Genomic DNA, 72,089 nt, shown 5'->3' on the forward strand with positions numbered 1-72,089 from the left:
CGTAAAATTTGGACGCTACTTCTTTTGCGCATAGAATTGAATAATCGAGTTGGGACCCATTAACTTTTCCTATTTATGACATAATCAATGCTCGTGCCAAATTTCATGTTTCTATGACACCGGGAAGTGAATTAGATTCCGTACGTAAAATTTTGATGCCAATTCTTTTGCGCTAGAATTGAATAATCGAGTTGGGACCCAATTACTTTTCCTATTTTGGAGATAATCTATGCTTTTGCCAAATTTCATGTTTCTACGACATCGGGAAGTTGGAGAACTTTTGGCGAGTCAGTCAGTGAGTCAGTCAGTCAGTGCGTCAGTCAGTCAGTCAGTCAGTCAGTCAGTGAGTGCTTTCGTCTTTATATATATATAGATGTGTTCTGCCAAATTTCGAGTTTCTATGACACCGGGAAGTGAGAAAATTAGATTCCGTACGTAAAATTTTAACGCTAATTCTTTTGCGCATAGAATTGAAAAATCGAGTTGGGACCCATTAACTTTTCCTATTTATGACATAATCAATGCTCGTGCCAAATTTCACGTTTCTATGACACCGGAAAGTGAGAAAATTACATTCCGTACATAAAATTTGGACGCTAATTCTTTTGCGCATAGAATTGAATAATCAAGTTGGGACCCATTAGCTTTTCCTATTTATGACATAATCAATGCTCTTGCCAAATTTCACGGTTCTATGACACCGGAAAGTGAGAAAAATATATTCTGTACGTAAAATTTGGACGCTAATTCTTTTGCGCATAGAATTGAAGAATCGAGTTGGGACCCATTAGCTTTTCCTATTTATGACATATTCAATGCTCGTGCCAAATTTCATGTTTCTATGACACTGGAAAGTGAGAGAATTAGATTCCGTACGTAAAGTTTGGACGCTAATTCTTTTGCGCATAGAATTGAATAATCGAGTTGGGACCCATTAGCTTTTCCTATTTATGACATATTCAATGCCCGTGCCAAATTTTAAGTTTCTATGTGAGAAAATTACATTACGTACGTAAAATTTGGACGCTAATTCTTCTGCGCATAGAATTGAATAATCGAGTTGGGACCCATTAGCTTTTCCTATTTATGACATAATCAATGCTTCTGCCAAATATCACGTTTCTATGGCATCGGGAAGTGAGAGAATTAGATTCCGTACATAAAATTTGGACGCTAATTCTTTTGCGCATAGAATTGAATAATTGAGTTGGGACCCATTAGCTTTTCCTATTTATGACATATTCAATGCCCGTGCCAAATTTTATGTTTCTATATGAGAAAATTACATTCCGTACGTAAAATTTGGACGCTAATTCTTTTGCGCATAGAATTGAATAATCGAGTTGGGACCCATTAGTTTTTCCTATTTATGACATAATCAATGCTTCTGCCAAATTTCGAGTTTCTATGACACCGGGAAGTGAGAGAATTAAATTCCATATGTAAAATTTGGACGCTAATTCTTTTGCGCATAGAATTGAATAATCGAGTTGGGACCCATTAGCTTTTCCTATTTATGATATAATCAATGCTCGTGCCAAATTTCCCGTTTCTATGACACCGGAAAGTGAGAAAAATATATTCTGTACGTAAAATTTGGACGCTAATTCTTTTGCGCATAGAATTGAATAATGGAGTTGGGACCCATTAGTTTTTCCTATTTATGACATAATCAATGCTTCTGCCAAATTTCGAGTTTCTATGACACCGGGAAGTGAGAGAATTAGATTCCATACGTAAAATTTGGACGCTACTTCTTTTGCGCATAGAATTGAATAATCGAGTTGGGACCCATTAACTTTTCCTATTTATGACATAATCAATGCTCGTGCCAAATTTCATGTTTCTACGACACCGGGAAGTGAGAGAATTAGATTCTGTACGTAAAATTTTGATGCCAATTCTTTTGCGCTAGAATTGAATAATCGAGTTGGGACCCAATTACTTTTCCTATTTTGGAGATAATCTATGCTTTTGCCAAATTTCATGTTTCTACGACATCGGGAAGTTGGAGAACTTTTGGCGAGTCAGTCAGTGAGTCAGTCAGTCAGTGCGTCAGTCAGTCAGTGAGTCAGTGAGGGCTTTCGTCTTTATATATATATAGATGTGTTGTAAAACGTATTTATTTTTGGAGAATATGGAGAGAAGACATCAATTCTGCCTTTATTTTTTAATTTTTTTAACCATACAGCATAAATGACACAATATATTTTTTCTGCAGATCGGTACGATAGCCAAAAATGTTATAATTTTTTTAGGTTTTTGCACAATAAAAACCTTTTTTTTCGGAAATTATTATTTTTACATTGCTGCATTCAAAGTTCCACAACTTTTTTTTTATTTTTCCATGGATTGTTTTTTGTGTGACGAGCTGTGATTTTATTTGGCACCTTTGATCACTTTTATTACGTTTTTTTGTGAGGTAAAAAGAACAAAATAAGCATTTTGCCTCCGTTTTTTTACAGCTCTTGCTGTGCAGGATAAATAGTGCGTTCAATTTATAGTACAGGTATTTATGGACACAATAATACCAAATATTTGGGGATTTTCTTAAAGTTTTAATTTTTTATACAAAGAGGGGGAAATGAGCAAAAACCGTTTATTTTACACTCATTGGGGACTTGAGCTATAGCAGCTATGATAAAACATTGCAGGACTTCTGTCCTGCAATGCCTTATGACTTGTAATAGTGATTATAGGCAATGGCAAGCTGGGACGCCTGTATCTGGCATCCTGTTGCCATGGCAACCCATTAGCCCTCTGCCATTACATCGCAGGGGTCCGATTACGTCACAGAGGGAGCGCCCTCCCTCTGTGAACCCGTTACATGCCGCAAACTACATAGATCGCGGTATGCAGAGGCTTAACAGCAGGGATCGCTGCCCGTATGTACCCCGACTGTTGTAGCAGGATGCCGGCTATTGTATTCAGCCAGCTCCTGCTGCGAAATAGCACAGGCCCGACTTCTGATCCCGCGTCATCCACATAAACTTACGCTCTAAGTTTGCATTAAGCGGTTAAATTTGCTTTGCCAAGGTGAACACAGCATGCGTGGCCGGTCACAAGCACGTGGTTGTATTATACAACCTTGGATGGAGCACGTTATTGGATGAAGCTTGTTATATGGCAATCTCAGGGCTTGTCATCTACCTTTCTCATAACTACACAAGATTTCTAACCACGTGACAAAAGACAACGGAATGACTATATTTACTATTTATTTATACGCCTGACGTTCTTTTAATACACGGGGGAACTCACAGAGTACTACCCACTTCCCCCTGTACTACGCACTGCTACGGACGCGGCAGCGCATACGCAGTTGGTGTTTCTACATAGCGCATGCGCACAGTCAGCGATCGCACACTGGCCTGACGCCGAGTTGCAGCGCTTGCGCAGTTGACATTTCTACACAGCGCATGCGCGCAGAGATTACAGTACTTTGACGTGTCCCGGAAGTAGATTCGGGAATTTCCGTAAACAAACAACGGAGGCGCCTTGGTTCCGGCGATGGCGGGGACGGCGTTGAAACGGCTCATGGCCGAATATAAACGTGAGTCCTGTAGGAGAACGACGTGCAAGTCTCATAGTTGTACCATCATTCACACATATGAGAAACATGGACGTCACACGTGCTTTATCTACAGTAGTATTCAGCAGGGCTGCCGTGTCTGCATTTACTGGGTAGTTATTGTAAGGTATTGCTCTCTGTTATCAGTCACTATAGGCTTAGGTCACCTTGGCAGCAGTACTTTCTATTGTAAATGTTGCTAAGGGCGCACCCACGCCTTCTCCGCAGCTCCAGGCTGTTGCCGAGGGCGCATCTGCGCCGGCTCCGGGCTGTTGCCTGGCAACCGCTGTGACCAGTCAGACATCCCTGTTCTGAACTCCTGGCGTCATGGCGCCCAGGGTGTGTTTATACCAGGAGAATGGTCAGTGACGCTGCAGCGGTTCCCATGGATACTGGTGACCTCATCTGTCACAACAATCACTGGGACCACAGCGGGGCTGCTGCGGCAGAGGAACGGTAAGCACCGCCCTGGCGTTATGTTAATGCAGTTACAGCTGCCCTGTTAATAAAGTTTTTTTCTTTAGGTAGTAAAGAGAAAAAAGTTCAAAATCCTCTTTTCCCAGAAAATGTGTTTTTAAAAAAAAAAAAATTTGTATCGCCGGTCCGATCTGCTAACACGTTGTATTATGTATCCCGCACAGGGAGTGCTGTCATAAAAAAACGGGATTGCACTTTTTTGGTTTCTCAGTTTTAAGCAAAAACCTAACAAAAAGAGATCAAAAAGACGTCTGTGCTGCAAGATGCATCCATTGTGTAGTACAGCGGATCCCGCAGGATACCTCACAGCCCCGTCAGCAGGGAACGCAGAGGGCGACAAAAAACGCACCAAAAAACAAAGGCTTTAAAGCCCCTTGCACACGGCAGAGCCGTACTCCGCATGCTTTGGCAGCAGCGGCTCCCGCGTGTATCTGCTCCCTGCTTTTTTTCACTTCATTGTATGTTTCCTGGCAACATGCGTTTCACATGCAGTACTTCCGCAACCGGTTGAGTACGCCCTGCGTTTTCATTGCGTATTCACACGCAGCCATAGAGATCAAAAGTGCTGCACGCGTGTAAAAAAACGTCTCATGGGTATCGACATGTAGTGTCCATATGTGCATCCATTGACTCCATTCACCGCGTATCCTACAGCTGTGCAATGCACACATAATACGCGGTAAAAAAAACCGCCCGCGGACACCAGCTCTCAGCGTTGTTTTTACCACACCGTAATCACAAAACTTCGCCAAAACTTGTGCAATTCAGTATTTTCCTTTCATGCTACTTTGCGATGTAGGAGGGGTCAGACAAGGAGGGGCGCCCACTCTATCATCCCATCGGCACCCCTGTGGTAGATGGTGAGGTGCTGATTGGTTGAGCCGCGAGCTTGTGGTTCTGACACCCGATGCCGCTGGGGATCATTGGACTGGGACAGGAGGGCTGAGGGCAGCTCAGGGCGGTCGTACCTGACTCCTACAGGGAGACAAGGAAGTGGAAGCAATTATGTTTTGCCTTTCGTTGTTCAATGTTTTAATCAGTCCCGTTTTATGATGCTGTTTTTTATAGCATTTACTTTTTTGAATAAAAAGACAAGTTTTTTTTGCAGACCTTTTACCATTTTGTAGCCCGACTTTTTTTTTTTTTTTACTATATACGTGTGCGGCACATTTAAATATCTAATTTATTGTGCCCTCTGGCAGTGTAGCCTGCTGACCAAAAGGTTGAACACCCTTCCATAGATAATTTTCTAATATTGGTTGATGCTGATTTTAGCCACTAGATGGCAGACCACACTGCTGAGTGCCGGCTCTCCAGCCTGGGCTTCCTACTACTGTCAGATAGGTGAATAAACACCTTCATGTACAAATCGGATATCCCTAAAGGGGCTTCACATTTCAGAATAGGTCATCAGATGTTGTGAATGCGACCTATTAGTAACAGCATGGTGACATCTACGAGGATGTAGTTGTGTCTGCTACGAAAACAGCCTGTCTGTTCGACTAAAGGATTGCTGGTCGTTTCTTAAAGGGGTTGTCCTGGCATATACTATTGATGACCTACTCTCATATATGCCTGTAGTCTTGCGTAACCACATTTACAAGCTATTATCTAAAATACTGGCTGATGGGATGCAGACCGATACTCGGTGCGACACAGAAGGCATTCGTACGGGGAAGGAGCTCCTTAACCCCTTGAGGACCATGCACGGTAAATATACAGCGCTTGGTCCTGGGCTTTAATCTCCGCCGATAGCAGAAGTACGGCGCAAGATTAAAGCCTCTGCTCCTGCAATCAAGCAGAAGCAGGTCGTGTCCTCAGCTGTCAAGACACAGCCAATGACTCTGAGGAAAAGAGAAAAGTGGTTTTAACCACTTATACCTTCTTTCCCGGGTATATAGTGGTCAGTGAGTGTTATGTACTAAAAAGTGGAAGTTTGACTTTCTCTACGAGACCCTATGGATGCCCCAGCTACTGTGGAAAAAAAGTATGTAATTAAAAAAAAACAAAACAGACAATACAAATGACCCACAAAGAGTCATGGGGGACATAAATGGTAAAAAAAAAAGTTACAAAAATAATAATTAAAAAAAATGACAATAGGGGAAAAAAAAATAGAAAATGACCAGACTCCAACCAAAACCGTCGCCGTATGCGCCCTGTAATCCAAAACTGTACGTATTATATATCAAAGCGTCTGAAACAAAATGAGGAACCCGTTGCAATACTCTATTTTAGTGTAAATATACTAATTAAAAAAATAGAAACATTATAAACCGTATGAAATCACAATCAGAAAACAAATCGTGGCGTGCTCTATTTCTAAATGTCACTCCCTGGCCGCCGGCACATCACAGAGCTGGAGCCGCGGGAGAGGTGAGTGCCGCGCTGGTCCCTGCAGGGGCTCAGGTCGGGTCGCACTGCGAGAATTCTCGCAGGGAATCCGACCCGGCCGTCTGCAGGCGGCCTATCTCTGCAAGGCTGGGCTCACACGAGTGTATGGTAAAATGCTGCGTATAAAACAGTGTTACTGGGGTGTGGAAAGGTGTATCGCTGCATTGTCTGCCTGCGCTGACAGCATATCTCACGCATGTTATTATGCACCGGCTTCTTGGTTTCTTCCTTTTTTACCTAAACTTCTATTGTCTCTTAGCAATTTTGTGTAAAAATGCCACACGTACGCATGTAGTTTTGTAAAGAACAGTATGGCTCTATGGCGCTTAATACGCAGTAAAATAGAACATGCTGCGTTCTTTTTACCCATTTTATATGCAATTAATGTATTTGAATTGCCACAATTTTCCATGTATTATACGCACATACATCGCATGCATGATACGCAATTCAAATACATTCGTGTGAGCCTGGCCTGATCTGGTCTAATATGTTTCTAATCTTCTAAGGGTGCTTTCTAGAGATGAGCGAGCGTACTCGGAAAAGCACTACTCGCTCGAGTAATTTGCTTTATCCGAGTATCGCTCTGCTTGTCCCTGAAGATTCGGGTGCCGGCACGGAGCGGGGAGCTGCAGGGGAGAGCGGGGAGGAACGGAGGGGAGATCTTTCTCTCCCTCTCTTCCGCCCGCTCTCCCCTGCTCCCCGCTGCGACTCACCTGTCAGCCGCAGCGGCACCCGAATCTTCAGACCCGAGCACAGCGATACTCGGATAAAGCAAATTACTCGAGCGAGCAGTACTTTTCCGAGTACGCTCGCTCATCTCTAGTGCTTTCACATCTGCGCTGGGAATTCTGCATTCGGGAAGCAGTAAAATGACAATCCCTTGGCCGAATGGTTCCGTCTCTGATTTGAACCGAACAGCGCTGGAAGGACCCCATTGACTATAATGGGGTCCGCCCAATTTTCACCTAGCTGGCTGTTTTTGGACAGAAGACAAGGCACTTTTTCAGCTAGATTTGTGATGGAACCTCCAGCTGGAGGATCCGACACAGATGTGAAATCACTCTAACCTATGGCGCTTTCAGTCATGCTTTGAGCAACTAATATAATGGACTCTAGTCATACCAACCACATAATGAAAGCAACATGTTGTACTTTGGCAAAATTAATTAGCAAAAGTATACAGAATGTCGGTGAACATGTATGTTATGAAAAGTTAATAAATACATATTTAAAAAAGAAAAGTTATAACACCTACAGAGTTTCACCACTAGATGGAGACATTGCCCAACTAAGTCTGTAATGTGGACTGCCATGGGCTGATAGAAGCATGAGCTACTACAATCTTAAAAGGACCATCTTGTGTTAAAGAGAAGGCGACTTCAAATATAATTCAGCGTTCCAGCACAATTTGATGCTAAAAGCAGTTATTTGGAAGCACAAGCACTCATGCTATTCAGAGATATGTAGAATAGAAGAGACTGGACAAGTGACTGATAAGTACTTCAGAGCATTGTTCACAAGACACAGATGCCGCAGCCCTGGAGAGATGTACTTCAGTAACAAGGATTTCTAGAAATGTGCAGGTAGTTTTATTTTTGTAAAGTCTAACATAATTTCTAGGGTATAAGATTAGAAATAAGATTGGCTTTGTCCCATTAAACACCCCTCTTGTCTGTATCTTATAGTGCAGCTCACCCCCATTCACATGTTAATGCATTTGTTCTAATGATGCTGCCCCCCTCTTACACTGGCATTATTAGCAAGCGGGCATTGGCTGCCACGGATAGACAGGGTCTTAAACCCACGCAGCTACCCCACTGCGGAAATCCAGCATTAGGGCTCACTCACGTGGGAGTATTTGGCCTGTGTATTACGTGCGTATTTCTCACGCGCGTAATACATGGGGCTAAAAGCCCATTGATTACTATTGGGCCATTCACGCCTATGTTTTTTTTTTTCACGCACACGAAAAAAAAGTGCAGCATGTCCTATTTTGGTGCATTTTACAAGCATAATACAGGCTATGGGGATTTAGGAGATGCAATAAATACACGTGCTACATGCGCATTTTCTGTGTACTGCGTTTTAGCGCAGTGATAATATGCTTATGTGACTGAGCCCTATGAGACGGCGGTCAGGGGAGGTTGGGGACTCTAGCATAGACCTGAAAAACCAGTAAAGCCCTGTGGAGAACACCCTGACAAGTAAAGAAAGCGGTTAATAATGACCGGCTGACCAGTTAAGCTGCCCACACTCATAAGATGAGTGTCAGCCAAAATGGCCAATGGTCGTTTAGAAATGACACACAAACCATTATTCATGATGACTGACAGCAGACACTCTTTTCTGCCAAAAATGTAATGTAAGGCTGCATTCAGACGAACGTATATTGGCTGGGTTTTCACACTGGCCGATATACGTCGTCTCTCTCTGCAGGGGGGGGGCAGCCTGGAAGAGCCAGGAGCAGTGCTCTGAGCTCCCGCCCCCTCTCTGCCTCCTCTCCGCCCCTCTGCACTATTTGCAATGGAAGGAGGCGGGACAGGGGCGGGGCTAATTCTTAGAACTTAGCCCTGCCCCTGTCCTGCCTCCTTTCATTGCAAATAGTGCAGAGGGGCGGGAGCTCAGTTCCTGCTCCTGGCTCTTCCATCCTCCTCCCCCCCCCCCTGCAGATGAGGACGACTTATATCGGCTCGGCGTGAAAACCGAGCCAATATACGGTCGTCTGAATCCACCCTAAGGTTGTATTTCTTTGGCTGCTAAAAATTGAATGTTGAGCAATCCACGATCAGCTGTGTAACCGGTCATTTGCAGCTTTGTGGTTCTTCTGCCTCTCTGGTCTGCCAGTTCTGTCTGGCAAGTTGATGGTCAAATAATAGTTTGTGCATTTGATCAGCTACATCCATCCAGTGCTTCATGTGTACGGATAATTTAAAGGGCTCGTGTCAGATTAGAAAGACCTTGCCGCTGACTTCCAGAAACAGCACCTCTCTAGTCTATGGGTTGTGTGCGGTACTGCAGCCTGGACTCATTCTTTTGCAGTACATGTTGAGGAATGGCTGCTCTTGTAAGAAAGCAGCTCCTTTAATGGGATTGTCCAACAGGGAGGACAAAAATCCTAAAACCATGGGTTGTATTAAAGGGAGCCGGTCATGTTGTTTATGATACACCCACTGAGGGCAGCATACAGTAGTGGCAGACCTGCTGATTTCATTGGCCTGTCACCTATGGGGTAATGTGTAGCACTTTTAAGAACATACAGTATGTTCCTGCAGCTCTCAGCAAGAGAGGAGTCCAGTATATTCATGAGGTGCTGCCAGCCTCGCCTATCCTCTGTGCTTGGCAGTTTTCTCAGTATACCACATAATAGCTAAAAGACTATTAGTCAGGACTAGAGATGAGCGAGTATACTCGCTAAAGGCAATTGTTCGAGCGAGCATTGCCTTTAGCGAGTACCTGCCCGCTCAAGATTGCAGGTTCGGGTGCCGGCGCGGGGGAGCGGTGAGTAGCGGCTGTCAGCAGGAGGGAGCGGGGGGGAGAGAGGGAGAGAGAGATCTCCCCTCCGTTCCGCCCCGCTCTCCCCCGCAGCTCCCTGCCCGCCACCGGCACCCGAACCTTCTGTCTCGTGCGGGCAGGTACTCGCTAAAGGCAATGCTCGCTCGAACAATTGCCTTTAGCGAGTATACTCGCTCATCTCTAGTCAGGACAAATGGGAGGGGCGAGCTGCACCTCATGAATAAATTGGACTCATCTCTTGCTGCAGGAACATGCTGTAAGTTCTTAAAAGCCCCTGCACCTTCCCCATAAGTGACGGACCACTGAAATCAGCAGGTCTGCCACTACTGTATGCTGCCCTCAGTGGGTGTATCATAAAGAACATGACCGGCTCCCATTAAAATAACGGACTGGTATTCGCCCTACCGACGTCTCGGGTACTCTGGTTCCTTCTGGTCTCTTGACTGCTTCTGGGTAGCATGATCACTTGCACTGGATCACAAGTTTAACCCCTTAGTACTGAAGCCGGTTTGTGCTTAATTACAAACTATTTTTTTTCCCCATCATCTCGTTCCTAGAGCCATAACTCCTATTTTCCCGTGGACATAACCGTGTAAGGGTTTGTTTGTTTGCAGGACAAGTTTGTACTTTTTAATGGACTCATTTTCTGGTACATATAATGTACTGTATAACTTATTAATTCTTTCAGGGGAATTGGGGGAAAAAAAGTCTGCCGTTTTGTTGCTATTTTTATGGCATTCATCATGCAGAATAAATAACTCCGTATTATAACATTATTCTTTGTGTCAGCACAATTCTGGTTATGCCAAGTTCGTATTTTTTCTTTAAATTGATTTGCTTTTGTGTCGCCGCACTCCAAGAGCCATAACCTTTTTTATTTTTCTATCAACGGAATTTTATTAAGGCTTGTTTTTCGTGGGGGGATGAACTCTACTCTTCGTTTATCCCATTTTTGGGAGCTTTTTGATCACTCTTTTTTTTGGTATCTTTCGCACACTTGATCATTCTTATAAAACGCTGCTATTCTCATAGGTCACCATAGCTGGCAGACTTGGAGGCTGTATTGAAGCCCCCAGGGGCCACAGAAACCCATCGAGGCCCCACAATTACATTGTTGGGGGGTCCGATGGGTGACCAAAGGGAGTCCCCTCCCTTTGTTAGCCTTTGCATGCCATGGTCGTATGAACAGCCAGATGCAAAGGGTTAAACAGCGGGAATCGGTGGATTACTCACTCCTTGCTGTTTTGAGCAATTGCCAGGTTGTCCTAGGACAGCCAAGGACCTGCTCTCCCTGGCACGAGACCCGCGCCAGGCTTCTAATGCAGTGCCGTAAAAAGGCGTAGGCATCAGATTAAAGCCTCTTAGAAGACTGCTATAAAAAAGCTGTATAAGCAATCATCGAGGGGTTAATACAGAGCTCAAAGCAAAAACCAGTGCTAGGCATGCAACATTGTATTGATTATTACTAAATGGTGTATGTCATGAGTCACCAGACGTCCGTTACCCTTCACAACATGTTCTAGAGAAGCGGAGCTCGCGCCGCCGGCCGTATCAATTGGGAAACGCACTTATTGTTATAGGTCGCAAGAACTCCAGTTCTGCTGAAGGACGTCTAAATCCTAGAAGTCTGTATGAGCGCAGATCTTCCTTATATCACACCTTAATAAATGTCGCCGTCATTTAGCCCGGTTTAACGCATGGATATGCATTCCGATTCATTAATCCCACTAAATGTCCCGCCGTTGACGAGCCTTCAGGCCACATTTACGTTGACCCATATGAACATCTTCTGTTTCTCCCTCTGTAAGTGATCCTTATGATGGACTAACTCGTTTTTGACTACATTTTATGTAACTTATTATTTTAACTCAATCAGTACAAGGAAATTGGGAAAAAAGGTTTATGGCCACATCATGTATCATTTCAGGCTCCTATTTCCTACTTTGCTTTTTCTGCAATGTTCATAGCTGCGTTTTGGCATCCGTTTTTATAATGGAGTATCTGACCCACGTCTAAACTTGGCCTTAAAGGGGTGGTCTCGCGAAATCAAGTGGGGTTATGCACTTCTGTATGGCCATATTAATGCACTTTGTAATGTACATCGTGCATTAAATATGAGCCATACAGAAGTTATTCACTTACCTGCTCCGTTGCTGGCGTCCCCGTCGCCATGGTTCCGTCTAATTTCGGTGTCTTCTTGCTTTTTTAGACGCGCTTGCGCAGATGGGTCTTCTCCCTTTGGCTCCGCTCGGCAGCATCGGCGTTTTGGCTCCGCCCCCTTGTACGCGTCACCGCGTAGCTCCGCCCCGTCACATGTGCCGATTCCAAGGGGGCGGAGCCAAAACGCCGATGCTGGAAGAGCCTGGAGTGGGGGTGGGATAGGGGCGGGGCTAATTTCTGTAACTTAGCCCCGCCCCTCCTCTCATTGCAAATAGTGCAGAGGGGCAGAGAGTAGGTGGAGAGGGGGCGGGAGCTCGGAGCAGATGCCGTATATCGGCCGGCGTGAAAACCCATGCGATATACGGTCGTCTGAATAAGCCCTAACAGCGTACTAAACCTTTTTTTTCATATAATATTAGAAAGTCCTATTGACATCTGAAAACATAGCGATATCACAAGTGTGAGGGCACCCTAAGATGATAAGAAGATAGTGGCGTTAATTGGTCATGCAGCATAAGCCGTGCGAACGAGGCCTTAGTCTTAAAGGGAATCTGCCACCTCGATGGGGATTTCCTGTCTGAGGGTGGCAAGCAGTGGTGACTCTGATCTCAGCCATGTCTTGTTATTGTGGAAATGTGTTGTATTTTGGCTAAACTTGCAACTAAGGCCTCATTCACATCTGCTTTTAGAGATTCTGTTAGGAGCCTCCATTATTGGTTTTGGAAAAAATAGCGCAGCATGCATGTAGTGCAATTTTTTTTTTCTTTTTACCAGTGTAAATGATGGGCCTCATGACAAAAACCCGAAGGACCCCATTATAGTCAATGCAGTCCATCTGCAGCATTGATGCCTGGCGTATGGTAGATCCCGTATCGCCATAAATTTCCTGGCTCCGCTACTACAACATAGCATAACGGCAAAAGTGGCAACAGCAGCTCAGCGGTGATACGAATGAGGCCTAATTAGCAGTGTACTATGAAAGCTGCTCACTTGGAGTCAGTGTATTCATTAGCGGTGGGCCCTTTCTATCCACTAGCTGCTGATTGACAGCTTTCTCCCTATGCAGAGGAGTAGGGAGAAAGCTGTCTATTATCAGTGGGTGGGGAAGAGGAGCTCATGAATATCACAAAGTACACAGTGCTCGCGGCACACTACGACTACTTATAACTAAGTTTAGCCTACTGATCAGCTGATTGAAGAGGCCGCAGCACTTTGGTAAGCCCCTGCCGCAGCATCCTCTCAGGCCTGTGACTAGGATTGAGCTGCTATACCGCTCACGTCTGCTATGAAATGAACGGCGCTGTGCCTTGTACGCAGTGATGAGGCCACATGGCTCAGATAAGTGATCAGTGGGGGTCCCGAGAGGCAGACCCCCACTGATCTAATATTGATGACCTATCCTGAGGCTCTGTCATCAATATCCTAATTCTGAAAAAACCCTTTGTTGTCATTTGTGGGTTATGTCTGTCTCTAGAGGAGCTCGGAGACCGTATGGCAGCCATTATAGCTCTAGCAGGGAATGACACCCAGCTCTTCCAGGCTCCTGTATGGCAAATCTACCTATTTAGCAGCACAGTAGTGTTTTCTCCCTAACTTGACATATTTGCCATTCCAGGCCTGTAGGAAAGCTGGATGAGGACCTCTCGGAGTGTTATATTGGTCGTCACCCAGCTTGCCCAGAAGCGGATCTAAGATAAATATGCCTAATTGGGTTGTCGCAGCATAGAATGACAGCTCTGTTTGTAAGATGTCCATGTGCGCGTTGGGTGTTAACAAGACCTTCTGGTAAATGTCATTATTTCCCAAATATCTATCGTTGTAATACATGAAGGTGGGGGTGGAAGGAGCAGTGGGATTGGGGGGTTTAAGATCACAGAACTTCCCTGCCGATGGATTAGCAGACTTTAAGCAGATGTTTGAATCCTTGGAGCGGAGGACATGTCAGCTTTAGAGCAGAACCTCTTTAATCGCAAGTCTTTTTATCATAACTTGATCCTGCTTTCCACATCCGTTATGCATTGCAGTTAGTGCAGTAGTCCCGCTGTGATTGGCTGCGCACAATAGAAGTAGAGCCGTCTCCATAGACAACTGCATTAAGTGCTCTTGGGAAAAATTGATACTACTTAACAGACTTTTGAAGTTTACTTTTTTTAATGGAGGTATCATGCCATTAGGACAGCATGGAAATGAGCATGGAACAATACCCCTGCAGCGCCACCTATTGGATGGCAGCATTCCTACAAATCAATGTGGCTTTCTAGCAAGTCTTGGGAATAGGAAGCCGGAGAACCATACGCAGCCAGCTTTACCGGGGTGTTTGGCCCTCCTCAGTGTGCAGCAGGCTTCTGGCTTAGTCTGTGAGGGGCTATGATGGGGTCAGAGAAGGTGTCGGGTCTCCTTAAGGAGAGCGCCCAAAAAGTGTTTGGGGACACCTTGGGGTGAGTGGGTCAGGGGATGGTATAGTGTCTCCCCAGGGGGGGGGTGTGGGGGACACCTAGAAGCTGGGAGACTTATAAAGCCTCACAGCATGAGTTTATTTAGCACAGCATGTCGTGAAAAACAAAAGTACAGTTTACACACTGAGGGACCTACTGCAGCGCACAACGAGGGCGGGGATATTAATTAAAACTAATTTTGATTTAATTCTCTATTTGTTCAATTCTAATGTTTATTGGAATCCTGAAGCCGAGATTGGCCTTACCCTCTATGGATGGAGCTCATATCAGGCTGCGGGAAAATGGGATGTGCAGGATGCTAGGAAAGCGGGGCTGTGACGAACGGGGGAGAGGACTGTATTTGTAGGCTGTGATGGGATGTGCATGGGGGGCTGGGATGCTGGGGGTGGGCTTGGTATATGGGGGGCTGGGATGCTGGGGGTGTGTGCCTAGTGCATGGGGGGCTGGGATGCCGGGGTGTGTGTACATGGTGCATGCGGGGGCTGGGATGCCGGGGGAAAGGGGGGGTTGTATAGTGCATGGGGGGCTGGGATGCCGGGGGGTGGGGGTACATAGTGCATGGGGGTCTGGGATGCCGGGGAAAGGGGGGTGTACATAGCACATAGGGGGCTGTGGGATACCGGGGGTGGTTGTGTGCATAGTGCATGGTGGCTGAGATGCTAGGAGTGGCCATAGTACATGGGGGCTGGGATGCTGGGGGTGTATGCATAGTACATGGGGGCTGGGGGGGACATAGTAGATGGGGGGCTGGGATGCCGGAAAAGGTGTGCATAGTGCATGGGGGGCTGGGATGCCGGGGAGGGGGGGGGGGGGTGCAGTGCATAGTGGATGCGGGGCTGGGATGCCGGGGAGGGGGGGTGCATAGTGGATGCGGGAGCTGGGATGCAGGGGGGGGCGCATAGTGGATGCAGGGGCTGAGATGGGGGGGGGGGGGTTACATAGTGGATGCGGGGGCTGGGATGCTGGGGGAAGGGGTGTGTGCATAGTGCATGCGGGGGCTGGGATGCTGGGAGTGGGCATAGTACATGGGGGCTGGGATGCTGGGGGTGTGTGCATAGTACATGGGGGCTGAGGGCTCTATTCTCTGCAGCTGCTTTCAGTTGGCTGATGTCCATTCCCGTGTACTTCTACATGGTGTCCAGCCAACATGTCTTCTATCTTCCCTGTTTCCCTTTACTACTGACCATTCCAAGTAGCATCTCTTTTTCCAGTGAATTCGCCCTCATGCCATGTCCAAAGTACATCAGTCTGTCTTGTGATCCTCCCTTCCAGGAACCCCTCTGGGGTGATGCAGTTGTTGGTGACCCCAACTGTCCAACGGATTTATAGAAGTGTTCTCCAATTTTTCTATAGTAACTATATAGGTGAGTGTATGTATGTATGTATGTATGTATATATATTAGTAGTGCAATACATAGAAGGGCCTGTAGAGGGCTGCAGACAGGACGTCTGGTGCTACGGTTAACACTTTATGGGTGTGGCAGGAAAAGGTTGCATTTAAGCCAGTTCCTGCCAGAAGCAAGGGGGAAGTTACAGCTTGGGAGTACAGGACAGGCTGCAAGCTGAGGTCCAGTGTGGACCAGTTGGATCTGTCATCCGGTTGGACGGAGGAATACGCCCTCCCGGCGCCCCAGGAGGGGTTAGTGACAGAACCCTGTGGGTTGTGAACCCCAAGCTTATGTGGACTGTATATGATATCCTTGTATGCTGTAAATAAAGGCTGGCAGGGAGCCAGATTTAAAGGAAACGTTCTGTTTCTGGACCATATTTGTGTGCAAGGTGCGCCATTTCCTGACCGTGTGGATGGCTATCCAGAGGCAAGCAAACCCCAACTTGCCATATATATATATGTATATGTATATGTATGTATATGTATATGTGTATATATATGTGTGTATGTGTATATATATATATATGTATATGTATGTATGTATGTATGTGTGTATATGTGTATATATATATATATATGTATGTATTTTTTTAAATTAATATAACCCTTTGTTTCTATGATTGTAACTTTATGATCTACTTTAAAAAAGCCACAGTGACTCCTATTTCCATATTGTTGTGTTCTGTCAGGGTTTGTCTTTAGTGTTAGAGGGTGCAATATATGACAGAATTCCTATTGTAAACCCTTATAATTAAAGGCTGACTCAGAGGAGGGTTAATTTCATGTCGGCCATCTGTCACGGACTGCTGCTCCATATCTAAAGGCTTCCCATCTGGTCGGAGCACATTTGTAAGTGCACAAGCCTTGTAATACTGTACCCTCTGAGTCACAGGTCTGGCACTCACGTCCTGCAGACCGGTGACAAACAGCTGACGGTACCGCTCACCCCGCCTGGTTATGTGCTCTGCTCATCTCCTGGCCATTAAGTCACGAAAGCTCAACTTCAAAGATGCCGGATAAAAGTTTGACGGTTAGAGTCACAAACACAAAAAGCCCCTCCGCTAATAAGGGATGTAAACAAGGCACTTCAATGTAGTCATTATGAATGGGATGTGGTTAAAAGAGTAGGTGCAAGTCTTTGAAATATGCCCTTTCTTTCTCCACTTGTGCTCCTAAGACATTAGTCTGACAGCAGTCTTATACCAGAACTTGTACTGAAGAGGAAATGTGAATAGAATAACTGACGTAAAGTCGCCCTTTTAGCTGCATGTAAGATATGTGATACTTTTTCTTGTTCTCCTATTTCTGAAACTTCACTTTTGAACACTTAATTGTGGGCCATTTGCATCACAAGACGGAAAACAATCTGGAAGCGCTTGCATCAAGGACCACATTTACCTTTATTGGGTGCTGATTAGAGATGAGCGAGCGTACTTGCTAAGGCAAACTACTCGAGCGAGTAGTGCCTTATGCAAGTACCTGCCCGCTCGTCTCAAAAGATTCGTGTGCCGGCGGGGGAGAGCGGTGAGTTGCGGGAGTGAGTGAGTGAGAGAGAGAGAGAGATCTCCCCCGCCGCTCCCTGCCTCCCGCCGGCACCCGAATCTTTTGAGACGAGCGGGCAGGTACTCGCATTAGGCACTACTCGCTCGAGTAGTTTGCCTTAGCGCGTACGCTCGCTCATCTCTAGTGCTGATGTCTCACTAACCTCCTAGGTGTCTCCTCACAGACCACCTTAAGATGAGATGATACCCCTCTCAACCGATGTCACACTTTGTAACGTGCACTACACATGTGTGGTCTATTATTTCCCAGTCGAGAAATGGCACAACTGTCCCTATAATGACTCTCCGTAACAGACTGTGGATGTCCAGTCCATGCATGCTTGCTGTAAGCAGCCCGCCTGTTCCCCGTACTAATGGATAACTTCTTTGATGGATGTTTACTGGCCAGTGGCTGTCCATCGCTTTCTGGATTGTGGGACCAAAGCAGAAGCAAAGCCCTTAGCTGCACACTGAATACAATTGTTGCTTTTGCCTTTAAGACCAACGATTCCAAGTTAGACAAATTTGCCTTTCTCTGGATCAACATTGGAGGGTAACAGCCTGAACTGGATGGACTTGTGTCTTTTTTCGGGCTAACATACTATGTTACTTTGGAAAGAAAATAGCTTTTTTTTTTTTTCAATCTGATCTCACTTTCTTTTTCTTTTTATTTCAGAGTTGACACTGAATCCACCAGAAGGGATTGTGGCAGGTATGTTTTCATGATAGAACTTCATAGCCGTGATCTCTGGAACCTGAGTTCCTCATAACAGCCTTTTAAAGGGGTTTTCCCACCACTTACAATTTGCTTCACAACCCACTGTCCTTCCTGGTTTCTGCTGACCAGGACATGTGACTGCTGCAGCCAATCACTGGCCACAGCAGTGATGTTCTAGAGCCACTGATTGGCTACGGCAGTCACATGTCCTGGTCAACAGCAACCAGAAAGGACAGAGTGGTTGTGAAGCAATTTTAAGTTATGGGAAAACCCCCTATCAAGTTACTCTATAACCAAGATGATGGAAGACTAAACCAAATTTATTTTTCTCGAAAAAACAATATCCTTTTCAATATCGTGACACCTTCCCTTAAAGTGCTAGATGTTTCAAGGTGGGGGGTTGGCAGATCGTAAAATAGCAGTTAGTAAAGTATTAGGACTCTGTATCTGTACGAGAGATTGCAGTAAGTGCTAAAATACTTAAAGGGACTTTGTTTGCTTCTATAAGGGCCATATTCTAAAGTTATGGGATGCAGAGTCTGGGGATGTCACTGTCATACTCGCCTTTTTCCTGTTCCCTTGCTATTCCCCCACAAAGCAGCCATTTCTTGTATAGAGCAGCCTGCTTATGTCCAGGCTCATAATTAAGAGTACCAGTCGTATAATAGTACCAGCAGCATAACGGGAAGGTAGCTATTAGAATAACATCCCTGGACTTAACGCCGTAGCTTCTATGAGCCCATAATTTTAGGTTATAGGGCTCATAAAAGCTGTCAAAAAAGGAAAAAATTAATATTCGATAGTGGAACTAGAAGACATGAGTAAATAGGTGATTTTGCCTATTGCATACAACCAGATTTTACCTTCAATTCTGCAAGTGAAGATTAGAAAATAATGAGAAGCATTGATTGCTGGGCCTAATACCCATGTGACCGCCCTCTCTAATTTTCATTTTAAATCCTCTCAGCATTATATGTCTGATATCTGGATTTCTGCCAGTATTATTTTGAGTTGAGCCCATTTAACAGTTTTGTAATAAGCTGACCATGATCAAACCGGACCAGCTTGGTCTCCTTATGGAAGATCATGTTTTATACATCATCTTGTATGACTAGGACCGCATGTAGAATTGGCAGATTCCAGTATAAGAAGTTTGCTTTTTGAGTAATGTCTGGCCATTCTGCACAGTGATTTTGAGACCTTTCAGTTTAATATAATAGCAGTAAATAAGGCAATAAGGCCTCATTCAGATAAGCGTGTAGAAGTTGTGCCCCAGGATCTTGGGTGTAACTCTCATTGGACAACACATAGATAGATATATGTGTACGGTAGATCTGTGTGGACAGTACACGGTGCATGCCCTAGTCTCCGTGATATGGACCAGAATAGGAAAGGCTGCAGTTTTCCTTTACACGGACCATGGGTCCACATAAAAATAAATCTGAGCTGACGACTGAATAGCTGTTCTTCTGATTTAACTATACATGGGCGAAGACAGAGATAAGCCACTGCCAGACCTCTCTGGTAGTGGCCTATCTCCTGTGTAGACAAAAAGCGTCATGTTGAAATCTATCATGACCACCATACACACTTAATGGTTGCCCCATTCTGCCAAAATAGGCAGGTTCAGCCCCCAAATAGCTAATTGGTATGAGGGCACCTTTCAGAATATATTACGAGATGTAAATAGGCACTGTGACTTCAACAAACTTTAAACATAAATCGTTTTGATATGAGATTTGGTAATCTATCTTAGAGATAATTGCCTTTAGCTCCACTTATGAGCCACTTTCCCCATCTTGAGTAAGTCATCCATTGGATCAGGTTATATATGCTACCCATAGAAGTCTATGGAAAGAGAATGGGGAGGAGGAATTGACTGCAGCGTGAGAGATAGAGAGGCAGAAAGATACGACTAAAGGGTCTGGTAAGTTTTTTATCCCATCCCAGTGTTAGATTTACAGCTACACTGCTCAGTACTGCTGTATAATGTCTTCCATGCTGTTGCTTCTGAGGGTGGGCTACAGAATGATAGAGGAGCAGAATCTATATGTTGTTTATGGCTAAATGACATAGGTAGTAGCTGATAATTCGTAGATGAAACCCGCAGAGTGGGGAACTGGTTAAAGAAAAAAAAAATATATAAATCATATAAGTAGTATTGGCAGTACTTATATAAAGCACCACACTTGTCAATGGGCTCGTATATATCTCATCCCTATTCACATCAATGGAGATGAGCTGCAATACCAGACCCTGCCCATGGACAGATGTGGCTCTGTTTTTGGAAGAAAGCAGCCATGTTTTTTAATCCTGTACAATCCCTTTAAATTTTATAGCGGACAATGATCTAGTTAGAACGACATCTGTAATGGCTGACCAAAAAAACTAATAATTTGCTGTATGAATGAAGCTTTATTTTCCAAATGTTTTTCGCAGGTATTCATGATGCAGTCATTAAGTGGTAATGCAGTTCCCTGTGCACTGTTGAGCTTTGATTCCAAGGCACTTTTTTTGTTTTGTTTTGCAGGCCCCATAAATGAAGAAAATTTCTTTGAATGGGAAGCGTTGATCATGTGAGTAAACACAACTATAAATATACAGTAACATTACTGTAGTCCAGCAAGGAGACCTAATAGTTACTGGATTTTGTAATATTCTTGATTATTGAACATTATATCAATTTGTCTTTAAAAGGTCGAAATTATTCATGAAGTTGGCCCAAATGAAAATGTTTATATACATAATTATCTCTGCTCAGTCATCTGTTTATGGTTTTGTAGTAACGGATTATGTCCACTAAAGGCCTCATGTCCACGGGCTGGCACGGTTTCCAAGTGGGGAATCCCTCCTGCAGCGGTTTCCACCTGTGCCCGCAGTCTTGAGGCCAAAAATGGCATTTACTAACCTGTCTGCACGCTGCGGAGCTCTCTGTCGCAGCCAGAGCTACTTTCTTCTGCCCGGCGGATGCGTTCGCCACGCCAGTGGTGTGCAGTGCGCATGCGCCGCGCTTCCTTTTTTAAATCTCCTGCTCTCCCGCGAATCCACAGCACAGCCACAATGACAGCTGTTACAGTGCTGCGGATATGACTGCTTCCATTGACTTCAAAATGCAGAAGCATGCTGCAATTTCCTAACACGTGTGCGATTCGCATGCCGGGAAAAAAAATCACATCCGCATTCATTAAATTGCCCTGTGGATGCTAATGCATCCCTATGGGCTTCTAGATCTGCGGATCTCATGCACGAGAGACACGTGCGGGTTTTATAATGTAGATTGAGGCCTTACACCACGGGGGGATTGGAGATTATCAGGAGGTTGTAATAACTATCTCTCTTCCCATCCCACTCTCTTACATAAGAATTTCCCTTTTGCTGGAATTGTATATTGCAATGTCTGCTGGTAATTTTTCGGATTCTTTGCCGAACACTGGGGAAGGAAAATGAAAGCGTGTCTTTAACCCCTTAACACCACAGGATATAAGTTTACGTCCTGGGCGCATGGTACTTAGAGTAAACTTATGTCCTGTATTTAAAGTGTCGCCTCGGTGGCAGTCGCAGTGACACTATAGTGATGGCTATTAAATAAATTATTAACCAATCACTGCTTGCCGCTGGAGAACCAATCACAGCGGTCCTGCACTAGTGATTGGTCATCAGTGCTGATTCTACTTGTGGTAAAGGGTTATCAGTGTGCCAGTTATTGTAGTGTGTGCTAAGTCAACATATCTGTCGGTGTAGAAAAAAAATTACTGCTGTGTATCTGCCCCCATCCCAGTGATTTTCCAGTATTCTGTAGTCACCCACCCAATAACATTGTTTTTTTGTGTTTTTTGGGGGTACGTAATAGATTTACATATAGTATGCCCAGCAGGTGGTTTACTGCGAAGGAGGCTTACACAATACACAGTTAATGCATCAGAGTCAGACTCTGCTAGTGAGGATCACACAACCTTTCTGCCATTATCCTCTTCATCATCGCCTGAACACTCTATACTCCCAAAAAAGGCATCCCAAGGACTGCCACTGCAGAGGACCCCGATTCATCTGATGCTCAGTGGATTACTGCAGATCCCTGACTTTACTGGGAACCCAGGGATACAATTTGATACAACAGGGCTCAGATGGGTGGATTTTTAAAGTTTTTGTTTTTTTTGGATGATTTTATTGTCCACATTGTTAGCCAAACCGATTCATATTCCCAGAATGTCATCTGAGAAAACCTCGGCTCAAGTTTTACAATATCCTACTGTTGGATCTCATGGAAGCATCAGGAATCAAAAAATTGGGGGGACTTGTACTACGTATGGGGCTAGTAAAGAAGCCGAGCTTTACGGCCTACTGGAGCACAGATATATTGTACCACACCCAGATGTTTCGCACGGTGATGTCAAGGATGCATTTTGAAGCGATGATAAAATTCCTGCATTCTAATGACCCTACACAACGCTCACCCAGCGATGACCCCAATTATGGTCGATTATATAAAATCAGGAGTGTAATAGAGCATTTTAATGCTAAGATTGCCCAGGCGTACACCCCTGAAAAAAAGCATTTCTGTAGATTGGTCCCTGGTATATTCTAAAGGGAAACTTTGAATCCACTAGTATCTGGCCAGTAATAGGGCACGGTATAACAGTAATAATCGTTATTTGGTGCTTTACGGTATGGCATGTAAATGTATAAGCTGTATTGGAGTACTTCAGGGATCACCTATAAGTTCCGGATTTACAAAGGGAACGACACCAGAATTGAGCCGCCAGAATTCCCACTCATCCCTCTTCCTGGAAATAACAGGAAAGATTGTATGGGAATTAGTGCCCCCACTACTGGAGCAGGGTTACCATCTCTGCCTGGATAATACCACGACAGAGACCCCCAAGCCAGACTGCGTCCTTGACTACAATGCCATGCAGAAAACTGCATTCTGACAGGCAGTCTATCAGGATGTGCCACAGGCATGCCTTGTTAGGCATTCATTTCATCGTGAGAGGGCTGTTTGGGTCTCCGAATGCCAATTGGGGAATTTTAAATGCTGCCGTCAGAATTGACAGTTGCCTTTTTTAGGAGGTTAACAGCCATAATCGGCGTGAACGCTGATTGCTGCTGTTCAGGTGGGTGTCAGCTGTTAAAGATATCCAGCACCCACCTTGTAGGGAAAGGGATCAATTCCCAATCCTGTTCTGCACATACTCTGAAACCCCATGACTTAAAATAAATGAAGTCCTGTGAAGTGAAAGGGTTAAAAAATACAACTTGTCCTGCAAAAAAAAAAGAAGCTCTCATCTGGCTAGGTCGACGAAAAAATAGTAATGGCTTTTTTTAATCCGACGATGAAGAAGTAAGGAAAATGGTGATTAAGGTACAAAATAAGTCTGCCCCTAAGGGGTTAAATGACACTTCTCTTGTTACTGTATGTATTCATAAATGAAATGACTTCTGCCCAGGCTGTAAATATATGCATGTAATCTTTGTTTCTTTTCATTTTATTAGCAGTTTTTCGTCTTAATTCGGCTTTCATTTGAAGATTATGCTTTTAACATTCATGAATTATCGTTTTCTGACTCAATCGGTCCCACATGTATTCTCAGCTGAAAAAGTGCCTGATTTATAGTATATTCTCCTCCCGAGCTGCTTCACTATTCTGTATGCTGCCGAGCCGTCCCAGTATTCCCTGCTGGCTCAGCACCGCCACTGATCTCGCTCTGGGGATTTGCATTCAGGGAAGTTTAGTCTTCATACCGGGTGCCATACATTAAGGAAGAAATGCTAGGTTCACCATTTACACATCTTTCGTCGTGCCTTAGGGTCTTTGTGACTGGCACGGTTCGCTAATTTCCCGATTTGCTGCGTGCCTTTGGTTTGATTGACATTATTACATTTCCATATCAGTCCACATGCGATAGCACTGTGTTGCCCTGAGAGCTGCTGTAGTATAGAGCTTTTATCATGCAGTCACCCGTGGGAGGAAGACTGGGATTAGCAACTATTTAACTCCAAAAAGTAGTTGTACAGCAAGAAGTCTTATAGCCATAGTCAAAAATGGAGGTTCTTCCTCCTGGATAATCTTAACTAGGGACTAAGTATATACACAGGTAGGTCTGCTTGTTAAGGTATAGTTTACAGACTAGTAAAGCAGTGTGGACCTAACATATAGATTAAGCAACTATATAAATGGCTATTCTACCGTGTAGGCTTATCATTAGAGATGAGTGAACGTACTCATTTAGGGCGATTTCGCATTCGAGCACCGCTTTTTTCGAGTAACTGACTACTCGGGCGAAAAGATGCGGGGGCAGCGTGGTGTGTGGTGGAGCGGGGGGTAGCAGTGGGGAACAGGGGGGAGCTCTCCACCCCCCTTGCAACTCACCCCCGGCGCCCCCCGAATCTTTTCGCCCGAGTTGTCAGTTACTTGAAAAAAGCGGTGCTCGAGTGCGAAATCGCCCTAAACGAGTACGTTTGCTCATCTCTACTTATCATCCAAATGTGTCCATTTACAAGTCAACGTAGCCTAGATCACTGCTCCAAGTTAGCCAACTTTCCCCTTCCAACATACAGGTTCACTAGCGGAATAAAGGAGCAAAAGGACTTGTCTCTGCTGACGAAGAAGCCACTGCTTTATTGCTATGTAATCCGTGTTCTCCTGTTTGTAAACAAGTGATTCTAGTTATACAGTAGGTATACATTAAGACTCCTGCACACGGCCGGGTCGGACCCTGCATGCGGGATTCCTGCAGCGGAGTTCAACCGCTCGTGGGCAGGAAATTGCGGATAGACATTGCATGCGATGGGCTGGATTTGCTGCAGAATCCGGAGGCGGAATCTGGCTCCAGATTTCGCAATGCAAATCCGCCCGTGTGCAGGAGGCTTTAAAGAGTTGGCAGGAATATGGACCTTGTCAGTATGGATGCAGTGTTACTGTGGCTTATTCATGACCTACGATGAAGCGTATGACTGTTGGCAGTGGATAGAGGAAGAACTTGTAATCTTAAAGGGGTTGTCCAATTTCTAGCTGTTTTTGTTGCTGGAGGCAAACCGCTCTATACGTTGTGCAGAGGCTCGGATTGTAATTGCAAGCTTATTAAAGTGAATGTGAATCTGTTTGCACTACCAGGCCAATGCACAACATGTTGAGTTGTCTGTATACTGCAGCAAAACAGTTAAAAGTGGAACAACCCCTTTAAAAGGGCTGCCTGGTGAGTGAAGAAATTCAGCAGGCAGTGTTATAAAAAAAAAAACTGTGAAAAGAGTTTTACAGTCACTTAAAATGTTTTAATAACCAGTCGATGTTATAAAAGGAGGCCCCTTTGTTGGTTTCCTGCAACAGTGACGTTCCCTACAATCACATGACCGTTGCACCCAATCGGTAGCCTCAGCGGTCTTGTGTTGTACATGCTAGTCTTCCAGCTGAGGCTAGTGATTGGCTGCTGCAGACGTGGATATATGGCACATAACCAAAGCAGAAAATTAAACCAAGACTAGTGGATAATATTGTTGCTGGAGCGGTATATATTTAACTGGTGACTAATAGCCGATTTTTCATTTCATAACATTTCCTGCTGTTAGCTGAATGTCTTCACTCCCAGACAACCTCTTTTAAGCATTCTACAAAGTTGGATTTTTTTTGCTTTTGTTTTTGTCTTTTTATTTTTTATTTTTTTGTCTTCTGCAGCTACTAAAACTTTTTGGAAAAAAACCAAACCAGTATAACGGGTAATCCATGTAAGGAATTGCTACTGACGCAGCTCCTTAATATTTAGCATCTATGGTGCTGTGAATGGTCCTGCCTTGCAATTGCACAAGCTGAAATCTTCTATTAGCACAGAAACTACAGGACTTGTTTTTTCCTAGCACATCTGTTAGGCCCCCTGCACACTGGCAAGAGCGATATCGGGCCGTAATTCATGGACCGATGTCGCTTTTGCAAACCTTCTGAAACCCCTGGATGTGAGGCATTTTCATGTGCAAACAGCCTCTCATCACTGCAGGGAATCCCATTGCTTTTAATTGCCCCATTGAAAGCAATGGGGAAGGGGGGAGATCGCGATCCTCTGCCACTACTGTGGCAGGGATTCCTTAATCCCCGCGGGGAGTTCCCTCATCACTGAACACTGCTACCGCCGACCCCATTGACAACAAGGTGAAGCCCCTGGATGTGACAGCAACCAGGGGTTTCACATCCAAGGAATCCCCTGCTGCAGCTGTCACAGGTACAGCAGGGAATAGCGATCCTCTCTTTAATTGCTTTCAATGGGGCTGGCCCTGCTGCCGCCTGCCCCATTGAAAGCAATGGGAAATATCACAAAAAGAATGGGCATACTGCGATTTCTTTCACGCAGCCTCGCTAATGAGAATGAAACCATTGAAATTCATTGGTTTCATAATCATGCATTTTTACTTGCTCTCACATCACACGAAAAACACGCAATTTCCTCGCCAGTGGAAAGGGGCCCTTATATGCCCGAGTTAAAATGAGCTGGAATATGGTTTTCTCCAGCAGGTTTCGGGGTATTCTGTAGCTTCCAAATTGTATAGTGTGCACACATCATCGACCAGATCAGACACAAGTTATCAGTCTCATGTCCAAAATGGCTCTCTGGGCAGGAACGTCCAAACAGTCTCTTTTATTGCAAGACCTAACACCTGCCCTTTATGGACGTTTAACAGATTACATCAGTAACATATATATATTCTTATTCGCTGGGTTATATAGAATTCCCCGCCTCCCCCTCTCCCCACCTCTCTCAAGTAGGAGCCTTTGTCTTAACAACATGTGGTCAAAACTGAAACTGAAAGTATCTCTTTGTTGAAGAAGTTTCTGTGTGGGGGATGGGAAAGGACTGGGAAAACACTCAGTATTGAATACAAGCAATAACATATAACACTGTGATTTAACTCTTTCCTTATGCAGCAGAGTTCCACATTAGGCTGAAGTCACAAAACACACATCTTTTCACCATGCCATTGTCCAGCAATTACTATAATGAAATTATGCAGTCGTTAGCCTCTAAGAGTTAAAGTCACTACAGCTGCGTAATACATCTAGTTTAGTACAAATCGATAGACATTTTACACTGACTAATCATCGTGTCTATCACAAAAACTGTCCCAGTGACGGATCTTTTTTGGGAAATCCACACTTAGAGGAACTGTCTGAATATTGTTCGGATCTAAGGTACCTACTTTACGGTATTACTATACTTTATGCAGAGTTGTATTTCTTTTTCCATTAAAACAGATTGAAAGACGTGTCGCAAAAAAAATGACAGCTTTTTTTCCCCAACTCAGAAATGGTGCCACTCCTGTCCACAGGTTGTGTTTGGTATTACAGCTCAGACCCAATCACACCATATATACCCACTTCAGGGTATTAAAGCATTAAACGTTTATTCTTGTATGCTTCATATTCTTACGGCGCTATTTGTTCCGGCATATTTTATATTGTTTGTTAAGAACGTGAGTCATGTTACTTTTCTTTGGCCCCTCTGGACACCAATATTGTACTGAAAATGGTTGTTGACTGTTTATGATGCAGAACCTCTCCACCTGACACAATTGTACCAACTGTTACAAACACCTGACTCTGTCTTACGTGACATGTGTCCTTTAAGACATGCCTCGCAGGCAGATAGTTGAATTCTATCCCCGCACACCCTGCCTATTAAGAGAGCACCGTGACCTTGCCATTAGTGCAGGCTTTGATTTCCTATGATGCCTTGTTTTATGTCTTTTTTGTTTTTCTCTCCATTACATTCGCATAAGAAAAATCAAAGCGGCACATAACTTTGGAGGGACTTTTGAAGTGTGAGTGCTGTTAACTGAAACTGACTTGTTTGTCTCCCTTTCATTTGTAACAGTAAAACCGGTCTGCACTATCAATCAGTCTGTGACCTAAAAGTTGTGTAATACTCAGAGGATCCACACCTGAGGGATTAGAGATGGGATTTGCGATTAAAACTCAACAAGCTTTTTTTTTTTGCTGTTAAACATTTCTGATCAACTATATACTGTATAAGGGCTTATTCAGACGACCGTATATCGGACGGGTACTCGCCACCCCCTCTCCGCCCCTCTGCACTATTTGCAATGACAGTTCCAACACTGCTCACTGCTCCAGGCTCTTCCAGACTCCTCCCCCTGCAGAGAGGGACGCCGTATATCGGCCAGGCGTGAATACCCGGCTGATATATGGTCGTCTGAATAAACCCTTTGGGAGATGTTTCCAAAGAACCTGGGTAGTAACTGGTTTAGTGGCCACTAAAGGTTACGGGCTCCCCCCCCCCCCCCTTTTTTTTTTTTTAAAGACTTTTTTTCACTTAAATGCATGTTTTTTAAGCTATTTTGCCACAGGATTTTTTTTTTTTTTTTAAAGTTGCATCATTTAGTTCTGCAAGTTCAGTATATCACTTTATATAGCAGCCTGCAGAATGCTGCTCACTAGCAAGTTCATCAGTAAGCTCACCTGTAGGCTGAAGGCTCATTTACACACAGACAATCTTTCAAATGATTGAAAGATTGACAGTTCTAGCGATCATTTTGCATAGAGTACTAATGGACATAATGCCTATTAGCACTTTATCAGCTTCATTTGTGTTTAAATGAGCCTCCAGCAGCTGTTTGCAAATCCCAGCATTTGGTCTGGACTTTGCACTCAGTTACACTGTCTTTGCTGTCAGCTGAATACAATGTAATCAGCTGCTCCCGTGGAAAACACAGACTGCGGTCCCTGCTATCGCTCTCCGGCTGAAAGATAGATTTTATGCTCACCTAAAAATCATCGTTCAGCTGAAGAGTGAAAGTGCGCAACGCTTATCGCTCAAAAACCATAGTTTGAACAAACTTTGACTGATAATTGTTGTGTGTAAATGGGGCTTTAGTCTGCAGCCCCTCCCTTTCCTTTCCTCAACAATTGTCAAAGCTGGTTTATGACCTAATAAAAGATGAACTGTTTTGGTCATCGGCTTAGAAGATGGTTCAGGAAAGTGAGCTGTCTGAAGTGTTCACTGACCGATAATGTTGGTGAACAGCATTCTGCTGTTTGTTGTATACTGTGATATATAGAAGCTGCAGAAGCCAAAAATGTGTAATTAAAAAATGCCCCCCAAAGGCGTCTACAGCCTTAAAATCGTAAACATTGTAGATAAGCCGTCTAGGCTTGAAGCTTGGAGTCCCTCTTCTCACGTGTCTGTAATGTCAGTAGTCATTGGAATACCCCAAATATCTTGGTAGATGCGCAGAAAAGTTCATAGCTGCAACTGTTCAAGTGGTTAGGATACGGATATTAATGCATGAAAATTGGAATTTCGCAGTGTCTCTATACCTTTGAACTTGCCAGTGCATGAGGCAGAAGGTGTTGTCATGGCAGAGGAGCTGCCGACATGTTGGCCGTGACTTCAAGCATTTATAACCTAGCAAAGAAATCACACAAGTCCTTTTCACATTTTTCATGTTCATTACATTTCAGTTTACATTATACAGATTTTTTTTTATCTTACTTAAAGGGAACCTGTCACCATTTTTACACCGATTAAACCCCCTATACTGTTTAATATGTGATTAAATTGCCATCTGCATTGTTAATTTGCTAACAATGCAGGCCTGGCACATACTGCCCATTCTGATGGTGGCATGAGCCATTCTAACGTCATTGCCGCCACAGTCTACACTTTGCGAATGCATCGTGAGCATGGAATCAGATTAGACTGCAGCAATGAAGTGCGCAGAGGGAAGCGGTGTTTGGGCAGGCGCACAGTGCTCCCGAGATGGTCAGGACAACCTTTGTCTGGGGGTTTAAATCCACGTGTAGGTTTATAACCGCTTCTGACATCGCCTTTCTAGCATGCATATTGGTCAATGAGAACTTTGTAGTTAATAGAGGAAGTGGCAGTGCCGTCCCCTCAAATAGACCCATGCCCCAGCAACATGGGCGAGCTGCTGGGTGTTAGCAGACCTGGATCAGCCCTGCCAGTGACTACTGTCACCATTGGAGGATATTTCACCTGTAACTGGGGCTTCTATGGATGCCCCGACTACAGTGGAAAACTGCAAAAGAAAATAAAACATTGTGAATGTTTCCCGGAGACGACGTCATGGGGGAATATATAGTTTTTAAAAAAGGGTGTATATGTCTAAGAAATAGCCGCTAATGCCAACCCGAACTGATGCCATAGCTATCCTGTAATCCGAGACCATACAAATTATATATTAAAACGACTCAAACAAAATGGGGAAACCGCAAATGTTCTTTATTTAAGGCCCAATGCCCACGGACGGGAATTCTGCAGCGGGATTCCGAGTGGAATTTCCGGCATTGCACGCTGCCATATTATTGCATGCGTGCACGCAATCCTATGCAGACAGCCGCGATTTTGATCGCGATAAATCCGTGTGGTAACAAAATCACGACAGATCCTATGTCCGGCTGTGCGCCCACCGGCACATCGCACAGAGAGAAGACATCGGACAGGTAAGCGAGAGGTCACTGCAGGAGCACGGGTCGCATCCCGCTGCAAGAATCTCGCAGTCAGAATCCGACCCAGCCCTGTGCATGAGGCCTTCGTGTAAACTGACTCATTTTAAAACTAAGGAACTATCAATAAACAGTTTTTGTCCATATCCCTAGTAAAACGGAAAAAAAGGAACAAAATAGCAAAAATAATGGTTGCAGCCCAGGATATGCATAAAATCGCTAAAAAGTGCCCAGTTATTTAGGACCGACGCACTCTGGTCATTAAGGGGGCTAAGAAAATTCAAATGAGACAAAAATTAAAAATTGTATGAGATACTCATTTGCACTGAAGCAATAGCCTTAAATATCAACAGCTTAAGGGCTTATTTAGACGGGTGTATATTGATCGGCTTTTCGCGCCTGGTCGATATACGCTGCCCCTCTTTGCAGGGGAGGAGGCGGGTTGGACTGGGAGCAGTGCACTGAGCTCCCGCTCCCTCTCTGACCCTTGCCACTATTAGCAATGGGAGAGGGCAGGGTGAAATTTAGCCCCGCCCCAGTCCCTCTACTCCCATTGCAAACAGCTCAGTGCACTGCTCCCTGCCTGGGCCGCTTTTTCCCCTGCAGAGAGGGACAGCGTATATTGGCCAGGCGCGAAAACCCGGCCGATATACGCACGTCTGAATAAGCCATAAGGGAGCAGTCACAAAATCTAAAGTTATGCACAGAATAGGGCATCACTTTATAATGGGCGTTTCACCACTGAGACCCCCATTGATACTGAGAATGGGGAGTCCCGTGTCCCCATCTCTCATCACTACGGTAGTCTCTTCTCCTACCCGCAGTGACATCAGACTGGATGGAACACTAGTGGTACACGTGCAGACGCTGCTCCATTCATTTCAGTGGGGCTGACGGAAATGGCCCAGTACAAGTGCTTGGCAATCTCTGGCAGTCACATGGAGCAGCACCGCACATGTGTGACTACTGCTCTATTCAATCTCCTCCTCACTGCAGGGAGTGCAATTAGCCCGACTTAAGGAGGAGGATACCGGACCCCTCATTCTTAAAATTGGCGTGGCTTTCAATGCTCAGACGCCCACCCATTATTAAGTTATCCCTTCTTCTGTGGAAAGGGGGCAACTTTTGATTTTGGCATAACCCCTTTCACAAGTAAGTAAACCTACACGCTACAGGCAGGTATAAAGTGAACAGCACAGTCTAGCCAGTCTTCTTAATACGTTGATAACCTTTGTAATGTAATTAAGCTGCTTTGCTAAAATTCCTGATTATAGAATGTTGTTATAATGTTTCTTGAAATTAGAGGCTCAGATTCTAAGTTTTGCATAATTTACTTGTCTAACGCTACACACAATAAGGGTATGTGTACACAGTGAGCTTTCCTTTGAAAGCCATCAAAGTGCTAAGAACCACTTGTCCGTCAATCTGTGTGTTACATGCAGAGCCTGACCGCACCTGTAATGTCAGTTACCGGCTCTTAGCTCCGTCCTTGATCACATGACTGTAACGTCATCACTGGTCCTTTATCCTCCTCCTGCACTGAATGAGGATTTATGGGCTGACTACATCCCCCACAAACCCCCGCAGCCTCAGTTGCTATGGATACAGCAGTACTCAGTCTGGCAGTTTGTAGTTGGTTGTTAGACAGCTGGACACCTATGTGGAGACTCCGAAAAATGACACCTCACAAATGTACACATACGCAGCTGGCGGTTCATACTGACCCACAACATTGAAGCATAGTCCTTCACCGCTATCCTCACATCTTCTGAACGTGATATCATGTCATTACAAGTGCTAATGGCGCCAACACCAGTCCAGCCCTCATCTAATCGTCAACCGTTGTCCAGTGTTGAAACTAACCGTTGCTGTCGTGCAAACATGTCACCACAGAGGGTCCAACGCCCTTGTTAAGCTGTAAGCGATAAGCCATGATTTCACCTTGGCCACCAGCTGAAGTTTGTAAAACACATGCAACTCATATGCAAATTCATCATAGCAGAGCTGTGTGTGTGACGTGCATGTAGCAGAGCTGTGTGTGTGACGTGCATGTAGCAGAGCTGTGTGTGTGACGTGCATGTAGCAGAGCTGTGTGTGTGACGTGCATGTAGCAGAGCTGTGTGGCGCATTGTGCCGCCAGAAACACTTGTACTATAATTTCCTAATAATTACTAGTAGCATAAATCTACGGCTTAGCACATGTACACCTGCAGATCCGTGCGCGAAGTTAGCCCTTCTCAATGCGGAATTCCCGACACGAATGCCTAAAGAAGCAACATGCTGCTTTTTTCCCCGCACACGGACTTGTAATCTACATGCAGAAACAATCTGCACCGTATAGGCTGTGGCGTAGATTTCCATTGTAAGTAACAGGCGTAGGTACCTCACCAAAGTCCGACACAAAAGTGTGCTGTGTGAACGCCCCCAAGACACACGTCTAGGGGGACAAGCAAAGTGTTTGTTTTCTGCAGCTGTTTTCCAGACCACAATAACAACTTATTTTTTTTTGTTCCTGTGTGGATGTTGTTGCGCCTGTTTATAGCAGGTTATCTAATTATCGTATGTGAGCGCCACCTCACAGATAAATGTGAGAGAACCACTTACCAGTAATTGCTGGGCTGCTGCCGCAAGTGACCTGCAGACCTGCAACTATTAGTAATTATAGCAAATATAGAACTGTGGGTGGTATTGGGTCCTCAGGTTTGTTTTTCCTTCCTACAGATTTCAGTACTAAATTTTCTGATTCACCGTCAGCAAGCGGAGATCTTAACATTTTTTAAATCCTTACCATTCTTAAGTGTATATACATTGCAATGCAGTAGTTTGCAAATTCATTACTGTTAATCTAAATTTAAACGACTTTTTCAAGAACAGTGACACTCATGGCAGCGGGTGGTTTACAGGTTTGGCAGCAGGCCTTTAGACCAGGTGACGTTACCTGTCAGATGCGGCAGTCTGGCGCCACTTTCAGTATATTAATTTTATATAGTTTCTGCTGACAGGTTCATTTTTGAATGCATTCTGAATAATCTTCGGCTGCCTGTCCACGGGCGTTTTTGAATTGCGTTCCCCGCTGCAATAATCCGGCCATGGGGAACGCAATGCACGCTTTCCATAGCGTCGCTATGGAAAGCGCAGCCCCCCTGTCCACGAGCGGAGAAGCATAGCGATTCTCCTCTCGCGCCTGGCAATTCGCAGCATGCTGCGAATTGCTGCGATACTCCACGGTGAGCCTATCTGTCATATAGGCTCACCGTGGAGATCCGTCTGCCGGATCCCGTGGCAGAGATTGTGGACAGGCAGCCTTAGAACTTGGATGTCTAACCAAACTTAATATTACATCTCTTGCCATCCTCTGTGAAACAGAAACTTTCCTTAATTACACATGAGTATTCAGTTCTCCATTATAATTGGCTGCATTGCTTTTCAGAAATTAAACATGGCATGATTTTTTTACCTTTGTACGTTAACTTAGCGGTGTTTTTGGAATGCTTCGCCTTTCTGTGTTTTGAGGGAACATATATACTGCCTTGAGTCATACAGTGAGTATAATTGTCTTTTGCATTAACCATGTGCTATTTCCAATGTCTGTGCAGGGGCCCAGAAGACACTTGCTTTGAATGTGGAGTATTCCCAGCGATTCTCAGCTTCCCCCTTGATTACCCTCTGAGTCCTCCTAAAATGAGGTTTACCTGTGAGATGTTTCACCCAAACAGTAAGTACAGGAACATGTAGATTTTGTACTCCTATATACTAGTCATTTCTGTTTGTAGAGTTCTGCATATAGAAGTTTTACAGTTTCATATCAATCCAGCTTAAAGGGGTATTTCGAGACTTGAAAAATGTTTCTTTCTGTTGATGACTGATGAGGCCCCCCGCAGATCGGCTGACTACAGTGGTCTGTGCAGGAAGCAGAAAACACTGATCATAGCGCAGTGAACCAGTTTAAAATCAATTTGACGGTTCTGTTAAGAAGCAGAGTTGTCAAGTCCCAAATACCACAGTGCCTTAAAGGGATTGTACCAGGTTACAAGTTGTCCTCTATCCATGGGATAGGGGATAACTTGATTGGTTGGGGTCTCGCCTCTGAAACCCTTGCCGATCTAGAGAACGTGGGTCCTGTGTCCTCGTTATCCTCATTGCATGTTTACTACACCCCTGCAGTGAGAAGGGCACTGAATGGGGTGGAATGTGGAGCTCGCTGAGAGGCAAGCGCTCAGGTATTTCTGTTAGCCCCACTGAAATAAATGGTGCACTGGCGTTAGAATTTTTTAGACTTTTTTAATACAACGACAGTGCCACACTGCAGTACAAAGTAAGATGGTCCCTGAAGACCACAGTCTGATGGGATGCTCTTGCGGATGTGCACTCAGGCAGGTAAGTAAGCACTACTAATTTGGAAGCACTGCAGGCAATTTTTTAGCCACTAGTCAGTCCTCGCTATCTGAACTTTAAAAACCGAGCGGAAGTTCTTGGTGTCCTCATCATCACTACTGCAACCTTCTAACCAATCTGGAGTGGAGTCCTGTTTTCATCCTGCTGCAGAATGTGTCAGTCAGGTGCAGACACATAGCACCCTTGGGTTCCTTCCTACTTGCCTTGGTGCAGCCGAAATGCTCACTACTTAAACACAGGGTGATGGCCCCTAATCTATGATGTGTAAAGCCTGTGTGTGCAGGGGAAGAGACAATTGTTTTAAAAGAAGTTTGTAACCTTTTTCATTATAGGGCTTGTCCCTTGTAGACTACTCAAGGCCTATCCTTAGGACAAGCTATCAATAATAGATCAGCAGGGTTTCACCGCTCAGGACCCCCTCTGTCCAGCTGCATTCATGCGCTGAGCTGATGTGTGCAGGAAGCAGACAGCTCCATTCTCACTGCAGTGGCCAGGCTTGGTATTACTGGCTACTCACTTCAATAGTAACTTTACCTGTAATACCAAAACTGGCCACTGTAGTGAGAATGGAACTGTCTGCTTCCTGCAGAAATCGACTCTGTGCACAGTTGCCTCAGTCCAGCAAACAGCTGATTAGTGGATCCCTGCCACTTTATTGATACATCATCACAACAAACCTTTAATAACAAGTAGTTTAAATGATAGATTTTACTGAAAAGATTGATAATTTTAAGTAGATACTTGAGGCCTTTTTATTATGCAGTGCTTCAGCTTTATTTACACACAACTGTAAAGCCACTTCAGTACTCTTATTGCACAAAATCCAGTTAACGCTATCTGTAATACACGATCCCCTGCATTGACTGCGCAAAAGATTCCATTACAGTATCAAGACACTTTCTTCTATTGCTTAGAACAAATCCTCATGCATATGAAAAATTCTGTACGCCGCTTGTTGTTTTTTCAGTATACCCAGATGGCAGAGTATGCATCTCAATCCTACACGCTCCAGGAGACGACCCCATGGGCTATGAGAGCAGCGCTGAGCGGTGGAGCCCGGTGCAAAGTGTAGAGAAAATCCTACTCTCGGTCGTCAGCATGTTGGCAGGTATGGAGATCTGTCTCCTATAAAAGTTACTTATATCCTAAGTATCTGAGATTCAGCTAAAGGGTTACTGACTTCTTATATGATAGCCCGTGTAATAATTAGGCCTAGAAGCCTTGCTTCCCATTAACTAAAGCCCCATTTACACGCAACGATTGTCGTTTGAACTAACGACTTTTTTGCTTTTAAATGCTGAGATGTTTACGCGTAAGGATAATGGTTTGAAATCCTCTTAATTTTCCACATTAGCTATGTAAACACTGTATATATTTGCTATGTATACGCAAAGAATCTCTAATGACCCATTTAGACACAAGGAGAATCGCTCAATGCAGTCTTTTGAGCGATTCTCATTGCGTCAAAATGCACGGACATCGTGCAGTTTTCGTGCACGAGTCGCTGATCGCTGAATTGTAGCTTGCTAGAATTAAGTGATCAGCTGTTATCAGCGGAGCAGGCTGTTATCACAGCCGGCTGCGCTGATAAGATTCTCTGTGCCTGTGTCCTGCTGGGAATTTACACAGGGGCACAGGCTGTAAGCGTACAGAACAATACAGCTGTTTCTTATGCAAAACAGCTGTATTCTTCTTTTAGCGGCCGCGGCAGTGTCCCACTCTGGCTGTCTCCTAGTAACAGAGGGGTTAAAGGGAAATGGTGGAGGTGCCGCCTTATGTAGTCACGACACCTTATTTTGACATTACCTAAAACGTTGGGTATACTTTAAATAACTACAGCCTACTGACACATCAATAAACTTTAGGCAACATTGGGCATTTTTAGCCTTTTGCTAAGTGACTTGTGAAATGTGTCCAGCACCGAAGGCTTTACAGAGGGTAATATTTACTGATGTTGCCTTTTCAGTACAAAAATCCAATCTGATTTTCCCTGTTCTGCAGGAAATCTAGAAAGGCACTATAAGCTAATTGTGAATGGTTCATCACCAACTCTCATGTGACAGGCTTCATTTAGATTGCAGCAGCACCCCAAACTAGCACAGCGTGGTGCAAGCGAGGGTTCTCTTCCTCATCAGCCAAAAAATGTTCGGACCTTTTAGTCTAATCAGTCATAGCCCTATTATAGTAGGCAATATTATAGCAGTTTTTCCCCTTTCACACATGGGTTGACGTGTAAATTTTGCTAGACTAGGGTACCAATGGTTGTAGATTCAGAATAGCTGAAGGATTTGCTCTTTGTGCTAGTTTGACTAATATATATGTATGTGTGTATCATATATATGCTATAAGATAACATTATTTTAATAGGCGTATGTATGTTTTATTTACCTTGCAGAACCCAATGATGAAAGTGGTGCAAACGTTGATGCCTCAAAGATGTGGCGAGAAGACCGAGAGCAGTTTAACAAGATAGCCAGGCAGACTGTGCAGAAATCCCTGGGATTGTGATCAGATACTTCAGTATTGCCCACCAAGAATGAGGATTTCTGTCTGTTTGTATTACTGCCCAAGAGACACTGTCTTTTTAATTCTGGGATCACCAAATATTTTGGAAAATTGCTAGTTTGGAGGTCTCACTTTGACTTTGCTTCCATTGATATGCTCCATTTCTCCACATTTCTTGGGGTGTCGTTTAATGGAGAATTCTCATTGGTTCTTCTGCAATCCTTGTATGTATCAGAATCAGTAGAAAATGCTGACAACCTGAGTTTCTATATGCGGACTTTGGACCCCTGAAGTTATTACGACAAGGGGTACAATTCATAACAGTATTTTACAGCCCATCAGCATCTAAATGTGTTGGAAATTGCTTCATTTCCTTCCCGAAGTGGGCGCTGCAAGTGATTTTCTATGGAAATTATATACTGATTTTTTGCAAATGGACACACTTTTGAGAACTTTATCATTCATGAAGGATAATGACCTGTGTGTGGATATAACTAGAATAGGTGAATGTTCTTATGAAGTTGAGACTCCTTCTCCTTTATGTATTCCCCCAAATCTTGCAAAACACCTTTATCAGGCTTCCAGCTTCATAAAAAGGGGTCTACAGTCTTCCATATAGTGTTGGTGGCAGTTTGTGCTGTTTGTGCTCAAACACTGTATAATCCAGCATTGCAATTATGTGGAAGGTCTGAACAGTGGTATTGTTATGTGCTGACTCTTCCGCCTGTAATAAATGAGTGATATAAAAGAAGTGTGTGTGTGTGCGTAACTGGAAAACTTTAACTTAGAGCTGGGCTGCACAACATATGGCTCACAATACCATTCTATGCAGCCCTCCCCCATCCCGTCTGGACACAGAAATGCTTGTCTATATAGGACTTGGTGGCTATGTGATAACTGAGGAGCAGGGGAGAGGACTGTACAGGGGGTGTGATAATGGGAGCAGGGAAGAATGTTAAATGTTAAAAGAATACCAAGACTTAAGCAAATTAGTATTAAAATTGAAAAAGTTAAGAAAAAAGTTGAGATTTTCATTTTAGACCAGATCACCCATCCCTAATAGGAGTCCTGAAAGGGGAACCTGCATCAGACATTCATGGCTTATAGTCTTGATTTGCCATAAATATCTCAGATGGTTATATCTAGAGATGAGCGAGTATACTCGCTAAGGCACATTACTCGAGCGAGTAGTGCCTTAGCCGAGTATCTCCCCGCTCGTCTCTGAAGATTCAGGGAGCGGCGGGGGAGAGCGGGGTGAAACGGAGGGGAGATCTCTCTCTCACTCTCTCCCCCCTCCCCCCCCCAATCCCCGCTGCAACTCACCTGTCACCCGCGCCGGCCCCCGAATCTTTAGAGAAAAGGAGATACTCGGCTAAGGCACTACTCGCTCATCTCTAGTTATATCCCTTCTAAGTATTATCAATGTGACAATGTGGTCCTCTAATTTAGCGCAAACCTGAAAATGTCCTCACACTTCTGTAATTGCGTTCTTTATTAGTCACTGACCCAGTAGAGATCTGGAAATTCAAAGAGGGAAATTTACTTTCATGTGATTATGGAGTAGAAATCCTTCACATTGGAATTCCAGCAATCTGTTTTTCTGCCTGTCATTACCCACCAAAAAAGGGACGGCACAATGAAAGAAAATACTACGGGACAAATCCTTTGGGAAAATTTCCTTTTTTCTTATGGGCTGGACTTTGTGCTTGTTTTGTTGTATAATGGCAGCGATACAATCGGATTCTCCAGCTGCTGTTGCAGATGCCTTAATCAGGCTCATGAATGCTAAAGTGCCTACTGAATATCCAACAAAACTTAGAGAAAGACCGGCAACCACTGTGGTGTATCACTTATACTAACTTCTTTTGAGGTGTGCCATTAAATCCACTCATTTTGAAATAAAATATTGCAGTCTCTCTATTTAACCTATTAAGGACCAAGTGCTGTAAATTTACCGCACTTGGTCCTGGACTTTAGGCCGCTATCACACGGACGACTGTTCAGGAAAATTGCAGCAATATCTTGGCTGTGTTCTGTGCGATATCATTGCGTCTTCTTGCAGCGATATGATGAATTTGTGTCACTACAAAGCCGCGCGACTTTGTAGCGCTCTTTTGCCATAGCTGTGATTGGTTCATCGAGCGCTGCAGTGATTGGCTGAGCCGCCCGAGAACCAATCAGAGCCAATGCTTTCTGGAGGCGGGGATTTTGAACCATCAAAACAGTAAGCGATGGCTGACAACTACAAGCAATTGTGCCGGGGACCTGCGGAGAAGTGCGGCAAACGGACTGCTTCTGTTAGGTGATGTATTGTTGTTGTTTTTTTTTTTTTAAGGCAGATAGGGCTTATTTTAGGGGAAGCAGTAGGACTTCCTACTGTAAAAGTTGCACCGCACGAAAATCACATTTTCGTGCAATGTAATACAAAGGAAGGCTCCTTAGAAAAACATGGGCTACAAAACATCACAAATCGTGAATGTATAGAGCACGCTGCGATTTTGTAATCTTGCTAATGTGAAAGTACCCATTGGAAAGCATGGGCTTCACATACATGCGATTTTGTAGCACTGTCGCATCGTGAGAAAATTGCGCAGTTTTGTCACCCGTGTGAAACCGGCCTTAATCCCAGCTGATAGAAAAAAATATCAGAATGACTTCTACTGCTTTACTAGAGGCAACGGTAATCATTTCGCAACATTGGACACTATCCATTTTGGGCATTCACAGAATATATGCATCATTGTACCTGGTTCTCCTCCACATCTCCAACACATAGTAACATAATATGTTAGGCTGAAGGGAGACCATGTCCATCTAGTTCAGCCCCCCCCCCCCTCCCTCCCCTCCTGTAGATCCAGAGGAAACGGAAGGGCACCCTGTACCAGCGACTCAGGATCTTTAAGCACTGATTCTTGAATTTTGTTAAAAAAATTAAAGACTGATGTGTGAAGGTAAAAATCTTGTGTTTGTGAACGACATCAACAGGTCACTCTCCCAGTTTTGTATATATGATGGGACTGGTGAGTCCGGTTGGGAATTCAATAAGTATTAGATGTGAGAAAAAGTGTGCTTAGAGGGGCCCCCTTCCATACATAGCTGTTCAAAAGGGTTTCTGTGCGTAGGTGAAACCTATGGGATGGGGAAAGGATGTAAAGAAGTGTCAGAGCTGGAACATATGCCACAATGATTGTGGAGTCGGGCCAGTGGAGTCAGCCAGCGCTTCGACCAATAGCCAAGTTGCATTCTGCATAAAAGGGCAAGCTTTAAATTTATGATTGTCTATCCATCTACGGAAGACCCCATTCTCCAGTACAGGTGAGAAATTAGGATTTCCAGTGTGGGTAATAGAAGAGACAGGGGCAGGGAAAATATCCTCCGGTCTCTGAAATACCCCAAAGGTTGCCTTTTTAAGGTAGGGGCAATTGTAGGATGATTTTTGGCTTGTGGAGAAGATCGCTCTGTAACAAAGGCAATGCTGTCAATGGCACCAGGGCAATAATGGTAACAAGGATGCCCGCTCTGTGGATACCCATTGTTTGATATCCCCATGTCTATGCCAGTCGGCCACCCAAAAGTGGGATGCTTGGTGCAATGCCATCAAGTCAGGTGAGTCCCAATCCTCCCCCTAATTTAGCTCTTATGAGCAAGGTACGAGCTATGCGAATAGGTTTGTCTACCCTAATAAGTTTAGTTCAGTAAGGAATTTAGGTGTCTAAAAACATTGTGAGTGGGTGGAGATGGGCAAGGCCTGAAAGAAGTAGAGAAGGTTTGGGAGAATGTTCATTTTAAAGATCGAACTGCTACCAAGCCATGACAATAAGCACTTTTTCCAAGCGGTAACAACCTTAGCGGGGACGTTGGCGCTCGTGCAGTCGTTAAGCCGACTGCCGTCTCTTGTAAGAGGGACAGAAGTCTGATCTAATCTCACCCAAAAGACCTGGCTAATTTGCGGAGTAAAGGTCTTTTGTGTCTGTGGTTAGGTGAATACCCAGATACTTTGTGATCTTTGACTCCACAAAAGGAATCTTTCAGTTCTGTTGCTAGAGGTTGAGGTAAAGAAATGTTGAGTGCTGCAGATTTTTGGTAATTCCATTTAAAGTTGAAGAATTAGACATATCAATAAGGTTTAGCTATTAGGTTGGGAAGTGAAATGCGTGGCAACGAGAAAAAGAACAAGAGGTCATCGGCATAGGCAGCTACTTTTGGGCATGGATTCCCCCATACGGAGTCTTAATATGTCCAGATTGGAACAAACCTGTCCAAGAAAAGGCTCGAGGCAGAGCACAAAGAAAAGGCGTGAGAGCAAGCATCCGTTGGTGGTTAGGATTCCTATTTCTCCGGTCCATTAAATGATGCAATCTATCTAGCGCGGTGTCTTTTATCCTCTGGTTTATTTCTTAAGGTGGAGTGGCAGGTACTAATGCAGGTACCACTTTCTGGGGGAGAAGGGATCTTACCCTGCGCCTATATCCCTATTGTATAGCTAGAGAGGTGTGAATCTTCAGTCTGGCCAGGGACCAATAAAAGCCACTGCCCAATGGAGAATGAACCTTGCCCTGGGCAAGCTCTCCTCATGTATAGGTGTGTTGGCTTACCACCCTGTGCTGGGAGGCTTGTAATGGCTGTGCAGCTGTGAAGTCGTAGTGCTCTGTGTGAGTAGCGCTGCTCTCGATCTTGCAGCTGTATTGTTCTCCCTGGCAGGAGAGATGTCTGCAAAGGTGCTCCATTAGCACAGCCTGCCGCTGAGAGAACTACAGTTGGGAATACGTCCACATGATCATCCGGCGCCATGTTACAAAGCTGCTAGTGAACTGAAGATGCAGCCACGTTCTGTATGCAGTGGCTTGACGGTGTGTCTTCCGCCGCAGCAGATCCCCTCCTCTTATCGCCCCTGGCCATGATATAAACTGCAGGATAGATGGACAGGCAGGAAGATGTCCAGGCTGAAATATAGTGTGGGGCCGGAGCTCGTTTTATTAGCTTCTTCCCGCGGCCATACTGAAGCCATGCCCCCTTCTTGTATTTTTTCAAAATTATTTTTGCATATGTTTTTTAACCTATTTGTCCCCTATAATGTCATATAAGACCTCTGGGAGACATTTACAAAGTTTTTTTTTTTTTGTGCTTATATCACAATTTTCCGCTGTAACTCGGGCATCCATAGAAGCCCCAGTTAAGCCACTCACAAGTAGGTGTTTGTAAAAACACTGTTTTAAAGTGTTTGAAAGCAGCATTTTGCAGCAGTTTTGTGAGCGTTTGCCTGCATTTTTACTGCATATTATGTGAAATAATGCAGACAAAGAATGCTGATGATGTCACTATTAGAGATAAGCGAGCGTACTCGCTAAGGGCAAATAGTCGAGCGAGTATTGCCTTTTGCGAGTACCTGCCTGCTCATCTCAAAAGATTTGGGTGACAACGGGGGTGAGCGGTAAGTTTCGGGAGTGAGCAGGGGGGGGAGAGAGAGAGAGATCTCCCCCCCCGTTCCTCCCAGCCGCTCCCCGCTGGCACCCGAATCTTTTGAGATGAGTGGGCAGGTACTCGCAAAAGGCAAGACTATCTCTAGTCACTATTCCCCTCTTTTCCCCGGTGACATAGTATGCAGTGTTTAAAAATGCTGTACATAGCCTTTTGCAGGGTTCTCAACGCACCCTATATATTTCAATGGGTGACAGAGGGCGTCAAAAACACGTTGAACGCCCCAAAATGGATCACACAGTGTTCGTTTTAGGGTGCGTTAGAACTTGATGCTCAGTATAGTGTTTTTAGCAGGCGCTAAAAACGCCCGATAAACATTATACGGAGAGAATTATTCCCCTTAGGTGAGCATAGTCACTGGCAGGGTAACGCTGGGTCTGCTAAGACCCAGCGGCTCTGCCATGCTGGTGGGGGGCACTGGGGCCAATAACGGAGCCTCCTCTATTCACTACATGCTATATAGACTGCAAAAGAGAAGTTGGAAATGGATATAAATCGTTTGTCTTTTCCATGGATCTCTCTGCTGTCTCTGATTGCAGGGGACTCCAACCTACTCCTACTAGATTGCAGGATCTTTAAACCCGTGCCATATATTTACAATTGTGTGGCGTTAAAGCCCAGGGCGAAGTGTTGTATATTTATGGCTCTTGGCCCTTAATGGGTTAAACGGATATAAAGATTCTCACTGAGAATCCAACATAAATAGAACAAAATTTTAACACCGCGTTTCTCCAAGGAAAAGTTTTAGAAAAGATTAATTTAAGCTGTATATTTTACATTTCTTCTCTCTGCTGAGATGATGGCACTGTGACATTTTTCTAGAGAGCCCTGTCTTGCTCTGTTAGGCAGCCTGAATGTTGTATTATTTATTGAAGTCCCTGATGGTAGACGCGGGTCACTTACTTTTCATCTTACTGTTTCTGTCCAGCATTGCGCGCCCAGCATGTAGTCTTCGACATTCGTAAGCTGTGGCTGCCTCATTCTCCTGCAGATGACTAATGATAGTTTTCTTTACTGGGCATAAGTAGAAATCTGCCAATCAGCAACGGGGCTGTCGCAGCTAATGAGAATCGTGGACTATAAAGCACAGCATTGAGTGTATTACATGCTGGACTCGCGTTGCTGTACAGAAACAGGGATTTTATGAAAAGCATCGTTCCTATCAAAGTGACCACGCTGCAAACTGGGTCGCTGTCACTAGTGTACGCTGCCCTCATGGTAGCCTAACTCTATTGCCAGATTCAAAAGTTGGGAAGAAAAAACGGCAATGGAAAAAAAAGATGGGCCGCCTCCTTAAGGGGTTAATGTACTTAGCTCGCCTTACATTTGACTCTATACGCACCTGTATAAGACTTCAAAAACACCACTAAAAGTGCACTGCATTTTTTTAATTGCAGTAAAAAAAAAAGTGTGTGAAGTTGCCCTCACGGAACTCGGAACACGACGACTATGGGTCTGTATTCGGTTGTTGGGGCTGTGTGCCACTTGAAAAAGGCCTAATGCACGACTTTGCAATGGCCGCCAGCCCTGAAAGATGGGTCTGTTTCGTATTTGAGAAGATGCATTAACCAACACCACCAGCAGATATCCGGAAATGCGACAATTCAAGACCTAAAAAAACCTAGTTTGGGGTACATTTCCCTTAATTAGGGCTTGTCGTATTAACAAAAACAGAAGGGATTACTGGAAGCAGGAGCGGAGTCTGTCATAAAGCACTTTTTTCTTTTTATTAAAATCTCCACCGCGGGAGCCACCGCCCAGCAGACGGATGCCCGCTGTCAGCCTGATAGATAGGCTGACTGTGGAGAATCGCGGCAATTCGCAGCATGCTGTGAATTGCCTAGCCGCGAGCGGAGAATCGCAATGATGGACAGGGGGCCGGTGCTTTCCATAGCGTTGCTATGGAAAGCTTCAGACAGCTTGATACGCCGGCGATTTACCGCCGGCGAAATCACGCCTGTTGACAGGGGGCCTTAGGGTTGGGCATGAGGCTCAGGCCGGATCATTATTCAGGTGAATGCAGCTATGTCATATACTTTTCTCTTAGGGTGGTTTCACACAGACTTATTTGCGCACGCAATATGCAGAGAATAGAACTGATAGATTTTAATTTCTCGGTTTTTTTGGTTTTTTTTGCGCACACATAAAATGCAGCATGTTCTAGTTTAGTGCTCATTTGCACATCACGGACCTCATAGGAGTCTACTGGGGTGAGCAAGTGCACACCTTATACCCTCTGTGGCAAGTTGGGGTTACTTGCCTGCGGATCGCTGACCTCTCAGACAGTAAAATGGCGCACCACATGTGTAGAAATTCTTTATGAGACGTGGATTCTCTTTAAGACTGATGCCTGCCAGCATTTATTTCACAGCTAACAGCATACACAAACACAGTCCATGCGTAATCCTGGGTTTATCACCCACTAGGTCACCGTCACTACCCCGCCCGGGGTGTCTAGAGAGCGTCTTCCTCTATCAGACGTGCGACTGACCCAAAACTGGTCCACACGGATCAGGCTCCCAGTTCCTGACATGGCATCTCCACCGCTTCCACTGGTCCACACTGGACTTCAGGCTTTCGGCCCTTCCAGCTCACCTGAGCTGTAACTTCCCCCTTGCTTTTGGCAGGAACTGGCTTTTATCTAGTTCCTGCTCCACCCCTTGGTGTTAACCCTAGCAGCAGCCCTCTACACGCTCTTCTGTGTACTGCACTACTACACAGAAGTCCTGTCTGCAGCCCTCTACAGGCCCTTCTGTGTACTGCACTACTACACCTCATAATTGAGCATTAAGATGTGCAATTTTTACAGGAAAAAGAACACATCTGGAACTAATTAGGTTACGTAGCTTTCCCAGGGAGTCTCCACGACAGCACCACCTGAGACCGCCTCCTCCTGATAGGACAGGAACACACCGAGAGGTTAAAATCCCCCCCCCCATGTCCTCCCCTCCTCAGTGTTTTCCTGTCCTGCCAGGAGGCAGGGTCACCGAGAGGGGCTGGTGGAGACGCTAGCCCGGAAAGAAAAAGCATACCGGCAGATCGGAGGGCAGTGGTCCAGCCTGTCCTCCCTTCTTGCAGAGCGACTCCCGGGACGCCACATGGGGTGGTCCCCCCGGGCCAGGTTCCTCCCGCGGCGGCCCATGGGGGGTGCAATGCGGGGCTCCAGCTCTCCCACGCGCCGGCTTAGGAACGAGCGTGGCGCCTCCGGCTTCCCCTTAACGAGCAGGGGAGGGGGCGGGGCGCCGCGGCAAGCGGCGAGCGTGATGACGTCATCGCGCAGCACGGCCGGCGCTCGGAGGGGGCGGGGCTAAAATTTAAAGGCGCCAAAATTAAAAAAAAAAAAGGAAGAAAGAGAAAGGATTCAAAAGGAACCTGAGAGAAGATGGCGCCGAGCAAGGAAGCCACTCAGTGAGTATTGGCTTAAACGCCCCAAGAGTGTCTGCAGCACCAGTAATAAAGCAATGAGTGCTCCAGCACCAGAGGTCGCGGAATGTTCCACCGCGGCGGCAACCGTAAGTAGCCAGTGGGGCAAACAAGGCATGCATATTCGTATATGTTGTTAATGAATGTTGCATCCTTACACGCAAATTTTGTTTGTCTGCCAGGGGGATAGAAGAGATGCCCCTCCCAGAGCCAAAGCTAAAAAGTGCGCAGTATGCGGCGCAAGACTATCGGCTTCGCATGCCAGGCCATTATGCAAAGCATGCATAGCCAAGTTGGTCAAGGAGGAATCGGGGGGATTCCTCGAGGACGTCAGAAAGCTCGTCCAAGAGGAAGTGCGGTCAGCGCTGTCGACCCCTAAAACTCCACCCAGAGGGGCATCGGGGACAAAGCGCCGAAGAAAGGCGCATACCCCGCAGGAGCACTCAGACTCTGAGGAGAGTTCGGGATCTGAACGGGAAGAGCTGATGCTTGAGGAGTCCTCAGAGGAAGAGGAATACCAAAAGTACCTCTTCCATAGAGAAGATTTAACGGAGCTGATTAAATCCGTTAGAGCTACACTGAAAATGGAGGAACCCAAGGAACCCCGTTCAATGCAGGACGAGGTCTTTGGGGGTTTAGGAGAGAGGAAGAAACATACCTTCCCGGTCCATAGCAACGTAACAAAGTTAATACTTAAGGAGTGGGAGAAGCCCGACACGGGATCCTTCTCATCTAGCGGGGTGAAGAGGCGCTACCCGTTTGAGGAGGGGGTATGTGCGAATTGGGAGGAAATACCCAAGGTAGACGTCCCAGTGGCTAAGGTGGCTAGGAGGACAACATTGCCCTTCGAAGACGCCACACAGCTTAGAGACCCAATGGATCGCAAGGCGGAGGGCCTACTAAGAAGATCCTGGGAGGCAGCGGCCAGTACGCTCAGGCCAGGTGTGGCAGCCACGTGCGTCGCCAGAACCCTGGGTGTGTGGCTCGAACAACTGGAGCTGCACATCTCGAGCAAAACACCGAGGGAGCAGATTATAGATTCCCTCCCTATGCTAAAGATGGCCACTAACTTCCTGGCAGACGCAGCAGCGGAGTCAGTGAAGCTTTCGGCAAAAGCAACGGCCCTAACCAACTCGGCCAGGAGGGTCCTCTGGCTGAAGTCATGGTCGGGCGACCTAACATCCAAGAATAAACTGTGCTCTCTACCCTTTCACGGCCAATTCCTCTTTGGTCCGGATCTAGATAAAATACTAGAGAAAGCGTCGGATAAGAAGAAGGGATTCCCAGAAGAAAAACAACGTAAGGGGAGGACCTTCTTCCGAACCCCAGCACAACAACCGGAACCCTATAAAGGCAAAGGCAAGATGGGCGGATGGAGTTACCCCAAGGGAGGCAGAGGGAGAAACTTCCTCTTCAACCCGCACCAGGGGGACCCAGCCAAGCAGAAGCCCTGACGCCATCCCAGTGGGGTCGAGGCTGCAGGGCTTTGCAGATCGGTGGGCCTCGATTTGCAGGAGCCCGTGGATCCCGGAGATCCTGCAGCAGGGATACAGAATCGAGTTAGTATCCCCCCCCCCCACCCCCAGGAGAAAATATATCATCACGCGAGGTCCAGTACAACAACTGTACCCGCTTCAGCAGGCGGTACAGGACCTAAGACGTCTAAAGGCAGTGTCCCTCGTGCCACAGGAAGAGGAGACCTGGGGGCATTACTCCAGACTCTTTCTAGTAAAAAAACCCGGGGGAGGTTCACGCCTGATAATAAATCTAAAACCCCTGAACGTTTTCATAAAATATCGAAAATTCAGGATGGAGTCCATCACATCAGCGGTAAAGTTGATCCCCAGGGGGGCCTACATGGCATCGATCGACCTGAAAGACGCCTATCTGCATGTACCGATCCACAGGGACTCAAGGAAGTACCTAAGGTTCGCGTTGGAAATGGGCAGGAAGACAAGACATCTTCAATTCAGATGCCTGCCCTTTGGAATCTCCTCAGCACCCCGCATCTTCACGAAGATCATGGCGGAGGTTGCAGCCTACCTAAGGCAGAGGTCGATCCTAATAATCCCATACTTGGACGACATACTAATAGCCGAGTCCAGGGAACGCCTAGTAGAGAACTTGGCAACAGTGCTCAACCTGTTACAGTTCCTAGGTTGGATCATAAATTGGGAGAAGTCCAGCCTAAACCCCAGCACGGACAAGGTGTTTTTGGGCATAACACTCGACTCAGAGGCCCAATGCTCCTTCCTCCCCGAGGCAAAGGGGCAGAAAATTCGGCACATGGTAGAATCCTTTATGCAGAGACGGTCATGCACAATCCGGGAGGCTATGTCCCTCCTGGGAAGTCTAACATCATGCATCCCGGGGGTAGCATGGGCACAGGCACATACCAGACCCCTGCAAGCAGCAGTCCTTGCAGCATGGGACGGCAGGCAGGCTTCGTTAGAAAACAGAATACAGGTCAGGAACTCGGTAAAGGTATCCTTACGCTGGTGGACGTCCCCAAGAAATCTAAGAAAAGGAGTCCACTGGATATTGCACCCGGCAGTACAGATCACGACAGATGCAAGCTCCTGGGGGTGGGGGCGCACGTCGGAGACCAGCTCCTACAGGGCCCATGGCCACCGCAGACGAAGCATCAATCCTCAAACTACAGGGAGCTACAAGCAATCTGGAAGGCCCTGCAGCACCTGGGGGAGACGGTAAGAAACCAACATATACGAGTACTGTCGGACAACACCACGGCAGTGGCCCATATCCGACACCAGGGGGGCACGAGGTCACCAGCTCTGCAAAGTATCGCGCAAAGGATATTTCGCTGGGCGGAGGGCCGTATCATCTCACTGTCAGCGGTACACTTAAAGGGATCTCTGAATCAAAGAGCAGACTTCCTCAGCCGGGGGCGCTTAGACCCAGGGGAATGGTCCTTATCCCAGGAGGCATTCTGGATAGTGACGGACAAATGGGGTCTCCCGCAACTAGACCTATTCGCGTCAAAACAAAACGCCAAGGTGAAGAACTTCTTCTCCCTCAGACGGGAAGACCGACCGACAGCGGTGGACGCCCTGAGCCAGGACTGGGGAGGAGAACTGGCGTACGCATTTCCCCCGATCCCACTAATCCCAAGGGTACTACAGCACTTCAGGTCACAACCGTGCACCCTGATCCTGGTGGCTCCCTTTTGGCCAAGAAGGAGCTGGTTCAGCCTCCTAAGAAACCTGAGCATCCAGGAGCCAGTCACCCTTCCGGCTCAAGAGAATCTCCTAACGCAGGGACCCCTGAACTACCCCGACATAAGCAGACTTCATCTAACAGCTTGGTTACTGAAGAATCCATACTGAGGGGCAGGGGATTCTCAAACAAGGTAGTCAGAACGCTAATGGCAAGCAGGAAAGAGACTACCAACCGCATATACCAGAGAATCTGGAGGAGGTTTACCTCTTGGAGACAAGAGAGAGGCTCCTCAAGCAACAGTGCGGACGTCCCTTTGATCCTGGACTTTCTACAGGACGGCCTGGATATGGGCCTCGCCCCAAGCACCCTAAGAGTCCAAACGGCAGCCCTTAGCGCCCTATTTGACACTAAGTTATCCGGGGACAGGTGGATCAATAGATTCCTGGCAGCGGCAGATAGGCTACGACCCAGGTCCACCAATATATGCCCAGACTGGAACCTTAATTTAGTCTTGAGGGCCATGACAGGGGAACCCTTCGAACCAATTGAGGGGCTCTCATTAAAAATGCTCACAGTAAAAACTATCTTCCTAGTGGCAATTTCCTCAGCCAGGCGGGTCAGCGAGCTACAGGCCCTATCCATACGCCACCCGCTCCTCAAGATTACAGATACCAAGTTAGTCTTTAAAACAGACCCGACCTTTTTGCCTAAGGTGGTATCCCCATTCCATAGGGCCCATGACATAATAATACCCTCGTTCTATAATCACCCAAAAGACGAGAGCGAGCGAACCCTAAGCTGTTTGGACGTCAGAAGGGCAGTCTTGACGTACATCGAGGCCACAGGCCCATGGAGGCAGGACGACAACCTGTTCGTCCAATATTCAGGCCCTAATAAGGGAAAGAAAGCAGCCAAAAGCTCTATAGCCAGGTGGATTCGCCTGGCCATTAGCGAGTCATATAAGGCTTTGGGGAGGGAGGCCCCCTCGGCTCTTAAAGCCCATTCAACAAGGGCAATAGCGACCTCATGGGCCGAGCATGGCTCGGCATCAGTAGAGCAAATATGTAAAGCAGCAGTATGGAAAAAGCCCCATACTTTCGTCAAACACTACAGGGTAAAGGTGCAGCTAGATGAGGACATGTCCTTCGGTCGTAAGCTCCTCTCAGCGGCAATCCCACCCTAGAATTACTTTAGTTGATACGTCTCAGGTGGTGCTGTCGTGGAGACTCCCTGGGAAAAGTAGGATTATACCTACCCGATAATCAGGTTTCCAGGAGTCTCCACGACAGCACCCGTACATTCCCTCCCAAAGAAAGAATATATGTATATATGTATATAAAAATAATTAAATAAAAAATAATAAAATAAAAAATATACCAGATAGGAAAAAATTTAAGTTGGCTCCTACCCCGGCAGTTTCGTTATAATACACTGAGGAGGGGAGGACGGGGGGGGGGGGGGAATTTTAACCTCTCGGTGTGTTCCTGTCCTATCAGGAGGAGGCGGTCTCAGGTGGTGCTGTCGTGGAGACTCCTGGAAACCTGATTATCGGGTAGGTATAATCCTACTTTTTTATATCATGGACTGAGTGTGTCCCGCTCCCATGTGAAATATATACTGACAACGAAAAAGTACAGTAAACCGCACTAAAATGAATGCGAAAGCTTAATGTTCCCAGCGTTAACGCATGTGTTTTGCGCATTCAAAAATATGAAAAATTGGACATTTAATTGATAGCCCGCATGAACAACCACAAACCAATTAAAAACATTTAAAAACATAAGATAGTATCAAAAGGGGAACACTCTTAGATTGGCTTCATACTTGTGATAAAATTGTGCAGAATGATGAAACCCATGCTTTTCAATGGTTTATTTCCCAATAGTGTTGTTTTTTGTCCTGTTATGTTGCGAGATTTGAAAATTGCAGCAAGTCCTATCTTTCTGCATTTTGCCTTTTAGGCTCCATTTTTGCCTATGGATCTTCCATATTATTGCATCACAATACACGATCTTGCAGTGTTCATGCCTTGCATTTTTAACATTAGAAACGCCTATTGTCTATTGTGCAAGATAACGTTTAATGAATAATTATGTAACTCGTAGCCCACACCATTCTAGTAAATGAATGCAGACACAATGACCACAACATGGTCTTCAGGAAACCCTTCTACGAACTTCAAGAACACCTCAGTGAGACTAACTATTAACCCTTCAATAACAAGTGTAACACAGAAATCACCTTAATACTTTCACACTTGCAAAAGAAGAAAAGGAAAAAACGAGCCTATCCATTTCAAGTTGGAAGTCGCACAGAAGGGGCACAGTGAAAGGCACATTAGCCAAAAATGTAGGTGCAAGAGTAAAAGCAGGCACCAAGATATATTAGAACAAACCCAAGAATAAGTATTTTGCCTAAGCTGACACCAGCAAGAGTTAATGGAACATGAGGGTAAATTAATGACACCGAATAAAGTACATCCAACATCTAGGAAACTGTTTTAGGGTACGTTTACACATAGCGGAAAGTTCGACAACAACTTCTGCAGCATTTCCGCATCCATAACAGAGCAGAAATCTGGACCATTGGTGTGTATTTTGACTCAAAATCAGCTGCGCATCTGCAGCTGATTTCAGAAGATACAGCGCTCCCCTCACCACCGAAGTCTTTGTACTGTCATTGCACCCCGTCGCCCAGTACCCCGCAGCCCATAGTAAGTGCAGCGCTGCAGGTCAGTATCTTTACTCATTCAAGCATTTCTAAAATGTCTAGGATGCTTTTACACGTAACTGTTTATCATTCACACAAGCGAACGATGTCCTGATTCCCTCATGCAGAATGTTTATACAGGCAGGTAAATCATTTGCTCATTAAATCCTTCAGTCTTCACATTCACTGTACAAGTGAAAGAGAACGACTGAACGATCCGTATTTAAACCGAATGATTGGCGAACGAGCCAACGATGATTTTCATGCTTGCATGAAATGAGCGAAAGGCGAACAAGTTATCATTCAATTATTGGCTGTTTTTAAACTAAATGTTATCGTTCAAATGATGCAGTGTTTTTTGTTAATAATTAGAGATGAGCGAGCGTACTCGGAAAAGCACTACTCGCTCGAGTAATTTGCTTTATCCGAGTATCGCTGTGCTCGTCCCTGAAGATTCGGGTGCCGCTGCGGCTGACAGGTGAGTCGCAGTGGGGAGCAGGGGAGAGCGGGCGGGAGAGAGGGAGAGAAAGATCTCCCCTCCGTTCCTTCCCGCTCTCCCCTGCAGCTCCCCGCTCCGTGCCGGCACCCGAATCTTCAGGGACGAGCACAGCGATACTCGGATAAAGCAAATTACTCAAGCGAGTAGTGCTTTTCCGAGTACGCTCGCTCATCTCTATTAATAATAATAGTTCCATCTAATCAGGGGCGTAACTATAGAGGATGCAGGGGATGCGGTTGCACCCGGGCCCAGGAGCCTTAGGGGGCCCATAAGGCCTCTCTTCTCCATATAGGTAGCCCAGTACTATGAATAAAGCATTATAGGTGGGAGCCCTGTTACAGATTTTGCATTGGGGCTGGGGAGCTTCAAGTTCCGCCTCTGCATCTAAACGCACCTTTTAGCTGTCACCGTCTGTAGAAGTGTTATTATTACTTTTCTTTTATGTTGGTATTTTGACACATTAAATTGCTTTCTTTACTTTCCTTCCACACCCAGAACATAAATAAAATATGGAAAATCTGACACATTTAATAATTTCACATCAGGTTATTTGAGTCCAGATTAACATTGTGGAACTGTTTGCATAACCCATAATCCTAGATTGTATTGGAGAATGCACCACACACATTATGTAGTTTTTGGGTAGTACAGAGACACTACTACTTTTGTGGTGCGCTCCGGGATGTGAGGAGGGGTTTGTTTGTAATAATGGCGGCGGTGGCCCGGCCGCTCTCCTCACACACGACGGCAGCTGACAGATTATAAAATATAAAGTCACTAGTTTGGCGGTTCTTTGTATGATTCTACCCGTGAGTCAGTTAGGGTATGGTGGTAAATTGTGTTATTTGTGTCACCAGCCCGTATGCAGGCCTAAACCTGTTCCGGGCAAAAATAAATAAAAAATGGGGGAGAGTGGTGTAGTCAGGTTAAACGGTAAACCATTAACCATTTATTTCTTGGAGAGGTCTTCAATTTATAAAATTCATATAGTGGACACTTCTTTAACTTTCTTAGTGACATAGACAGGCTCTACTTCTGCGTTTACTCGTCATAGAATCATAGAATGATAGAGTTGGAAGGGACCGTCAACTATATAGAACTATATTTAACCAATGGTAACATGTTACAGGAACTGAAAAAGTCCATGTTTCCTTGTCACCCATTAGCAGAGAACAGGGTGCCTTTTCCCAAACCTCTACACTGCTCATGGCTCCTCTGTTCCATTGTATGTAAGGGAGATGAAATATACTTTTAATCTATGATTGCCTTAAACTATGCTTACATTATAGCTGGAGGCTTTGATTGCAAGCCTCCGACGCAGGTGCCTGCATATATAATAGGGAATATAACTCTGTATGCGGTGTGAGGTACTGAGGGACGTGATAGTGGATGGTCGCTACATCGCCCCTAGGTTCTGCTATTATGCCTAGTCAGGCTGGAGAAAGTTCATGTCCCGCTGTTTGAGACATGAAAAGCCAGGAGTGCAATGTAATCTCCAGCAAGTACTTGCTGGAGGTCTTTTCTTTAAAAGTATCTGGGCCTGGTTTTTTGGAATGGATGTCAGGTTGGTAGTGGGGCCATCCATTCCACTTCCTCCACTCCAGATTGTGGGCGAGGTCAATCAGCACAGGTGCTGAGGCTGAGCCAGCAGGAGGTGTGCATATAAATAGCAGTGTGCATGGACACAGGGGGGAATAAGATGGCTGCTGGACCATGGCAGCCTGTGATACCAGCTAGTGCTGGAACCCTGCTGTGTGGTGCACCTGCGGAGCGTGACCTGGTCAGGCAGAGATTGCCTATGTTATTGCTGGACTGTTATTTTCGTGCCTGAAGCTAAGGCTGCATTTGTGTTAATTATTCTAGACTGAAATAAACGCAGCTCACGCTTGCACTTGGACTTTATCCACTGATTTCCGCCTTTGACTGCCGCCAACCCGCACTCTACCGAGCTGTCCTCCCACAGCGGATTTGTCAAATGACAGTTACCTTGGTGGAGCCAGACGGTCAGTTTTTTTTTTAGGCAATCAAAATATTGAAACTCACAATAAAAACCTGGATTCCCTGTTGGAACATAGTCAGTACCAATAAGAATGCAGTCTTAAAGGGATGTCCCCACTAATGACATTCATCCTGTATCCATGGGACATTGGACAAAAGCCTGATGGCTGGGAGTCTGACCGCTGGGTCCTCTGTAATTTTGACATGTGAGTGCAGCAGTAGAACGCATGTGTGATCATCACCACTTCATCAACTTCTATGAATCCAAGGAAGATTGCCAAGTATATCGATTTTTATTCGTCCCATAGAAGTGAATGGAACAGTGGTCACTCATGAGCACCACCACTCCATTCACATGAGGAACTCAGGGTGTGCAGATGTTCAGATTGCTGAGGGTACCAGAGATTGGACCCCAGGAATCAGACATTCCCTATTCCTAAATCTCATTAGTGGGAAAACCCCTTTAGATGAAAGATCACAACTTCGACATTTAACTTAAGAAGCATTTGCTAACTAATGTTTTTGCTAATCGATTTGCCCTAAATGTAGGCAGCTTTGTATTTACAGAGGGTGGTTAGTGTACAAGCATGCTAAATTAGTAGATTTGCCATAAACTACAGTTTTATTAAATATAGGGGCACATTTATCTAAAACCCCTGTTTTACAAACCGGTCTTAGATGAGCAACAACAGAGTATAATGTGCAAGATATAAGAAGAAGCACAAGTCTCTTATTACATTTGGTGCATCTTGGGAATCCTGTGCAACGCGGTAAAGCCTGCTGTAAATTGGTGCTAGAATTTTGCATTAGTTTCTGCAATAAACTATAGTAAGTTTGGCAAGTCGTCGGTAGCCCCCCCAAGTCCCGCCTACTTTTGCAAGAGAGTGGCAAAAAAAATGCAAATTTTTGTGCAAATGGAACTTATGCGTTAATTTGTGACTTTTTATCACCAGAATTCTGGTGTCGAGTTGTTTATAAATTCCCCCAGTAGTTTCTTCCATTACTTTTGGAAACATGGGTTGCATTGGTGAGGTGTTCGAAAAGAAATACTAAAAAGCGAAGGAATAGTCTGCGGTCAGTTATATATAATGAAGTTGGCCTTGTACAGTGCAAGTTTAGTAACTTTTTTTGATAATTAAAGGGGTTGTTGAGCTATTTAAGGTACATTTTATCGGGTCCTACATGGTGCAAAATAAAGCAGCTGATACTCACCTCTCCCCATGTCCTGCTTGCCCCCTGCTGGTGGTTCGGGGTCTCCTTGCTGACGTCATTTTTACAGGCTGCAGTCAGCCTGAGCCATCTTCAAACAAGCTGCTGCAGCCAATGACAGCGCTTAACAATTATCGCTGAGTGCTGACATTGGCTGCAGCAGCAGGCTTACTGCACACCGCAAGTTGATAGCAAACAACACAATAAACACCCAAAGCCACCGACGCGGAATGAAAAGGGAGTGAGAAGAGGAGAATATCAGCTACTTTGCTATTTTACACCATGGGAGACCCGATAAGATGCGCTCTATATAATTCAGAAACCTCATTAAGTATTTCCAAATAGGTCTAAGAATGATTTCATTATTTTAATGTAAATGAGGTGATAGAGTGCCTCTGCAGCATCACCTATGGGAAGATAGCTTCACGATCACTCAGTGTTCAACCCTCTAACAGCCCTTCACTCTATTTTACATTATTTTTGATCAGTACATAGTTATGTATTTATTACCTGCCTTTTCTCACATATGCATTTGTTTTTAACTCGATTGTATGTTTATTATTTATTATGATCTGTTTGGATGGTCATTTTGCTTTTAGTTTTCCTATATACATGGTTGTCTTCTAAGTGCATTAGGCGCTTGAACCATATGTATAATTTGCACATGCATGCTCTTCTGAGGATGGTGTTCATGCCGGCTAGAAATGGACATGCGCCCTTCCTATTGGTGAGATCTTCCCCGAAGTGAGACACGTCATGCTCACACCATGTTAGCATGCGTGCGCATGTCCGACAACTGGTACGCATGCCTGAACGTAGCTTGACACGCACGCTGGAGCGCCATGTTATTCGAGCGCTTTAGTGCACACTTTCTTCATTGCAATCTAATTAAAGTGAATGGCAATTGCTATATATACTCCTTTACTTTCAGGGGACTTTTACATGTACTTGAGGAAGGGGTTTTCCCCGAAACACATTGCACTAGGTTTTACTTTCCTTCACTATCTATTCTGTATTTTTTTGTTTTTGTTACTTTTTTTATTATTTTCATTAAAGAATCCATTCTTTAACACTATTCCTGTTGGAAATATCTTCCATCCCATTTGATTGTCTTGATGGCGAAATGGATGTCGATAAAAGAAAAAAAGTAAGTGTTATACATTATATTCTGCCCTGCATCTACAGACTCCATTTTTTCACATTTTCCTTGTGTTCTTGTCTTCTTCCTGAGCTCTATCTGGAGTCTTGGATCCTCCCTGACACGCTCTTCCTATTGGTGGATGTCTGGTTGACAGAGAGTCTGGTGAACCTCCAATTCAAGCCATTGTAGATCACAGGTGTGACGGCCCACCTTTACGGTTGGGCTGCCTACATCGGGGTGAGTCCTCTTATATATTTTGGGGTTTTTAATATTGTTATTATCTGTCGCCACCCAGGCCAGAAGCGCTGTCCTATAATCCCTTTTTAACCATGTACATACGGCTGTTCCAGTGTTTTTTGTCTCTCATCACTGCTCAGTAGGGTTCTGGTTGGTTGAGTGAGAGGCCTTCTCTACCCCTTCATTAATAATAGAAATTTTCTGGTAAGTTAGACCAAACTCAGACTCATGGATTGTGGCCATGTAATACGAGCAGAGCCGCTAGAAAAATCTATAATGCTTGGACAGATCAGTGTCAAAAGAAGACCTGGACTCCAAAGGACACGATGGCTGATACTGTCAGGGCTGATACTGGCATGGATATCACACAGCTGAAAGAAGCAGCACAAAACCGAAAAACATGGAGGGAGCTCGCCTTTAGGGTCGCTAAGGGTCGTGAATCACTAAACGGCTAACAACAACAAGTAAGGTCTTAATTGCAACGGTTGCCAGAATGAGAAGTATGCATTGAGGAGATCAATTCCCATTCTGATGCTGGATCACCACATTCCCATACTAGAATAGGAGTCTATTAAGTTAGCCTGGGGTGCTTGCTCATTAAAAACTGGCAAAAAAAAAGTTAACCCTTTCCAATCCACTGTCTGACCTCTGAAGACAATATCATTTAGGGCTGTACAGCTCCGATGTTGGAAGACGTCCGTCGGGGTTCTCTTACTGTATATTGCCAGCCTCTCTGCTGTTGGAGCCTATCCAACGTGTCATCCCATGCAGTACTGGCTTTAGCCAGCATATAGCGCCGTTGTATAACAGCAGAAAAAGAGTAAGCCCCCCCCCCCTAGGAAAACCAGGATACAAATTGGATTGGAAAGGGTTAATATGTGGTAACAGATAGATCGCAATAACACTTAGTTTGAGCAGTTTATATTGTGGCTTAGCACAGTAATTACAGTGCTTTCTATTTAAGTCCCTTCATTCTTTTGGACATTTACGGCACTGAACAGTGCAAACTAATTGTTGAAGGTAGTGAAAGGTTTTCTGCCTTCCCCATTCTACGCATTATCTTGCTTCTTGTATAACCTTTCCATGTCTGCAGGTGTGATGGATTGCAGGAGTAATGTTTAGAGGGCTGGAAGGATGGAATTATAGGGTGTGTAGGGTTTTTGATTAAAAAGCCTAATAAGAGTTTACGCAATAACCTAATAAAGCAGGGAGCCGGGCCAAGCCATAAAAAGGCATGAACATTATTACACCCAGAGATTCCCATCTTTTATTAGCACTAAAGTGAGTATCAGGGAAACACCCAGTCTTGACAAAACAGGGCCTCCAGAAACATGATGTGAAATGGAGCATAATTGCGTTGCCATAGGGCAAAGTACAGTAACATTACAAGAGTTGCTGTTCCAACATGTACACAAAGTATCGTTGGGCCATTACATGTAACTATTGTTTGTATTGATAATATAGTGTAGACACGAGAACTTTTCTGTTGCAATGATAAGTCTACACATGTGGCAACGATTAGGATTAGTTTGTGGAAATGCAATCCCACCATTATGGTTCCAGTTATAGTTTTGTAGCTACAATGTAATAAAATCTATGCATCCAATAAACAATTCTGTCAGTTTATTAACTGTTTGGTGGTTTGACTATTGTTGGCTTCGGATAAGCACTAGTAAAAATCCATTCAAAACAATTTCTGCAACTTTCTTTGAAGTTTGCAGAAATCAATGCGCTTAAGGCCAAAATAACCAAATTCAGAAGAACAGAACTTCTGCCACAAATCTGTGCGAGTGAAACCTTATGGTTTGTCTGGGTTTGTCTGAATACTGGTTTACTTTACTGTAGAAGCTTAGTTGAAACTTGACTATATCCATTTAACGCATTGTATGAATCCATAATATTGTGCCCATAGACTGGTATAGACACATACCGTGCCTCTGTCAGATGTGTATTACGCAGGTATTCTTCTCTAGTGGCATTGATTCTTGGAGGTATATATCTTATGTGTCCGAGTCCAGAATAGAGACCTGCATGTAAAGGAAATGCCATTATTGCTAGAGTTAATTTTTGAAGAGATGATGTAGTATAACAGAGTTTAGTTAGGAGACTGATGTAATTGCAAACCTTTTGTAAAGAAAGTAATGATAAGGATGTGTAAGAAGGAAATTAAAGTTAAAGTTGTATTCCAAGACTTTTACTCTTGATGGCTTATCCTCAGGATAGGTCACCAATAGTTGATCGGTGGGGTTCCACCATTCAGGATCCCTGCCGATCAGCTGATCACCTAGTGCACCTGGGCCAGACATTGTCATAGGTGGTCAGGGTCGGAAATGTAATATATAGGTTCACTCCCATTGAAATTAATGGCAGCAATGTCTTCTATTTCCTTGTGTCTCGGGTCGGATTACCAACTGATCGTCGGGGATCCCAAACGGTGGACCTCTCTCAATCAATTATTAACCCCTTAATGACATGGCCTATTTTGGGCTTAAGGACGCAACGATTTTTGGCGGATTTTATCAAAAGTCATAATTTTTTAAATTTTCCGTCGATGCGGCAAAATAAGGGCTTGTTTTTTGCGTGGCGAGCTGTAGTTTTTATTGGCGTCATTTTTGGGTACATTGACTATATTGTAAAACTTTTATTTTTTTTATGATAGCAGAGAGAGAAAACGTATCAATTCTGCCATAGATTTTTTTTACAGCGTTAATCATGTAGCATAAATAAGACAATCCATTTTTTCTGCGGGTTGGTACGGGTACAACGATACCAAAATTCTTACATTTTTTCCAGGTTTTTCCACTTTTCTGCAATGAAAAACCCTTTTTTTGGAAATCTTTTTTTTCTAAATCGCTGCATTCAAAGTCCTGCAACTTTTTAATTTTTTTATGTACGGAGCTCTATGAGGGCTTATTTTTTGCAAGACGAGCTGTAGTTTTTATTGGTACAATTTTGGGGTACATACAGCTTTTTTGATCACTTTTATTGCGTTTTCAGTGAGGCAAAATGCTAAAAATTAGCATTTTGCCTCAATTTTTTAGCGTTTTTTTTACACTTTTTTTCTGTGCACAGTCAAAAGCATGTGCAGCTTATTGTACGCATCGTTATGGACGCGACAATACCAAATATGTGGGGTTTTAATTTTTTTAACCTTTTTTAATGCTAATCTGAGAAAAAGCATAAAAAAGGGGTTTTTTTAAACTTTTTAAAAACTTTTTTTTTAAATTCATTTTTTAATCTTTTTTTTTTTTACAACATTTGTGTCCCTCTGAGGGACTTTGACCACAGTACTGCCAATCGCTGTGATAAGGCATGGCAGGGCTACTGCCCTGCCATGCCTTATCGCTTATACAGCGATAATAGGCATTGTCAATACAGGACGCCAGTGTCTGGAGTTCTGCTGCCATGGCGACAGGCCGGGCTCTCGCGATGACATCGCGAGAGCCGGGCGAAGAAACAGAGGGAGCGCGCTCCCTCTGTGAACTCTTTCCCTGCCGTGATCTACTTTGATCGAGGCAGGGAAGGGGTTAACAGCAGGGGGGCACATCTCCGCTCCCCCCCTGCTGTTGCAGCGGGACGCCGGCTGTGACTGACAGCCGGCTCCCGCTGCGGGATAGCGCGGGATGATATGTGATCTCGCGCTATCCCCAGGACGTAAGTTTACGCCCTGTTGCGGGAAGTACCCTGCTCCCAGGACGTAAACTTACGCCCTGGAGCAGGAAGGGGTTAGATCATCAATGACAAAAGTCTCAGAATATCCCTTTAACATTATATTTAGTAGTAAGAGAAATACTGTCCATAATGCAAATGTTAGTGTTTATCAAATGAACTTGGAGGTATAACATAGGAAATGCTATGATGCTTATTGCATAAATAAATAGGTATATGGGGAATTGTAAGTTTGTATAATGTAACTGCACCATTGTAGCTGCACTGGTTTCAGTCAGTGACCCGCTGAGTTTCTGAAGTAAGAAGGAGAGCCTGAGGCCTCTTTCATGCGAGCGTTTTATTGTGACTATTTGAAGTATTGGCTAGGGAGAGAGGGGAGAGAAATCAACATGGCAAGCGCTTCTAAAGTTCCTCCCCCTCCCTTTGCCAGCAACTCTCATAGACTTCAGCAGCGCTAAAGTCTCTTCCCCAGGCTGACGGAATTCCGGGCTGCAGCGTATACATGCCGCAGCCTGGCCGTCTGGATTGGCGAGAAAACAGGAGATTTAGTTTCGGCTTGATCGTAGCTTCATGTGAATGAGACAGAGAGTGCTAATCAATATAAACTGTTGGGAGTATCTACAGAGTAAGCACGGCCTAATGAGTAGTTACAGAGCCTTAGAATGTAAGGAGACTGCCAGTTAGAGACTATGAATATTTAGAGACTGCGAGTATAAAGAGATCATGAAAATTGAGCAACTCAGTTATATTCACATCGTCAGTGAAGCCAGGAGTATGTCGCAAGAACTAAGGACAGTTGAGTGCGTCTAAAAAGTACCAGAGATAGTATTGATATACAGTATGCAAACTGACACTGTTAGTGCCACGAGATCACTGCGTAGTAAGGGCTCCTGTCCACAGGATAGTGCATTGCGTCACTCGCAGCGACAATCCGGCAATTAATGCAGTGCACGATTTCCATAGCGTTGCACTATGGAAAGCGCAGCCTCCTGCCCAGGATCGCGGGACTCAAATCGCGGCATGCCGCGATTCTCCACTGTGAGCCTGTCTGTCAGATAGGCTCACCATAGAGAACTAACAGTTCTCTCCCCTGCTCCCCGGCGGCGGAATATCACTAGCGATATTCCGCCTCGCCCATGGACATGCAGTCCAAGGAAACTGTACTCGATTCTGCAAAGTCCGACAAGTTGATATAGTGTTACCAAGAATAGGGAGTCTGTATTGTTGAGTGTTCCGGACTGTATAGCAAAGTATTAAAAACTGTGTTACGTTTGGAAACCGCATGCTGCTTAAAGTTCCCATATTGTTCATTCTAGTATGCTACATAAAGTGACCATAAAGTTTTTAAGTGACTGTATCGCTATTCAGCTGCCAAGTAAAGAGCGTTATAATCTGCCATAACGTATGCTTAGCCTGCATGGTGGGACAGCCCTACATACAAGTTCTATACTTCTGGGCCTCTATTTGTCCATTAGTCTTAAATGTAGCTGCGTCAAAGCTAAGAGTGGTTCCATGTAAAAGGACTCCCATGACAAATTCTAGTTTCTGTTAAACAAGTATCTATGGGTATGATCTCCTAAGAGCCCTTTAATCACAGAGGGCTCTCCATATTCTTTAATTATAGGGACTGTTAAAAAGCTGAAAGGGAAACTATATGCATGCTCCTTAGTTTAAAAATTAACTTGCCTGTATCACATAATGGCCGGAGCTCCCATTCCCTCCCTGACCCTTTACAGGAAGGGAAATTACATGGAAAAAGCTTACAGTAACTAAATATCCTTGGCTGACAACACGCCATATCGATCTTTTTCAAACAACTTTATAGCGTAACATGGGGATGGTAGTAACATGGGGATGGCAGTAACGTGGGGATGGCAGTAACGTGGGGATGGCAGTAACGTGGGGATGGCAGTAACGTGGGGATGGCAGTAACGTGGGGATGGCAGTAACGTGGGGATGGCAGTAACGTGGGGATGGCAGTAACGTGGGGATGGCAGTAACGTGGGGATGGCGGTAACGTGGGGATGGCGGTAACGTGGGGATGTCAGTAACGTGGGGATGTCAGTAACGTGGGGGATGGCAGTAACGTGGGGATGGCAGTAACGTGGGGATGGCAGTAACGTGGGGATGGCAGTAACGTGGGGATGGCAGTAACGTGGGGATGGCAGTAACATGAGGATGGTAGTAACGTGGGGATGGCAGTAACGTGGGGATGGCAGTAACGTGGGGATGGCAGTAACGTGGGGATGGCAGTAACGTGGGGATGGCAGTAACGTGGGGATGGCAGTAACGTGGGGATGGCAGTAACGTGGGGATGGCAGTAACGTGGGGATGGCAGTAACGTGGGGATGGCAGTAACGTGGGGATGGCAGTAACGTGGGGATGGCAGTAACGTGGGGATGGCAGTAACGTGGGGATGGCAGTAACGTGGGGATGGCAGTAACGTGGGGATGGCAGTAACGTGGGGATGGCAGTAACGTGAGGATGGCAGTAACGTGAGGATGGCAGTAACGTGAGGATGGTAGTAACGTGGGGATGGTAGTAACGTGGGGATGGTAGTAACGTGGGGATGGTAGTAACGTGGGGATGGTAGTAACGTGGGGATGTCAGTAACGTGGGGATGTCAGTAACATGGGGATGGTAGTAACGTGGGGATGGTAGTAACGTGGGGATGGTAGTAACATGAGGATGACAGTAACATGGGGATGGCAGTAACGTGGGGATGGCAGTAACGTGGGGATGGTAGTAACATGGGGATGGTAATAACATGGGGATGGTAGTAACATGGGGATGGTAATAACATGGGGATGGTAGTAACATGGGGATGGTAATAACATGGGGATGGTAATAACATGGGGATGGCAGTAACATGGGGATCTAGATTAAAAGAGGACTAAACAATTTCAGGTGAATGATGACATTTTCTGTACTATGCCACAGAATAGGATAATGGGAATGTAATACAAAATAATAATTTGCATTATATAACTTCTACTAATTATGTGTTACATGCTTTATAATAAATTCTAATCCACTGCTACATATACTATTTTGCTGGCTCCAGAGCTCATATAGCTCAGCATTCTCTGCTTGTTTAAAGGGGTTGTCCAGTTGTAAACTCTTGATGGCCCATCCTGACCCTGGTTTCACAGAGCCGAGAATCTCGTGTAAATATGAAGCCCATTCTATTGACTGGAATCATATACATGAGCGGTGCAGGAAAAAAAATTGCATGCTTGTACTATCTTTTCACGTTCCTCAAAACGCATCGCCCATTGTCTTTGATGGGACGGTAAAACAAATTGCATGGTGTGTGATGTGCATGCGACTGCAAAGCAAGGTTTCTCACTGAAAACAATGGGAAACACTTGTCGAACCTCTAATACGGCTGAAAACGACGCCATGGGATCGGTACTTCACAGCCTGAAAAACGACCCTTAAAAATCCACTTGACAGGCGCAATATCGGCTGAGTTTCTCGGCCCAAGATCACACTTCCTCGTATGTAGGTAGCCTTAGGGTGAATCAACAACCAACATGGTGTAAGTCAGATACCTTGGCAAATTTTTGTGGAAAATCTAGAAACTGAGCTGAAGAATATTCTGAAACTCCTATGAAGGTACATCTCCTGGATTCAAAAAATGATGCCTACTACATCCCTATGGCGGTAAGCATAATTGCTGGCATTGCTTGTCACAGCAGGGAATGTGTAATACAAAGATCTAAACAACACTTACAACTATCTACTAATTAGTCATCAATGTTACAGGATTTCTTCATATGCAACGGGGAGAATTTATTAGGCTGTGTTCACACGGGGCGGATTTGCCACGGAAATTCCGTGCTGAATTTCGTTGCGGCAAATCCGCCTGCGGCCGCTAATCCCGGGATTAGCCAGCCATGTGGACGAGATTTGTCAAAAATCTCATCCACACGGGACGGCCAATCCGTTGCGGCTAAGCTGGCATTAGCCAGCGCTGCGGCGCGGATTCCCCACCCGCAGCATGTCTATTTTATCTTTTCCCGTTGCTGCCAAGCTTTCCTCTATCGAAGAGATGGCCGCAATGAAAAAGCATGCGGCCAAGCCATTCCAAAACCCGCGGCTAAGTGCTGCAGATTTTGAAGCTGTGCTTTCCCAGGGGAAATCTCGCAGTTTTTCGCTGCGGCAAAACCGCGCAATTTCAGCTGAGAATATATCCCGTGGAAACCCAGCCTAAAGACTGGTATTTTTTTTACATGAAATGGAACATTTCCAACAGCGTCCGAACTTTTTTGGAATTGGGCTTGTATAATACAAAGCAGCTAGCCCCTCAATGTACTGTAGGTGTGGAAGTGGCTGCTCATCAGTATTTTGCACCTGTGCTACCTCTCTCATATAGCCTTTTGCCTTTCTGCATGCTGCTGGAAATTGATGTTTGTACCTGCCCATGTGTCTTTGTACTTATGAGTATGGCTTTTTTCAATAATTTTTGTGCCTTTCAGTGATTTGTTTGCATGGACCAAGTGCAGGACTATATTAGAAACTGCATTAGTGTTAATGAAATCTAAATGCAGAGATTATATACTCAATTTTGAAAGAGTGCCAAGGTGTGGGTGCATGCAGCTGGGAAGCATAAGAGGGTTGGAGTGTACAGTATGTTTTAGAAGAGCGACATGGGAAGTACTATAAGGCTGGCTTCACGCGGCCGATAAAATCGCGTGAGATTTGTGCGTTGCGAGATGCACAATTCTCACACAAATATGAACCCCATTCTTTTGAATGGGGTCATACACATGAGCAATGTTTTCTCACATGGCACTGCGATGCAAGAAATGAATTGCGGAATGTTCTGTCCCATGCGTTGCAGCGCCCATTGCTTTCAATGGGCCAGCGGCAGCCTTGCACCATGTGCAATGTGCATATGACGCGAGGTCTCCCATTGAAAACAATGGGAGAAACTCCGCGCACCTCTGCTGCGGTGGAAGTTCCCTTCATCCCCGAAGTGATGCAAGGCTGTTTTCACATGAAAACACCTCACATCCTCGGTGGCTCCCACATAGATGGCGAGCATGATATGGGATTAGGATTCACAACCTCATATCACTCTCACCTGTGTGAAGTTAGCCCAAGGAAAATGGCACTAGCCACTTGGGTGACAGCATCGGGGAGTCTGAGTAGCCAATGGAAGTGGAGGGCAAGGATTGGTAAAGGACAACTGGGCAGGTTTGGAGCTGGGGTTTATAAACAAGGCACAACGTAGCTTAGTCTTACCTGTAGTTTTAAATTCAGTTTTCTTGTCTTTTGATTCTAATTACGAAAGTCAATGGAGAATAACCTCATAAAAAAGCATGGGGCACACTGTGATCTAAAACAAAAATTCAGGATGCCCTAAAATTATGAAGTTCTCCACCAAAATATGTGAAGAGGATCTTGTAAAATCGGTCCATAATGGTAAAATCAAATGCAGTGACTGCCCCTCCACCTGAACCGCACGGTGTGAACTGACCACTGACACACATCTGAAAATCACCATTAACATAACTTTTTGCCGTCAGGCAACATATAACTTGTTTGACTTTACCCCTGGGAAAGTATATTCTGTAGAGCTCAGGTTTATTCTACAGGCTTATGACGACCCACCAGAGGGAAGGAAGGTTTTTTAATTAATCTGACAGATCTGTTTTCAAATCTCAAGGGTTTCTTCCTGTATAGAAATATCCCTTTAGGTTATGCTGTTAAGACTGATGGTAGAAAGAATAGTTATACCTTACAGCAAAGTATTACACAGGGAAAGTAATTAGACAATTCTGACGTAGGGTCAACCCACCTGGTAGGTAGTTTTAATAGTCCCAAGACAGAATCTGCAATCCTGTTTGCATGACTAGTCATTTTTGCATCCCATCTCTAATCATATAACGAAAGTACAAGACTAATAGGCTTCTCACCAACGTTGTGTGCTCTTGGCTTAGCCGACCCCCCCAGTCATTTGTTCAGCTACTCTTTTTACGCTCATTTTCCCTAGGGAACTCTTCATGCAGCAGGCAAATCTATTAGCATCTCTTTTGCACCCATATAAAGAAAAGCTCAAAGTGATGGTGGTCAAACTGCAGGACTTGACTATTAACTATGAATGATTTAAGATGGATCTCGTCTGCCTACCTGGCAACCATGTCAGTAGGATGAGACAGAATACCAATGTATGATAAGTAGCCGAAGGCACTAGGATAATTGGATGTGATTACCCTGCAGATTGGACGTGATGACCCTGGAGATTGGACGTGATGACCCTGGAGATTGGACCTGATGACCCTGGAGATTGGACCTGATGACCCTGGAGATTGGACCTGATGACCCTGGAGATTGGACCTGATGACCCTGGAGATTGGACCTGATGACTCTGGAGATCCCTTCTAACTCTCCCATTCTATGACACCTCCGTTCAAGGGGCTGTACCTTGGTTAACATGTCCTTACTTCCCGCCACCCAGCTGTCCAATTCAAAATGTCAGCTGAAGTTGCTTCTAGCGCCCCTGACGACTACTTCAGGTTTAATGTTCTGTTCACATCTGCATTCAGACATTTTGTATGGCATTTTTGTCAGCAAGAATAGAGCCGTCTGCAGAACTGTTCTCGCCAGCAAAACTGCCTAAACTCCAAAGGACTTAAATTCAGTTGGGTCTACCGATGACTGAGCTGCTTGCCTATCTCTGGTGGGAGCGGAGGTGCTCATGCAGGGCTAAAATCTTGGAAGCTGTGAGAGTCTCAGCATTCGGACCTCAACGATCTGCAAGTTATCTCTTAACCTTTAGATAGGAGATAACTGGCTGTGATGGGAACACCCCTTTAAGAAAAGGTCAGATTAGAGCTGAATCCCAAATAGTTAGCATATATAGTGTAAGTTGCTACCTTGCCTGACACTTATTTCAATGACAGCCACCACGTGCAGGAACCGCAGTTTTCAACAAATTTGCATGCTTTAATTCAGCTGCAGACACTCATGTCTTCCTCTGGGCAGCTTGAACCTGTGGATCGGATTCCACAATTCTGATTTGTCTGTGGACATTGGGCCTAAGTTTTTCCAGTCAAACCTGACTATGGTGCAGATTCTGTGACACATCTGTTGGTTTAAATAAGGATTGTGGTTCAAATTATTTTTAACAATCTGATGGGGGAAAACTGGTGTAAATGCTGTTTAAGCAACCTAGTATGTGTAGGTGACATATAAGTAATATAGATTTTTTGAACATAGTGCAACACCCCAGAGGGGTGACCATGGGCACCTGGCTAATGTGAAGATCTGGGAGGGATAAGTGCTGTCTCGTCACGGTGGCACTTACCATGCTCTGGTCCTGGAGGGATGACACGCTGCCAAGGCCAGAGCAGCTTCGACACCCTTATGATAGGGAATGCCAATAAATGGGATGGGGGAGTAGTAGTGCAAATCACTCATGACGCCACCGTTCCCACACACCGTTACTCTATGTGGTAAAGAAATGAACACGCAGACTTGTGTGTAGTACCTAGGGTCCCTAGGAACCTAGGGTCTCACATTCACACTCCAAACGCTAAGGGATGTTGCTCTTTTTCCTCCATCTTCACCTACATGGAAGCTGAAGGTGCTTCTATACGGCTCTGTGTTGGCACTCTGTAGAAATTCCTGAAGATGGACTGACTTTCCCACTCTCAATCTCTCCCATTTATAACCTCACTTATACTACATGGCAAGACAAACTGATAGAACTACATGCACGCAGTGATTTTATTACTGTTAACCTCTCAAGCACCGCAGCTGTGCAACACACTCTCTGGATATGACAAGACAAGCTTTGCACAGTGCATCTACAGAGGACACAAGATGTATGAGATTTATGGAGGGGACCAGGATGGTGTACTGGGCCACTACAATAGCCTTATATTGATTTCCACTCTTGCACAACTTTTGTACATTTTTGTTTTGTTTTGCATTCAAAGTCCATAACTTTTTAATTTTTTCATTGATGGAGCTCTGTCAGGGCAACCCATTGATTACATGGCAAAGGGTCAATGGCGTCACAGAGCAACATCCGACTCTATGTGAACCTTTTACATGCCACAACATTGATCGCAGCATATCAGGAGTTAAAAGCAGGGATCGGCTCTCGCTGCAGATGGCGCAGGTTCAACTTCTGAGCCTGCACCATCCATAGGACATACCTGTATGCCCATTCATGGGAACTTGTTCTCACCTAGGACATACAAGTACACCCTGGGGTGGGAAGGGAGTTAAAGAGAATGTGTTGTCAGAAAATTATGTATTGTATATATAATGTTTTTATGTTAAAAGAATTTTTAAGAACTTTTGATGATTTAAAAAATAAATAAATAAAATGTTTTTGATGTCACAGCCTATGTTGGTAAAAACAAATCCTTATATTAAGCGCTGCGGAATAAGTTGGCGCTATACAAATAAAGATTATTATTATTATTATTACTTATATATTGACGTTTTCACACAGACCACTAAGCCTATAATAATCTGACCCTTGCTGTTCTGTAGACCATTTTCAGGAGTCATCTGTTAGTTTTGTTGTGTTAGGCTAGTTTCAGATGGGCGATCGCGAGAAAACCGCACCTTCGTTCCCATGATTTTTGAGCCTCAGCGATGCTTTTTCTTGAGAATAATCTCGCATCGCATCGCTGCCCCCCGCGGTAAAATCACGCAAGAAAATTTTAAATAAGTTTTTTAACGCAAAAGTCAATAGGACTTTCTAATGTTAAAATAGCATCGCAACACATTGGTTGCCTTGCAATGCGATAAAAAGGAAGCTCCGTAGGAAAACACAAAAAAAAGCAAACGCAGAAAGATAGGGCATGCTGTAATTTTTTTTTCACTCCACATTGCATGAGTGAAAACACTGCAAATGGAGAGAAAACCATTGTAAATCACTGATCACATAATCTGCATTTTTAATGGCTCTCGCACCATGCCAAAATCCGTGCTTTTTATCGATTGTCTAAAACCACCCTACAACCTCCCCCATCACAGACGATTTTTTTCAGCGTTTAGCACTGCGCCATCAGAGGCCCCCCATTGCTTTCAATAGAGCCTTTCAGACAGCCGCTCAATCGTGGCTCTTTCCAGCACCATAAGATAACTTTCTGTTATCACAATCAAGCTAAAATTTGCTGCATTTTATCATCACAGGCAGGATTACACTTGAAAGGTGGCGCCGGTATTATTGTATCTTGACGCCACCGGAAGTTGTGGTGGAGTCAAGATACTGAGTGTTTGACAGGGGGTTGCAGCCCCCTGTTCTTGATTCGCTGTCCAGCTGTCTCCCCGTCCTGCCCCTCACAGGTCCTGCAGCCATTGGCGTCTGGCGTGGAGGAATGGCTGTCTCCCCATGCTGGGCCCCACAGGTCCTATAGCCACTGGCGTCCGGCGTGGAGGAATGGCTGTATCTACATCCTGGGCCCCACAGCTCCTATAGCCATTGGCATCCCGCGTGGAGGAATGGCTGTATCCCCATTCTGGGCCCCACAGGTCCTGTAGGCAGGGGCGTCCGGTTTTCAGGAAGGTGACAGGTGGCGCTCGGGATTTATCAGCGCTGCTGGCCACCAGACTATGGTGTTCAGGAAGCTGAGAGTGGCCGGTCTTCAGTTTACATTGCTACTGCCCCACGGAGCGGTGAGTGGCGGCGCTGGGGACTAAACTGCGCTGCTGTTGAAAAGAGTGCTGAGTGCCGGTGGTCCGTGCTTAACAGCGACATATAGGTGAGTGCTGCAGAGTGCCAGAGGGGCCCTGGTTACTTAGCGGAGAGCAATGGCGGCAGCTGCAGGCCAGGAGTGTATGTGTGCAGTAGGCTAAAGCGCTGCACAGCGGTGGGGGAGAGCAGTGGGTTAGCGGATAGCAATGCCGGCAGCAGCGGGACACAAGTGTATGTTCTGCAGGCTTAAGCACTGCACAGCGGCATGGGACAGCAGCGGGATGTCGGACAGCAATGGCGGCAGCAGCGGGGCAGGAGTGTATGTGCAGCAGACTTCAGCGGTGCACAGCGGCGGGGTGGCCTGCATTAATGAACCGAGCCCTGGATGCTGTCTCTTAGGGCTGGTAGGACCTAGACGCTTTGGTTTAGAGCTGGTAGAACCTACATGAAGCCAGCCAATCAGGAGATAGGGGTGTAACAGGGGCATTCCTGCATGTAAGCCCTGTCAAACCCCTAGCTTCCGGTGGTGTCAAGATACTATAATACCGGTGGCACCTATATATAGATAGCACGGGATCTTCCATTCACAATAGGTGATGATCACAGCTCACTTCCTTCCCCTGCTGCGCAACGACCTCTGCACAAGTCACAGAACATGCCTAGAACAAGTCCCCCGTGGGTCCCCTTCTATCCATTGTGTCTGTGTCTCATGAGTTCTGCAGTAAAACATCTCTAAATGTTTCTGAAGAAATTGAGGCAAGAGTGATTACATGCATCTCATGATGCCACCTGTATTATATCATTAGCAACATGTTATAACCAAAATCACTCAAATTGCTTCAGAACACTCACTGATGTTCAGAACACTCAATGATGGCGTTTTATTCCAAAGTGTCCATCATACCACAGAAAATCTTGTATTGTGGAAAATGACATTCGTTGGATTTAACTCGTTTCGCAAATCGCCTCTTCAATAATTGCAATTCAATTATTTCACAATGGAATCTAAAACTGTCATTGTGGAAGCAGCGCACCTGGATCACATCATCTTATAATTGGGCTTCAGACAAAATTTGCATGGAAAGAAAAAAATTACTTGCTTTTCTACAGTAGCTTTATCCATACTTCACAGAAAAATTCACAGAACTACCTACCGTTCTGTTAAAGGGAATGAGCCATCTCATGTTACAAAAAATACTAACTCTTACTATTTTTATCTAATCTGTTTTTATTGTCAGATTGTATAGGATATGCCAATCATCATGGGGGTAATCATCCTGCCTGAACTGG

The 72,089-nt window shown here is 45.0% G+C and overlaps 1 protein-coding gene across 3 annotated transcripts; it reads left to right on the forward strand.

Annotated features, from left to right (window-relative positions):
- Nucleotides 1-3,420: 3,420 nt before the first annotated feature.
- UBE2G2 (ubiquitin conjugating enzyme E2 G2) lies at nt 3,421-38,343 on the forward strand. 3 transcript variants are annotated; one of them, XM_066575663.1, is made up of 6 exons: nt 3,421-3,553; nt 18,182-18,217; nt 20,754-20,799; nt 34,289-34,407; nt 36,055-36,195; nt 37,483-38,343. In XM_066575663.1, the coding sequence occupies exons 1-6, from the start codon at nt 3,511-3,513 to the stop codon at nt 37,593-37,595; spliced, it is 498 nt and encodes a 165-aa protein (XP_066431760.1). In that variant the 5' UTR covers nt 3,421-3,510; the 3' UTR covers nt 37,596-38,343. The 3 variants fall into 3 exon arrangements, with proteins under 3 accessions (XP_066431760.1, XP_066431761.1, XP_066431758.1); XM_066575664.1 differs by lacking the exon at nt 3,421-3,553 and adding an exon at nt 3,936-4,027; XM_066575661.1 differs by lacking the exon at nt 3,421-3,553 and adding an exon at nt 15,848-15,938.
- Nucleotides 38,344-72,089: the final 33,746 nt, after the last annotated feature.

The sequence above is a fragment of the Eleutherodactylus coqui genome, chromosome 8 (assembly GCF_035609145.1).
Source record: "Eleutherodactylus coqui strain aEleCoq1 chromosome 8, aEleCoq1.hap1, whole genome shotgun sequence".
Lineage (NCBI taxonomy): Eukaryota > Metazoa > Chordata > Amphibia > Anura > Eleutherodactylidae > Eleutherodactylus > Eleutherodactylus coqui.

Excerpts from the sequence above, each read along its gene's own strand:
- UBE2G2 (XM_066575661.1), top strand. The coding sequence starts at position 15,863 with ATGCAGTTGTTGGTGACCCCAACTGTCCAACGGATTTATAGAAGTGTT. Across the intron at positions 18,218-20,753 it reads ACCAGAAGGGATTGTGGCAG|GCCCCATAAATGAAGAAAAT; the intron begins GTATGTTTTCAT and ends TTTGTTTTGCAG. Across the intron at positions 34,408-36,054 it reads TGAGATGTTTCACCCAAACA|TATACCCAGATGGCAGAGTA; the intron begins GTAAGTACAGGA and ends TTGTTTTTTCAG.